Genomic DNA, 71,654 nt, shown 5'->3' on the forward strand with positions numbered 1-71,654 from the left:
AATTTCTTATCCTTTATCTGGCCCGACTTGTCGGTATGGGAATCCCCCCGTGTGCGTTGGTTTCCTCCAACACTCCAAAGATGTGCAGGTTAGGTGAACTGGCCATGCTAAATTGCCCCTTAGTGTCAGCGGGGCTAGCTAGGGGAAATACATGGGGTTATCAGCGTTCGGGTACACTGAGGGAGAACTTAGCATGGTCAATGCACCTAACCAGCACTTATTTTGGACAGTGGGAGGAAATTGAAGCACCCGGAGGAAACCCGCACAGACACGGGGAGAAGGTGCAGACAGTGACCTAAGCCGGGAATCGAACCCGGGTCCCTTGGCGCTGTGTGGCAGCAGTGCTGCCCACTGTGCCACCATTGGCTTGGCACGCACCTCCCCCAGTTGAGAATTTTAAGACGCTTTAATTTGAGACCACCTCTCAGATTTCCTAAATTCCTTTCATTGCTTGGGCTCAGCCTGGCTGTTAAAAGAGAAAGAGAGAGAGAAAATAATTTCCCCAGCTCTTCCTTGGAGCAGTGACTGGTATTATTTCTATGCTGTGGGGACAGGAGGCTCTTTTTTTTTGTTTGAGACGCTGAGCTTTTGGGCGACGTTCCCTTATCCCTTTGTTTACAAGTTGATGATTCCCCAGGCTCACATGATCAGCGGAGCTGGGCAGTGCAGGGACTGACGTGCATTTTTGCACGTTCTGTTTTTTTTCCCTCTGTAAATGCTTTAGCAAAGCGCAGGCAGAAAAGCAGAGAGAGAAGGAGAGACAGAGAAAGAGAGAGGGAGCGAGCTATAGAAGCAGCAACTGGGAAAAGGAGACTCTGAAGCCAAAGAGAAAAGGAGGACTTTTGTTGTTAGATAACAGCACCAGTTTCCATTTCTGATCTACCCATTCCTCAGGAAGTTACGCTGCATCAGGAAAAAGAAAGGAGACAAAATCTGTATCTTTTGTTTGGCAAAAACTTAAAATGTCAGTTTCCAATTTAGCAGAAGAAAGTTTGCATGGTGAGTATTCCAAAGAAGCTCTCTCGGTACCTGTAATAATGTGCTTAATATTGCCAATGTTATTTCTAACAACTGTTTCCAATAATTCTCCAGAGCGTCCATGTGAGAGCAGACTTTTATTTCTCGCTGTGGGGTCCCGAAGCAGGATTTACTACAGCTGTTTGGCACCTCATTTGAAATAATATCCCCCCATTCTTTTCCAGATTTGAGCTGTTAAAATACACAGCTGTAAATGGGGATTTGCAAATATATTGATTTGAATTTTTTTTTGGGGGGGTGATGCTTCTGCGTTTAAAATATAATCAGTTGATTCAGGTGCACTTTGATTTATTCGTGTTTTTTTTCATGGCTCATTGATTCTGACGGGGGTGGAATCACTGGATCTCTGTTCTGCTTCGCGACTTGTCTTTATTCAAGTTTACCACTTGTCTTTATGAATGGGAGGAAAGCTGACACACAGAGAGGGTGGGGGAGGGGCCAGGGTAATTTAAAGCAACACTGTTGCTTTGAGGGAAAGAACTAATATTTTTATTCTCTCTCTCTCTCCCCCTCCCACACCCCAAACACTTCGGGAATATAGCTTCACCGTAAATGTAGTGCTTTGGCGGTGCAGTCAGGGTAGGGAGTGTTGACTGTGGCACACAGCAAGGTTCAACAAACCAGCAGTAAGACTGCTCGTTAATATAATGCGTGGTGGCACATCGCTGCCTCACAGCTCCAGGGACCCTGCTTTGATTCCTGGCTTGGGTCACTGTCTGTACGGAGACCGCACGTTCTCCCCGTGTCTGCTGCGGGTTTACCCCGGGTGCTCCAGTATCCTCCCACAGTCCGAAAGACGGGCTGGTAAAACGCATGCTAAATTCACTGAGGGATACGGGGCACCGCAGTCTGGCAACTAGGGTATTTTTCACAGTAACTTCATTGCAGTGTGAATGTAAGCCTACTTGTGACACTAATAAATAAACTTAAAAATGATGTCGGCTGAGGCCAGGATGCGAGTTGGACGCTTGGTCTTTTTGAAATAGAGTGGTGGGATCTGTTGTGTATATCAGGGGTCGCATTTGAAAGCATGTGTTGCATGTGAGTGACGGTGTGTCTGACAGTGTAGAGCTCCCTCGGTACTGGATTGCATTGTACCTGGATAGACCTTGTGCCCAGGTCTTGTAAGTGAGTCTCAAATCCATGACTTTTTTGGCAAAATGTGACGCAGCTCATGCTTGGGTGAGCAAATTAAAGCTAGGAGTTTTAAAACAAAGAGGTACAGTGCTGCACATGCAATAATAAACTATGTGTCTGTTCCCAGAGCAGGTGTCCTATTAGCTCAGGTATGGGGTGTCTAATGAGGAAAGGTTGAGCAGTGTCATAATGGTATTGTCACTAGACCAGTAATCCAGAGACCCAGGGCAAAATCCAGGGACCAGTGTTCAAAACCCACCGTGGCAATTAGTAAAATTTGTACTCAATAAAAATCTGGAATTACACTACTGTCCATGTGTAGGTTAGATGGATTATCCATGGTAAATCATAGAATTCCTACACTGCAGAAGGAAACCATTCGGCCCATTGAGTCTGCACCGACTACAATGCCACCCAGGCTGTAACCCCACGTATTTACCCTGCTAATCTCCTGACACTAGGGTCAATTCCGCACGACCAATCAACCTAAACTGCACAGTGTGTCAGGAAACCGGAGCACCCGGATGCTGAGAACATGTTTCCTCTTGTGGGGGTAACGCAGAATTTGGGGGCGTGGTTTAAAAATAAAGACCTCGCTATAAAGACAGGAATTTCTTTTCAGAGGATCATGAGTCTTTGCAATTCTCTTGTCCAGGGAGCAGAGTTGGCCAGATTTTGTGATTGACAAGGGTGTCAAGAGTTGGTGGCGTGAGTGTGGGTAGGCAGGGAAAGGCCACAGTCAGATCGAGAGGCCACAATCTTTATCAAATGGCAGCGCAGGCTCGATGGGCTGAATGGCCAACTTAAGCTCCTATTTCTTACATGTGGTGATATCAAGTTTCTATTAGTGGCAAAACCTTGGCAGCTGAGGTGTTGTGCAATACTGCGCGGCCACAATGTTCTGTACATATTAGCAGGTATCCTGTTGACCTGTTCACACTTGGCCTGAGAAGTGGACACATTATACCATTCAAGGCATAATATGTTTATCTGCTGGCAATATGGAGTTATGTCCCTTTAAAGTGACACAGTTCAGCAGTTATTAAGTAAACCATGAGTGATTATAAGAGTTTGATTGTTCCTTATGTTGCGGGTCAGAGCCTTGGGCTTGATAAGGTCACAAATCCTTTGCTTCCTTGTGCCAATTACGGTTCTTCACTTTGTTGGGGTACCTCCACTCTGTGGATTTCAAATTAATTTTTAAAATATTCTTTCATCGGATGTGGGCGTCACTGGTGAGCATTTATCATAGGATCCCTACATTGCAGAAGGAGGCCATTCAGCCCATCGGGTCAGCACCAACCACAACCCCGCCCAGGCCCTATTTCCAGAACCCCACGTGTTTTCCCTGCTAATCCCCTGGCGCTAAGGGGAAGTTTAGCATGGCCAATCAACCTAACCCGCATATCTTTGGACTGTGGGAGGAAACCGGAGCACCTGGAGGAAACTCACGCAGACACGAGGAGAATGTGCAAACTCCACACAGACAGTGATCCGAGGCCAGAATCGAACCCAGTTTCTTGGTGCTGTGAGGCAGCAATGCTAAGCATTGTGCTACCCATTTATAACCTCCATTCATCCCCCATTCTTAATTGCTTTTGCGGCAATTTAAGGGTCAACCACATTTCTGTGCGTTTGGAGTCACGAGTACTTCAGACCTGGTAAGGGCAGCAGATTTCCTTCCCTGAAGGGCATTAGTGAACCAGATGGATTTTTACGACAACGGTTTCATTGCCATCATTAGGCTTGTAACTCCAAATTTTGTTTTCATTGAATTCAAATTTCACCATCTGGCATGGCGGGCTTCGAACGTAGCTCACCAGAGCATTACCCTGGGTCTTTGGATCACTAGTCCGGTGATCGTGTAATGGGGAGTTGCGACAAGAAATGTGTTGTATTAATATAGATATCACCTTCCAAAGAGAGAATTGTACATTTACTTGTGGAAGGAAAAATTGCAGGGCTGTAGGGAAAGAGAAGATGGAACAGGTCACACATAGGAACATACAATTTACAAACACGTAATGATTTGAGTGTATCAGATGTTGGGGTTTGTAATGATTTGAGTTTATTTTGTTGTTGGGGTTTGTAATGATTTGAGTATATTTGTGTTGCTGGGGGTTGCAATGATTTGATTGTACCTGTGTTGTTGGGGATTTGTAATTATTTGAGTGTGTGTGTGTTGTTGGGGTTTGTAATGATTTGAGCGTATTTTGTGAATTTAGGTGAAGGAGTAGTCCATTTGGCCCCTTGAGTCCTCTCTGCCATTCAACAATACCATGGCTGAACCAATTGTAGCCTCAACTCCATGTCTCCACCAACCCCTTTGACTCCTTTGTTCGGCAAGAATCTTAAAAATTTTCATTTGCCTTGCCTTCACTGCTCTCAGAGGAAGCAAGTTCTGAAGGCTTGTGACCCTCTGAGAGAAAAAAAAACTCCTCATCTCCACCTTAAATGGGAGACCTTATATTTTTAGGCTGTGCCCCTGGTTCTAGTTTCTCCTGCAAGGGGGGAAGATCTTCCTGGTGTCTAATGTACAAAGTCCCCTCAGAATCTTATGTTTCAATAAGATCACCTCTCACTCTCCTAAACACCAGTGGATATAGGCCTAACCTACTCAACTTATTTTGAAGGGGTAACCAAGAAGGTAGGTGAGGGCAGTGTAGTCGATGTTATCTACATGGACTTTAGCAAGGCTTTTGACAAGGTACAGCATGGTGGATTGTTGCATAAGGTTAAATCTCAAGGGTCCAGAGCAACATTTTTTTCACACAGGGTAGTGAGTGCCTGGAATGAGCTGCCAGAGGCAGCAGTAGAGGCGGGCACAGTTTTGTCTTTTAAAGAGCATTTAGATAGTTACATGAGTAAAATGGGCATAGAGGGATATGGGCCAAATGCTAGCAATTGGGAATAGCTTAGTGGTTTAAAATAAGACTGCGTGGACATGTTGGGCCGAAGGGCCTGTTTCCACAGTGTAAACCTCTATGAATCTATGACTGTAAGTGCATGGGTGGGAAAGGATGAGAAGGATATGGGGCAGATGTGGGAAATTGGGACTAAATGTCCGGTATGGACTGGTTGGGCCAAACAGCCTGCTTCCCTGCTGTATTGCTTTCCTCAAAATATAATGGCCACCCTATCCAGACATTGTCAAGTGAACCATCTGTGCAGCTGCACAGATTGACTGGCGGGGCAGGCTCAAAGGGCTAGATGGCCTACTCCTGCTCCTATTTCTTATGTTCTTATGCTAATTTGGACTAATCGATTAGTCCTGTGTAAAAAAGCCAGTACAGATGTAATGGGTTGAATGGCCTTCTTCTGTGCTGTATTATGCCAACCCCATCAAGACCTTCCAATCAACATCTTCTATAAATACTCCTGTGCTCAATTTTTCTTGGTTCCCTTTGAAGTAATAACATGAGGTTGCCTCATCGGCAATGTTTAACTGTATTTACCTGTGATGAGATCCTCCTTTAACCATCTTATCTGTTGATTGTAAAGTTGAAGCTCCACTGATATTTTCTCAGTGATTGCTCATGGCTCTTGCTCAAGTTGTTCGAACATCTCCAGCGTTATGACTTTGTTGCTATCGCTTTTTTTATAACTCACCTGTATCACTCACCCATGTACAGTCTGTTGTTTGGTGTTGACCTGCTCCTGAGAGATCAACAAGCTGTTATCTGACGTGAATAACGCTTTAGTGTTCAATCTGGGTGCAAAAGTTCTACCTGAACTGAGAAGGGGTTTGTATCTGTTGGGATGGTTGTGTGCACTTTGTACTGGTGAGGGGGGGCATTAGATAGAGATCTTTATGATTGTGCCAGTCTTTGGTAGTGATGAGAGAACATGTTGCCTATTGATGAGAGAGACCAAAACTATGGCTCATAAAGATAAGATAGTCGCTAATAAATCCAGATGGGAATTTGGGGGGATTTTCTTTATCAAGAGAGTGGTTAGAATTTGAACCTCATTACCAGGAATAGTTTGAACATGGAACAATACATCACAGGAACTTCAACCCACACAAAAAAATGGGTGGAAACAGTGGCACAGTAGTTAGCACTGCTGCCTCACAGCTCCTGGGTTCGATTCCTGGCTTGGATCGCTGTCTGTATGGAGTCTACACGTTCTCCCCGTGCCTGCGTCGGTTTCTTCTGGGTGCTCCCGCACTCCAAAGATGTGCAGGTTAGGTTGATTGGCCATGCTAAATTGCCCCTTCACGTGCTGAGTTGTGCAGGTTAGAAGGATTAGCAGGGTAAATATGTGGGGTTATGGGGATAAGGCCTAGGTATTATTGTCGGTGCAGACTCGACGGGCCAAATGGCCTCCTTCTGCACTGTCGGGTTTCTATGAAAATGGTTGAGGAACATAGGATGGAGACGTTTCAGGTGAAGTACATGAGGGAGAGAGCAATGGAAGACTTCCTGATGAGGTGGGAGGAGGATTGATGTGTGTGTTAGATGGATTGGCCATGAGAAATATGTATAGTTACGGGGATAGGGCAGAGAAGAAGGTCTGGATAAGATACTCTGTCAGAGGGTTGGTGCAGACTTGATGGGCCAAATGGCCTCTTGTGCACTGTAGGGATTCTGTGATCCTCTGTATAAATCCTCTGCCATTCTGTGAAGAAATTCAGTGCTTGGGACACAGGCATGTTCAAAGACACGAGTTAATTTGTGATCGCAGCCATTTTCAGGTTGAACTGGTGCTACGCCAACCTGTGGTTGGGGATAAGGGTCAATAAGGAGATACTTAGATCACAGTTATGGCTGGGTCAGCATATACTGCCCATCCCTGATTGTCCTTTAATTGTAAAAAGTCTGACAACTTTTTACTGTGTTTACGCCAGTCCAACGCCGGCATACCCACATCATGTCCTTTAATTGACCAGCTTGCTAGGCCATTTCAGAGGGCAGTTGAGAAACAGCCATATGGCTGTGGCTCTGGAGTCATATGTAGGCCGTACCAGGTAAGGACAGCAGATTTCCTCCCCTGAAGGACATTAGTAAAAACTTTTTACAACAATCGACAATGGTTTCACGGACATTATTAAAGCTTTAATTCCAAAGTTTTATTGAATTCAAATTTTTGCCGTGGCGGGATTTGAACAGGCTGTGTTTCCTGCCAACCTCTCCCGAGCGTGCGCAATTCGAGTGGGTTGCTCCGTGGCAACAGTCAGAGTGCCCGAGTAACATCTCAGCTGGGCGGTGATGCTCTTTTAAGGAAGGAAATGACTGACCTATACTCATCCATAGTGGGTTATATCAATTCATGGAGAAAAGACACAGGCTGAAGGCAAGACACTGCACTCTCTCTCCGTCACGGACACCAGCGTGCTGGATTGAATCACAGCTGCTTGTAACCGCAATTCATACAACCAGTTAGCTTGAAAAGTGCACTTTTGCAAAAAAATAATCATAGGGTTGTGCATGGAACAAAGATTGATAGGAAATTATTGGGTTTTAGCGGTTGAACATGTCTGCTATCCATTCCGTCTGTGGAAAGCCCATGGCAGCACGTGCTTTATCAGAGTAGCAATTGGTGGTGTTCACCTGTGCTTGCCCAAGGAGAGGAGGCAGGGGATGGGGGGTGAGGAGAAGTGGATGGTGACCCAACAATCCCGATGCGATCATCGGGAAGACTCATTGGGAACCACCAAATTTTGAAATTCACACATGGCACGATTGTCCTGATGTCACTGGACCGAGCATAGAATCATACAGGGCAGAAGAGGCCCTTCAGCCCATCGAATCCACACTGACACATTAGGAACACCTGAACTCCCACCTAATCCCATCTGCCAGCGCTTGGCCCATAGCCCCTGAATGTTATGATGTGCCAAGTGCTCATCCAGATATTTTTTAAAGGATGTGAGGCATCCCGTCTCCACCACCCTCCCAGGCAGCGCATTCTAGACCATCACCAACCTCTGGGTAAAAAAGAATTTTCCTCTCATTCCCCCTGCCCATCACCTTGAACCTATACCCCCTCGTGACTGACCCTTCAACTAAGGGGAACAGCTGTTCCTTATCCACTCTGTCCACGTCTCTCAAAATTTTGTATACCTCAATCAGGTTGTCCCTCAGTCTTCTCTGCTCCATTGAAAACAACCCAAGCCTATCCAACCTTAACTTAAATGTTCCATCCCAGGCAACATCCGGGTGCATCTCCTCTGCACCCCCTCCAGTGCAATCGCATCCTTCCTATAATGTGGCGACCAGAACTGGAGAAGGGACTCCAGCTGTGGCCTCACCAAAGAACTATACAACTCCAACATGAGTTCCTTGCTTATGTATCTATGCCTCAACTGATGAAGGCAAGTGTCCCATATGCCTTTTTTACTAACATGCCCTTCTTCTTTCAGACACCTGTGGAGAAACGCACCAAGGATGACACGGTGGCACAGTGGTTAGCAGTGCTGCCTCACAGCGCCAGGTATCCAGGTTCGATTTCCAGCTTGGGTCACTACCTGTGCGGAATCTGCACATTCTCCTCATGTCTGCATGGGTTTCCTCCGGGTGCTCTGGTTTCCTCCCACAGTCCAAAGATGTGCGGATTGGCCATGCTGGATTGCCCCTTGGTATCAGTGGGACTAGCTAGGGTAAATGAATGGGGATGGGGCCTGGATGGGATTGTGATCCATTCAGACTCGATGGGCCGAGTGGCCTTCTTCTGCACTGTAGGATTTTATAAGGTCCCTTTGTTCCACAGAACTTCCTAGTGTCCTACCATTCATTGAATATTTTCTTGTCAAATTACTCCTTCCAAAGTGTATCACCTCACATTTCTCAGGGTTAAATTTCATTTGCCACTTTTCTGCCCATTTGATGATTATGTTTATATCTTGTAAGCCAAGACACTCCGCCTCACTGTTAACCACCCAGCCAACTTTTGTGTCATCGTCAAACTTATTAATCCAGCCCCCCACATAGTCATCTATGTAATTTATATGAATGATGAATAACAGAGGGCGCAACCCTGCACCTGCTATACCTGGTAAAAAGTCTGACAACACCAGGTTTTAGTCCAATCGATTTATTTGATAGTAAACGCACAAGCTTTTGAGGTTTCCCTCTTCATCAGGTGAATGGAGAGTTCTGGCCTCGGACAGAGCGTATAAAGCACAGACAGTTTAGCGATTACTGATTAGAATGCGAATCTTTACACCTAACCTGCTGTTCAAGTCCTAAAGTGGCCGACAATGTGAGTGGAAGGAGCACTGATCACAGGTTACAGAGATGTGTATTGTCTCCAGACAGCTCACTAATGCCTCCAGTGATTTTTCTCCTCTTGTACTTTCTAAAGGCTTTTCTTTCCCTTTTCATTGTATCCTAAATATCTCTGGTCATCCACGATTCTCTAGGATTGTTATTCCAATCGATCACTCTGGAGGGAACATGCTGGGCTTGTACCCTGCCCAGTCCTTTTTGAATGCCCCCCACTGCCCTTCGATAGATTTTTCCTTTAGTAGTTGTTCCCAGTCTAACTTGGCCTGATCCTGTCTTATTTTACTAAAATCTGCTTTCCACCAATTTTGCAGCTTGTCTATTTTGTTCCCATAACCAACTTAAGCAGCCCTTAACTGTGCACGCGTGGAGGTCTGCACACGGGTAGACAGATACTGCCAATCTGGGCTCAGCAGAATAATGTCAGTAGATTTCCACACATGCGTGGACCAGTGTTCATGCGCAAACTGTCATGTTGTATTGGCCGGAAACACAGTGATTGTGATATCCTTTCAGACTGAACTTCAGAGCTTTAGGTTCTAGTTGGTTGCAAAGTGGTCCTTCAACAGAAGGCGGGGAAGACAAAGCAGAGAACTCACTGGCTCAGTAATCCATAAATATTCATAAATAATGAGAGCTCTAGAAGTTTGGACAAGGATCATTTGGTCTATGGTTAAGTTGGATATCTAACTTGTGTTCGAGACTTTGTCTCCCCTTCCTAACCCCTCTCTCCCATTTCGTTTCTTCTCCCTCTTTCTCTCTCTTCTGCTACACTATCCCTCTTCCCTTCCTCCTCTCAACTCCTCTTTCACGTCTCTCACACACAGTTTTCTCTCTTTTTCTCATTCTTTCTCTTTCCTTTCACTTCACTTATCTCTCTTCCCTTCTATCTCTCTCTTTTCCTTTCCATCTCTGTCTCTCTCCCTTTCCATCTCTTTTTTCTCTCTCTCCCTTTCCATCTCTTTTTTTCTCTCTCTCCCTTTCCATCTCTTTTTTCTCTCTCTCCCTTTCCATCTCTTTTTTCTCTCTCTCCCTTTCCATCTCTTTTTTCTCTCTCTCCCTTTCCATCTCTTTTTTCTCTCTCTCCCTTTCCATCTCTTTTTTCTCTCTCTCCCTTTCCATCTCTTTTTTCTCTCTCTCCCTTTCCATCTCTTTTTTCTCTCTCTCCCTTTCCATCTCTTTTTTCTCTCTCTCCCTTTCCATCTCTTTTTTTTCTCTCCCTTTCCATCTCTTTTTTTCTCTCTCTCTCTCTCTCTCCCTTTCCACCTCTCTTTTTCTCTCTCTCCCTTTCCTTCTCTTTTTCTCTCTCTCCCTTTCCACCTCTCTTTTTCTCTCTCTCTCTCTCTCCCTTTCCACCTCTCTTTTTCTCTCTCTCTCTCTCCCTTTCCACCTCTCTCTCTCTCTCTCTCTCTCTCTCCCTTTCCACCTCTCTTTTTTTCTCTCTCTCCCATGGTATGCATGCAAGAAACAATACTTTTCACTGTATCCCAATACATGTGACAATAATAAATTAAATCAAATCAAATTAAATCTCCATTGCATTCGCTGAGAAGAAATAAAACAGACTTGTACCAAATCACACCTGGCGTTCAGGTCTCAGATGGTTTTTTGCGCAGTGAGTTACTCTGAGAGTAGTGGCTATTGTTCTGCAGGCTACGAGTTTCCAGCAATGTCATTGGGCACCAGTCAGTGTGTGGAAAAAGCGAATACTACCTTGCTGTTCAGTGAAAGGAGCAAGTTAATTCTGTGGCAGCGTGTGCAGATTCAGACACGGGTTGTTTCTCTTTGCAAACATCAGGAAGTGGGAATGTTTACTGGCTCAAACTTGTTATCACATGTGTTTACTTGTTTAGAGAGGTTTCACTTCCTGTTCACAGGACTTTAATCAAAGGCTTGTATTAATGTAGCAGTCTTTATGACCACACAGTGTCCCAAAGCAATTTACAGCCAATGAAGTACCTTTTTGAGGTGTAATTGTTTTATAATGTGGGAAACACATCAGCTAATTTGTCCACAACAAGCTCCCACAAAAAACAGCATGATAATGACTGGATAATCTGTTTTAGTGATATCCCACCAGCAACCACAGAATCCCTGCACTGCGGAAGAGATCATTCGATCCCTTGGGCTTGCACTGACTTCCTGACGGAATATCTTATCCAGGCCCTCTCTCCTGCCCTATGCCCATAACCCCACGTATTCCCCTTGGCTATTGCACCAGATCTTTATCTACACCTTATCAATGACTGTCACACTACATTCTTCAACCTCTCCTCTCCTCTCCTACATGCTCGATGAATGGTATGCTTTGTATGTGTAGCGCACGAGAAACAATACTTTTCACTATCTCAATACATGTGACAATAATCAATCGAATCCGTGTCAAAGAACAAAGAAAATTACAGCACAGGAACAGGCCCTTCAGCCCTCCAAGCCTGCACCGACCATGCTGCCCGACTGAAATAAAACCCCTTACCCTTCTGGGGACCATATCCCTCTATTCCCATCCTATTCAAAGTCACTATCGTATCTGCTCCCCGACAGCAAATTCCAGGCACCCACTCCCCTATGTGTAAAAAAAAACTTGCCTCCTACATCTCCTTTAAACCTTGGCCCTCGCACCTTAAACCTATGCCTCCTTGTAATTGACTCTTCCACCCTGGGAAAACGTTTCTGACTATCCGACACATTAGTATACCTTTAAGAACTTTTTTTTTAAAAAACAAAAACACAATTTCTCCAGCTCACAGCTTCAGTGATGTCAGCGTTCCTGGCTTGACTGGAAATGTCCTTTTAAGTGCTACTTAAGTGGCTAAAATGGCATTGTTTGTGTTTACTTTGGGGTTAGTTTTGCGATCCTGCATGGTTAGGAGGATGTTTTTGGACAGGTTTTTGTTTCATTTTCGGTTTAGAGCTGCAGGTTTGAGTTTTAGTTTTAGAAGGGACAGCAAGTTGAAAAGAAGTGTTTTCCCTCTCTTGTTGTCTTGAAAATTCTGTTCATTAGCTGAAAGCAAGATCTTGTTTTTCTGAAGGGTGTAAGTTTGCTGTTGTTGGGGGGCTGAACCAAAGTCTCCCTGGCGTTTTGGAAAGTTGTCTTATCTTAACTGTTTGGAGTGAATCCATAGAACTGCAAACTTCAACCAAAGGACTCAAATTCCCTTATCACGTGAGCTGTAGACTTTGCTATATTGAAGCTGTTTGAAGGGTTTTGTCTACGGCAAGAGTTTTGGTTTGATTGGAACACATTAAGTATCTTTGTTAAAGGTTATACATTATAGTGGTTGTTTTGAATCTTGTTTGTAATTGATAAAAGCTCTTGCCAATTTTCTGACTATACATGTTGACTATATCCTTAAATAAACTTTGTTTGATAAAAGCTCCCTAGTGGGTCATTTGACTCCTGCCTAAAGTGAACCATATCATGCTTATCCTAGCCAAATTCAAGATGTGGGCTCCATTAAAAACTTTGGAGTCTCAGACCTGAACCATAGCAAATCAAATCAAATTAATTTAGTTTGGGCGGAGAACACCAGGCATGCTTAGTGGTGTGATGTGCACCCGAATGGGTTTACAGTAGGCAACCTAGGAAAAACAATCTAAAGCTGGTTAAACTGGATGACAGACTCCGTGCTAAGTATTATCTCTTAATTACTTCCTCATGCTTGGTGACAGCAGCAAGTCTGCACTAATTTAAAACTGTCTTTCTACAGATAGTTAAACAACTCCCTTCCATATTCAATTAGTGCGAACAAGTGTTTTGTCATTTCCCCCTTTTAGTGTGCGGAAGGAAAATAGATTGAAATACAAAAACAAAACATCGTGTGCACACTGAAAAGAAATGGAAAATCCTGGAAACACTCCCACAAAAGATCAACCAGACTGGAAATGTTGGCTCTATTCCCTCTCCAGAGATGCTGTCAGGCCTGCTGAGTTTCTCCAGCATTTTCTGTTCTTGTTTCCGATTCCAGCATCCGCAGTATTTTGCCTTTATCTCAGCAGCATTGGGCGATCGGCCATGATCGTGATGGATGGCAGGGCAGACCCGAAGGGCTGAGTGGCCTCATCCTGCTCCTATCTTCTATATTTCTATGTCAGTGGACAGAGAAAATTGGTGAGGACTGGAACAATGTGAGAGATGTGACAGGTTTTAAACAAGTGCCCACTGACTGACCCTCTATTCTAACATAGAGTTGTTGTCGCCAGATTCCTCTACCATCGGGAGACTTGGATTGTGTATTGAGTACAAGAAGAATTGTCTCAGCAGTGTCACTACCGCGTCCTCTGGATTCAATAGCAGGACTGTTCAGAACAGCCTTCTTGAAGCCACCTCTACAAACATTTAGGCAAAACTCCTGCAAAATCAACTTTGATGGTCTGGACACTGTGTCCTGATGACCAAAAAGCATCTTCCCTCACCAAACCCTGTTTTCCCAACTTGCAAATTCTCAACGTTCCAGGGGAGGACAAGGAAAACGCTTCAAAGGTGCTCTGAAACTCACCGTACAGCATCGACATTAATTAGTGGGAGGTGGTTGCTACCACTCGTTCAAAATGGCGATAACTTTCCATTAAGGTGCACCGCACTCAGAGTCCCAGTGTCTTAACGATGAGGCAGAGCAACAGCAGAGGAGGAAAGAAAAGGCAGCAAATCCTGTTCTCTGGATCCCACTACCTCATTGGGCACATGGGGCAGTATGTCCCAAGGTTAGAGGGTCTATTTAGTCACATGTGGACCCATGGCTGTGTGGCTGAATGGTCTGCTTAATTTTAACTTCTAATATGCTAAAAGATCATCAATCAAGCAAACCCAATTTTTGATTAAAAGTTGTTTTGTCCAGGTACACATCCAAATGCCTTTTCAAATGTCCTACCGAATCTGCCTCCTATCAGGCATTGGATTCTAGATCTTACCAGCCCTCTGTGTGAAACTATTCCTTTTCAATTTCACTTTTGAAGGGAGCATGTAAACAGCCCTCCTGCCTGACCCTTTAAGCGTCTGCAGATCACACGTCGTACTTGTCAGCTATCTTGGAACGAATCGGATCGGAGTGGAAGGAAATCGGCTTCAGTTCCGAGAGACGGCCAAAGAAGAAGGAAAGTCTATGGATGTGAGAGTGTGGAGTGATTCTCTAAACCCGGCGAATGTGAGGTTGTTAAAAAGTCGTACGGTGTGTTAGCTTTTATTGGTAGACGGATTGAATTTCGGAGCCATGAGATCATGTTGTAACTGTACAAAACTCTGGTGTGGCCGCGTTTGGAGTATTGCGTACAGTTCTGGTCGCCGCATTATAAGAAGGATGTGGAAGCATTGGAAAGGTTGCAGAGGAGGTTTACCAGGATGCTGCCTGGTACGGTGGGAAGGTCTTATGAGGAAAGGACTTGAGGTTGTTTTCGTTAGAGAGAAGAAGGTTAAGAGGTGACCTAATTGAGGCATACAAGATGATCAGAGGGTTAAATAGGATGGATAGTGAGAGCCTTTTTCCTCAGATGGTGATGGCTAACACGAGGGGACATAGCTTTAAATTGAGGGGTGATAATTATAGGACGGATGTCAGAGGTAGGTTCTTTACTCAGGGTAGTAAAGGTGTGGAACGCCCTGCCTGCAGCAGTTGTGGACTCACATTAAGGGCATTCAAATGGTCAGTGGATAGGCATATGGATAACATTGGAATAGTTTAGGTTAGAGGGTCATTAGATTGGTTCCACTGGTCGGCGCAACATCGAGGGCTGAAAGGCCTGTACTGCGCTGTAATGTTCTATGTTCTTACTTTTAAGCACTATGTTTGCTTGAGGCACGAGCAGAAAAGAACTGTTTTTATGCCAGTCCCTTTTCTCCAGCAGAACTTTGCACAGGGCCTCTTCTGCGCTGCAGTACTCTAACTGCTCTTTGCTATGAATAGAGATCTCCTAAATTTGTGTGAAAGGTTCTTGGAGTGTGAAGAGTGAAAGATCCTTTCCCCTGGTTGGCGAATTGGTGGCAGGAAGCATTCAGTCATAAGAACATAAGAACATAAGAACATAAGAAATAGGAGCAGGAGTAGGCCATCTAGCCCCTCGAGCCTGCCCCGCCATTCAATAAGATCATGGCTGATCTGTCGTGGCTCAGTTCCACTTTCCCGCCCTCTCCCCATAACCCTTAATCCCCTCTCTTATCAAGAACCCATCAACCTGCTTCTTAAAAATATTTAGCGAGGCAGCCTCCACCACTTCAACGGGCAGAGAATTCCAGAGATTCACCACCCTTTGAGTGAAGAAGTTCCTCCTCAACTCCGTTCTAAACTGCCTCCCCTTTATCTTGAGGCTGTGCCCCCTAGTCCTACTGTCTTTTTTGAGCGGGAAGAGTCTCTCCACCTCTATCCTATCCATCCCATTCATCATCATATACGTCTCAATGAGATCTCCCCTCATTCTTCTAAACTCTAACGAGTACAAGCCTAGTTTATTCAGCCTCTCCTCATAGCTCAATCCCCTCAACTCCGGTATCAGCCTAGTAAACCTCCTCTGCACTCCCTCCAGGGCCAAAATATCCTTGCGCAGGTGCGGCGCCCAAAACTGCACACAGTACTCCAGCTGCGGCCTCACCAATGCCCTATACAGCTGCAGCAAGACCTCCCTACTTTTATATTCAATCCCCCTCGCTATGAAGGCCAGCATCCCATTCGCCTTCCTGACCACCTGCTGCACCTGCAAGCTGGGTTTTTGCGACTCATGCACAAGGACCCCGAGGTCCCTCTGCACCGTCGCCTGCTGCAGTTTTTCGCCACGTAAGTAATAGTCCTTCCTACCATTCTTCCTACCAAAGTGGACCACCTCACACTTGCCAACATTAAATTCCATTTGCCATTTCCTGGCCCATTCGCCCAGCCTATCTAGATCCTTCTGCAGACTCTCCACACCCTCCGCACAATTTGCCTTTCCACCAATCTTGGTGTCATCAGCAAATTTCGACACCCTACACTCGGTTCCCTCCTCCAGATCATCTATATAAATGGTAAATAGCTGAGGCCCCAGCACCGACCCCTGGGGCACCCCACTAGTCACCAACCGCCAATCCGAATAGCACCCATTGACCCCCACTCTCTGCCTCCTATTTGACAACCAATCCTCTATCCACGCTAACACCCTACCCCCAACTCCATGTCCCCTGACCTTCTGCAATAACCTCTTGTGAGGTACCTTGTCAAACGCCTTCTGAAAATCCAGAAAGACCACATCCACCGGCTCTCCTCTATCCACTGCCCTAGACACATCCTCATAGAACTCCAGTAAATTTGTCAGACACGACTTCCCTTTAATGAAACCGTGTTGCGTCAGCCCTATCAAGCAATTCCCTTCAAGATGCCTCGCAATTTCCTGCTTAATGACGGATTCTAACATTTTACCTACCACAGACGTTAAACTAACCGGCCTATAATTCCCCGCCTTTTGCCTGGCACCCTTCTTAAACAACGGCGTAACATTAGCCGTTTTCCAATCTTCCGGCACTTCCCCGGAATCCAGCGACGTCTGGAAAATAACCACCAAGGCATCCACTATAACCTCCGCCATTTCTTTCAGAACCCTCGGATGCATTCCATCCGGTCCTGGGGACTTGTCCACAATCAGCCCCTCCAGTCTGTCGAGCACCGCCTCTCTAGTAACAGTAATGTCATTAAGACCCTCCATTCCTACCACCTTTCCATCGCTAACACCCGGCAAATTATTCACGTCCTCCTCCGTGAAGACAGAAACAAAAAAGTTATTCAAGACCTTCGCCATATCCCCATCCCCTACCACTAGCTCCCCTTTCTCATCCTCTAAAGGACCAACGTTCACCCTAGCCAGCCTCTTCCTTTTTATATATTTATAAAAACTCTTGCTATCCTTTTTTATATTAAGTGCTCGCCCAGCTTCATAGCTTCTCCTACCCTCCTTTATCAACTTCTTTGTCAATCTTTGTTGACATTTAAACCTTTCCCAATCCTCTTCTCGCCCACTGCTCTTAGCTACTCTAAATTCCTCCGCTTTTAATTTAACACTTTCCTTCACCTCCTTCGTTATCCACGGCTTATTACCTCTCCTCCTACGGTCCTTTTTGACCATCGGAATAAATTTCTGCTGAGCACCAAGAAAGATCTCCTTAAAGATCCTCCACTGCTCCTCAGCAGACCTACCTTCCAACGCACTCCCCCAGTCCACATTTGCCAATTCTTCTCTCATCCTACCATACTCCCCTCTATTCAAACAAAGGACGCGTGTCCGGGAACCCACTTTCTCCTCCTCCATCTGCACCAGAAACTCCACCATACAATGATCACTCTCTCCAAGAGGATCCTTCACCGCAAGGTCCCTAATTCTACCCGCCTCATTACATAGCACCAGATCCAAGATAGCTCGCTCCCTCGTCGGCTCCAACACACACTGTTCAAGGAAATTATCCCGGCAGCATTCCAAGAACTCCTCCTCGAGCCCACCTCGTCCAACATGGGTCGACCAATCAATATGCAGATTGAAATCTCCCATAACTACTGCCGTCCCATTCCTGCACGCCGCACTTATTTGCGTGTTAACAGCCCGCCCCACCTCCAGATCATTATTCGGGGGCCTATAGACGACACCCACCAGCGTCTTCCTCCCTTTGCTGTTCCTAATCTCCACCCACAACGATTCCATGTTCTGCTCTTTGGCTCCGATATCATCCCTTGCTACCACCTTGATACTATCCTTAATCAGCAGAGCTACGCCACCCCCTCTTTCCTCCTGCCTATCCTTCCTAAACACTTGATAGCCCTGTACATTCATCTCCCAGTCCCTGCCACCTTGTAGCCACGTCTCTGTAATGGCCACCAGATCGTATCCATTTGTGTCGATCTGCGCCACCAGCTCATCCACTTTATTCCGAATGCTTCGTGCATTCAGATAAAGCGCTTTCATCCCAGCCTTCACCTGGACCCTATTTGCCGTAACGCCACCAATTGGGACATCCTTGGCCTCTTCCCTTACCTGTACCCTATCCTTAACTTTAGACCTCGTAGCGTCACCTACCCTCGCACCCTCCCCCCCCCTAATTAGTTTAAAGCCCTGTCTACAGTCCTCTTTACTCGATTCGCCAACACTCTGGTCCCAGCACGATTCAGACCAACCCCATCCCGCCCGAACAAGTCCCACCTACCCCAATACTGGTGCCAATGCCCCATAAATTCAGGATTAACATTTGAAGAATGAATGGAAAGGTTTGACAGATGATCACCAAAAATGCTTTGCCACAAGCGGTGATTGAACTGTTTACAATGGCAATTGGATAAGCATTCAAAAAGGAAGAATTGAATTGGAGTCATAGAATTCCCCACAGTGCAGAAGGGGCTATTCGGCCCATCGAGTCTGCACCGACCTCAACCCCACCCAGGCCCTATCCCCACTAACCCCATGCATTTAGTCTAGCTAGCCCCCTGACACCAAGATGCAATTTATCACGGCCAATCCGCCTAACTCGCACATCTTTCGGACCGTGGGAGGAAATTGGAGCACCCGAAAGAAACCCATGCGGACACGGGGGGGAGAATGTGTGGACTTCGCACAGACAATGACCCAAGCTGGGAATCGAACCCGTTGCTGTGAGGGCCAAACGGCTTTATTCTTTGATGTAACAATTCCGTGACTGTACGGTTCTTGAAGTGGGTCAGAAAATGCAGTTAGAGAAGGCAGGTTTGGTATCGGTAGAGATACAGTCAGCAACACAGGATACTGGGGGAGAGAAGTTACTGAGTGACAGTGTGACGGAGCTGGATTAACATCAGTAGATTCACAGTCAGTAGCACATGGTGCTGGGAGGAGATGCTTACTGAGTGATAGTGTGAGGAAACTGGGCTAATAACACTTCCCATTTAATCCACCCTATGTTTTCATAGTTCACAATGATGTTACAGTTATTGATCTTGTAGCATCTACACTGCTAATGAAGTGCTTTTGCAATCTTGCAATCACCATGGAAATGTACAAACCAGTGCATGAACCTGAATCTACTGTAAACCTGTTAACATTCCAGGACAGCCCACTCACACATGTTGTATAGATAGAAATTGATGCTATCAGTTTCTTCACTAACTGACCAGGTTGGATTTGTCCTGCTTTTTTATGGGAAGGACATATCTGGCTAATTTTGCAAATTGTTGTACAGCATGGCAGGGTGGCCCAGTGGTTAGCACTGCTGCCTCGCAGCACTAGTGACCTGGGTTCAATTCCAGCCTTATGTCACTGTCTGAGTGGTGTCTGTACGTTCGCCCTGGGCCTGGGTGAGATTGTTCTCAGCGCAGACTCGATACACGAGTGGACAATAATTCTTAAAAATATATTAATACATTCAAAATATCAGCATATGTTTTTAAATCATAATCACTTGTTTAAAATCGCTTACTGCAATTCATACATGTGTAAAGTGCTTTCTTGTTAGCTAATAAGTCTATTTTAAAATCATATAACTCAATGCTGGTCACTCTGTCAGAGTCTGAATGTCTAATAGTGAACTGCACTGGAGGGATTCTATCTTTTACATTGGTGGAACTGGTCCCTGGGATTCATTGACAATTTTGTTCCAAAGGTGGCTCCTTTTCATTACCTGCCCTTCTCTTTCTCTCAGGTTCATGGGTGGAGCTGGACTACAGTCAACACAGCAGCCCACGGGCCCTGGAGCATGTGCCTTCCTCGACCTCCATCCACAATGGAGACATGGAGAAAATCCTCCTGGATGCGCAGCATGAATCAGAAAAGAACAGTTCACGAGGCAGCTCTCACTGTGACAGGTGATTTGAGCCATGCTTTCCATTATGTTCGCTAACCCACAGGGAATGTTTCTGTGATAATTGCACTATCGTCCTTCTCTCAAAGCCCCACAGTTATCAGGTCCAATGCTCCGGAGATGAGGGACTTGTTGTATGAAGAGAGATTGAACAGTTTAGGCCTTTACCCTCTGGATGAGAGGGTACCCTCAAGAATGAGAAGAAATCAAATTGAGGTATACAAGATGATAAAAGGTTTGGATAAAGTAGATGTGGAGTAGATGCTTCCTCTGGTGGGTCATTCTAAGAAGAGAGGTCATAGTCTTAGGATAAGGGGTAGCAAATTTAAAAACGAATTGAGGAGAAACTACTTCTCCTAAAAGGTTGTCAATCTGTGGAATTTGCTACCCCAAAGTGTGGTGGATGCTGGGACAGAGAGTAAATTTAAGGAGGAGTTAGACAGATTTTTAACTGGTTATGGGGAAAAGGCAGGAAAATGAGGATGAGGAACGTATCAGCCACGATCGAATAGCGGAGCAGGTTCGATGGGCCGAACAGCCTAATTCTGTTCCTATATCTTATGAACTTATGAAAATAGTTCAAAGATAATATAAAAGGGTCTAGTGGTACAGGAGGAGGCCAGATATTCTCAAACCCTCAAGTCAGTTCCACCCTTCATGCGATCATGGCTGACCTGTGACTGAACTTCATGGGTGGGATTTTTCCGGCCACTCTTGCCCCGAAACTGGAAAACCCCGCCCGAGGTCAATGGACATTTCCACCGTCTGCCCCTCGCCCGCTCCGATTCACGTGCCGGACAGGGCGGTAAGATTCACCCCTATATATTCACTTCTTTTCCACTTTCCTCAGTGTGAATATGTTTAAAATTCTATCAATTTCAAAAAGACTGCAAAAAACATTTTGGATGGAGTAGTGAGTGAACGTGGGAAGAAAGGGCTGAGCTAAATTGTAAGACAAAAAAGATGTTTGGAAGTGTCTGAAAAGGAGTCAGACCAGAGTGTAAGATCACAGTAAGAAGACAATGGGGCAGCAATGGTGGCAGGGGCACACGGTGGCACAGTGGTCAGCACTGCTGCCTCTCAGCTTAGGGACTCCATTCCAGCCTGGGGTGACTGTCTGTGTGGAGTTTGCACGTTCTCCCTGTGTCTGCGTGGGTTTCTTCCGGGTGATGTGCTGATTAGATGGACTGGTCATGCTAAATTGCTTGCCCCTTAGTATCCTAAGATGGGTAGGTCAGGGGGCTTGATGGCGTAAATGCATAGGATTACTGGAAAGGGCCTGATTGGGATGCTGTGCTCCAGAGTTGATGCCAACTTGATGGGCCAAATGGCCTCCTTGGGCACTGTAGGGATTCTGTGTTTGTGAATGACAAGGTCAAACAGGTAGACAAAGTTGTTTACCTATGAGCTAGATTAGTGTTGAGCAGAAAGGACGCCCAAGACATAAGTTGAAAGATTGGAATGGCCAAAGGTGCATTTCATAAAAAATGAAAATTAAAAAAGTATGAGAAATGAAAATGTGCAGTTGTACGGGACATTGGTGAGGCTGCATCTGGAGTAATGTATTCAGTTTTGGTCACCTGACAAGAGGAAAGATGTTATGAAACTGGAGAGAGTGCAGAAGAGATTGACAAGGATGTTGCCAAGGCTCAAGGGACTGAGTTATAGGGAGAGATTGGACAGGACTTTTTTTCTTTGGAGCGTAGGCGACTGAGGGATGATCTTATAGACTTCTACAAGATCATGAGAGGCATGGATAGGGTGAACGCACTCAGTCTTTTTCTCAGGGTTGAGGAATCGAGAACTAGAGGGCATAGGTTTAAGTTAAAGGGGGAAGAATTAATGGGAAACTGAAGAGCAACGTTTTTAGACAGAGGGTGGTATGTGTGTGGAATGAGCTGCTGGAGGAAGTGGTTGACAAAATTTAAAAGACATTTGGACAGATGCATGGACAGGAAAGGTTTAGAGGGATATGGGCCAAATGCAAGCAATGGAGGTAGATTTAGGAGGGCATTTTGTTCAGCATGAACCAGTTTGGGCCGAAGGGCCTGTCTCTGTGGCATACGTTCTATGGCTGAAAAAGTTCTGATGTAATCAAAATGAGCCATGAAAACAGTGGTGAGAATCCTGGGTTGGTATATCACATTGATTTCAACATGGGGGAGCAAGGATTGGGTGATCGGTGAAGCAATGCAGAAAAGGACTGAGGCTGCAGGGTTGTGGTTGTTGAGGTGAATAATGATGATATCTTGGAGTACTAATGTGGAGGCGTTAGAAAGAATTACAGCCTAGGGATCTCTGCTCACAACAGTTTGAATTTCTTGGGCGTAGGATCATAGAATCCCTACAGTGCAGAAGGGCTCCATTCAGCCCATAAAGCCTGCACTAACAACAATCCCACCCAGGCTCTACCCCTGTAACCCCACGTATTTACCCCATTAGACCCCCAACACTAAAGGGCAATTTAGCATGACCAACCTGACCTGAAATCTTTGGAGGAAGCTGGAGCATCTGAAGGAAACACGCGCAGACGTGGGGAGAATGTACAGACTCCACACAGATGGTGACCCGAGGTCAGAATTGAACCCAGGTCCCTGGAGCTGTGAGGCAGCAGTGCTAACCACCATGCCATCGCGCGATAAGGAATCCTTGATTTAGAAAGTCTGAATATCGGTAGAAAGGTTTGATGGTTTAAAAAAAACGAGGCAGACAAAGGGTGACCTTTGTAAAGAGCCTCACAAACTGGATAACGTGCCACCAATAAAGATCATCCACAGCTCCAGACCAAGTTTAACATGGAGGTTTTGTAGTTGAAATGCCCTCTTGGGACATGGGATCTGAAGAGAGAGAGAGAGATCAGTCTCAAGTTCCACATGAATGATTGATCTAATCTCAATTGCAATCTTCAGGAATGTGTTCCACCACCCTTTTTGTGTGGGAGTGTTTTCTAATTTAATTTGATTACCATTAAATTGGAGGTTGCTGATGGCTCTCGCAGTAGCTCAGTCAGTTAAGGTAGCTGTGTCATTATGGGCCAGCCAGCCAGGCCCCAGTTTCATCCTTCAGCCTGTACTGATGGAACCAATCTCTCATCAGGGAGCTTGGGAATAGGAGGAGGCCATTCAGCCCCTCGGGCCTTATCCCAGTCACTGCGATCACGCCTGACCAGTATCTCAAGCACCTGGCTCATAGCTCTTCATTCCTACGCTGCCAAAAATGTGGATAAAAGCAAAATACTGTGGATGCTGGAATCTGAAACCGAAAGAGAAAACGCTGGAAAATCTCAGCAGGTCTGGCAACATCTGTAAAGAGAAAAGAGCTAACCTCTGTGTCAGCATTCTGAGAGGTCGCTCCCTCCAGGATAATCTCGTCCCCTCTTCCACTATACCCAACACCTCTCCCGACAGAGTCCAGATGACCCTTTGTCAAAGCTAAAAGGCACAGAAAGTGGGAGATATTTATACTGCAGAATAAGGGATTGAAAGATGAGACGTCGCCACAGAAACCAGGGGAAAATGGCTGTCCACAGAGAGAATAAAGGGTGTGAATGGCCAAACGGCAGAGAAGCTGTAAGCTGTGACAGGTGAAGATGCCAGGGGAGAGGGTGAGGGGAGGGGGAAGATGGGACAGAGGTAGAATGTAGAAAAGGGGAAGCGGGGGGGAGAAAAGATAAGGGAAGGAAAGAGTGGAAGGGGAAGAAAAAAGAAGAAAGACAATGAAAAAACAAAAGGTAGAGAACAGTTAAAAATTAAATAAAACAAAATGAAAGCAAAGGGTTCGTGGTGGGGTAGAGCAAATCATCTGAAGTTGTTGCATTCGATGTTGAGACCAGAATGTTGTAAAGTGCTTAGCCATAAGATGAGATGCTGGTCCTCTGGTGAAACATTGCAGCAAGTCAAGGACAGATATGTGGGCTTGGGAGCAGGATCGTGTGTTAAGATGGCAAACAACTGGAAGGTCGGGGTCCTGATTGTGCACAGGCCAAATGTGCTCAGCAAAGCGGTCATCCAGCCTACACTTGGTCTCTCCGATTATAGAGGAGCCCACACTGGGAGCAGCGAATGCAATACACAAAATTGAAAGAGGTGCAAGTGAAACGTTGCTTAACCTGGAATGAATGTTTTGGACCTTGGATGGTGAGCATGGAAGAGGTAAAGGACAGGTGCTACACCTTCTGCGATTGCACGGGAATGTGCCATGAGTGACGGGAGTGGTGTTGGGTATAGTGGAGGAGAGGACTAAGTTATCCTGGAGGGGGTGACCTCTCGGAATGCTGACAGAGAGAGTGAAGGGAAGATGTGTTTGGTGCTGGCATCACGCTGGGGTTGGCGAAAATGGCAGAGGATTATACTTTGCGTACCAAGGCTGGTGGGGTGAAATGTGGGAACAAGGGGGTCTCTATCCTTGTTCTGGGAGGGAGGGGAGTGGGTGAATGTAGTGGCACGAGAGATGGACTGCACGATGTTGAGGGCCCTGCTGATAACTGTAGACAGGAATCCAGAGGAAGAAGGAGCAGATATCAGAAGAACCACTTTGGAAAGTGGCATCATCGGAACAAGTGCGACGGAAGCAAAGGAGAGAAAGGGATGGAGTCCTTACTGATGTGAAGTGTGAAGAGCTGTAGTCCAGATAGCTGTGGGAGTCAGTGGGCTTGTAATGGATGTTGGTAGATAGCCTATTGCCGGAAACTGAGATTTTCCAGCATTTTCTGTTTTCGTCAGCCTGGCTCAAACTCTAAGTCTTTATTTTGGACTCACTCCAACAGAGTAAGCGTTTTCTCGTTACCCACCTCGTTGAAATCTTTCTGTCATTTAAAATACCTTGATTGGATCAACCTTTTAATCTTCTAAACTGGGGAGAATGGAAGGCACGGCTGTGTTACATAAACGCTCTTGATTTGACTCTTCGAGCCCCAGTGAATCCTTCCCGAGGTGCAGTTAGTGGAAGAGAGGTACCTGAGAGGGGGGGAATGCTGGTGTGAGCAGAAACCGGAAACAACCTGCGTCGGCACTTGTCTAACGTCGGAACTGATCCTCAATGGGTGAACGAAGCAGAAAATACGAGGGATTCGTGACTCGCTAAACGCTGGCAACGTCTCAGTAAAAGCAACCGAGTGATTGCTACAGGGTTTGACAAGTGTACTCCCTTTTCAGTCCAAGCCCTGGCTTGCCCCGTAGCTTAATTCTCCTTCCTTTGCCTGAAGGGGGAATTAGTTTCAGGACATTCCTCGTTGCCGCAGTGCCAGAAGTTCACAATTGCTGACTTCATCAAATATGCGAGTGATTAAGTTCCACACGGCTGCGACAGTAATGGCTATTAAAGGGGCAGTATCACTAAGTTGAGTGATATTATATTCCACAGGTGGAGGCCCACCTCGTGTCAAGCGAGGGGCATGCACACGGCGGGTCGTGCGTGGGCTGCTCTTGGAAGTCCAGGAGTGGCCTAGTACTGCGTGTCGGTGTGTGTGCTTGATCCTGGACCGGTAGACGGGCGCCGCAACAGCTCAGTGACTAGCACTGCTAGCTGTGCAGATACATGGATTTGGGCCTGTGTCTGTGGGAGTTTGCGCATTCTCCGTGTGCTTGCGTGGGTTTCCTCCGGGCGCTCCGGTTTCCTCCCACACCCCAAAGATGTGCTCTTAGGCTAATCGGTTTTTACCAAATTGACACTATTTCTTCCCTGAATCTGACTGAGTAGGGTTCCATTCGTAGACATGCAGGGTAGAATAGGTGTAGGGTGATGCGGCGGCGCGGGCTCATTGGGCCGAAGGGCCTGTTTCCCGTGCTGGGTTGTTCTTTGTTCTTTTTCTTTTTATTAAAGGGGCAGCCTCGCCTTGTTGGGATCGGGGAGTCGATGCTCCCATGGTATTATCTCCAGGCTACCAAAGCACAAAGAACCAAAAGAGCCCGGGAAACAGGCCCAACGAGCCCGCGCCGCCATTTTAACATTACCAGCTCCCCCCCCCCTCCACCTGTGACCCTTATCTATGCTTATGGCATTCCACATTGAGGGAAAACTAATTTAGGGACAATTTATTACCTCCAGTCAGCCTAATAGCACATCTTTGGGGGTGTGGGAGGAAACCGGAGCACCCGGCGGAAACCCACGCCAGCACGGGGAGAATGCGCAAACTCCCACAGACGCCGGCCCAAATCCTTGTGCCTGCACAGCAAACAGTGATAGTCACTGAGCTGTCATGTTGCCCAGCATCTGGTCCAGTTTAAGCGTACGCTAACGACATGAAGTACTAGGCTATTCTCGAACATCCAAGAGCGGCCCTTGTACGACCCATCGCGTGTATGACCCTCGTTGGACAACAAGGTGGACCGACTTAAAACCTGTGAAAACCTACCAATCCAGCTAATGTTATGGGGACCCAGGTTAGAAGGGGCAAACGGGATTAAAGATTATGGGGAGAAAGCAGGATTAGGCTATTGAGTTGGACAATCGATTGTGATGAATGGCGGAGTAGGCTTGAAGGGCCAAATGGCCTCCTCCTGCTCCTATCTTCTATGTTTACTGCCATGGCAGATGGTGGAATTTGAATTCAATAAAAAAAATCCTTGGAGTTAAGAATCAACTGGTGAGCATGAAGCCACTGTCATAGAACCACAGAATCTCGACAGTGCAGAAGGAGGCTGTTTAGCCCATCAAGGCTGCAATGATAGCCCTATCCAGGCCCTAACCTCATAATCCTCATGTACAAAGGATCATCTGATTCAAAACGTCAGTTCTTTTCTCCCCTTACAGATGCTGTGAGAGATCTGCTGAGATTTTCCAGCGTTTTCTCTTTTTGCTTCAGATTCCAGCATCTGCAGTAATTTACCTTGTTAATCGCCATCACTAAGGTGCAATTTAGCATGACCAATCGCCCTAACCCGCACATCTTTGGACTATGGGAAGAAACTGGAGCACCCGGAGGAAATCCCCACAGATGCGGGGAGAATGTGCAAACTCCACACAGCCAGAGGGCAGAATTGAACTCGGGTCCCTGTTGCTGTGAGGTAGCAGTGCTGACCACTTTGCCACCATGCCGCCCTGGCTATCGATTGTTGGAAAAACCCATCTGGTTCACTGATGTCCTTTTTAGGGAAGGAAATCTGCTGGCTTTACTTGGTCTGGCCTAGATGTGACTCCAGACTCTCAACTACCCTCTGAGATGGCCTAACAAGCCAGGCAGTTGTATCAACTGCTACAGTCATTTCTAGAAAGTAGCTCACCACCTTCTCAAGGGCAACTAACAATGGGCAATAAGTTATGGCCAGCTAGTGGCACCCATGTCCCACGAATGAATTTTTTAAAAATTGTCCAGAGATGGCTGCAGTCCTGATCTTGGAGTTTTCTATTGATTTCCATTACCCAGCCCTTCTGGGCGTGTTGGTAGCACAGTGGTTAGCAGTGCTGCCTCACAGCACCAGAGATCCAAGTTCAATTCTGGCCTTGGGTGATTGTGGAGTTTGCGCATTCTCCCCGTGTCTGCCTGGGTTTCATCTGGGCGCTTCAGTTTCCTCCCACACCCAAAGATGTAAAGGTTAGGTTGATTGACCATGCTAAATTTCCCCTTAGTGTCTCAAGATGTATGTTAGGTGAGATTAGTGGGGTAAATACATGGGGTTCCATGGATAGGGCGTGGGTGGGATACTTCATCAGATAATCGGCACAGACTCAATGGGCCAAATGACCTGCTTCTGCACTGTACGGTTTCTATGATTCTCCATGCCCACTGACCACCATCCGACCCTTAACAGTCCACTATATTTCCAAATGAGAAACTTTCAGGGTTTTGGGGAAAGAGTGAGAAAAGTGAGACTAGCTGGATTGCTTTTTCAAAAAGCACACACTCGCCTCACTGTGTGCTGTATGCAAGACAGCTTTTGTTGGTATGAAGCTCTGAATAAGGTCCACCCTTGAAGGAGAAACTAGTTTTACTAACAGTTAACATCAAGCAACCCCCGCTTCTTGCAAACTGCACGGCTTCAGATAAGGTGAATTGCCTTATTAACACGTCATGTAGAATTTATATTTCAGAATCAGATTATTCAGCACAACTGGCCCATGTTCATATTTTGTTTTCTAAATGATCCCCTACTTCCAACTCTATCAGTAGCTCTGGGCAACACGGTGACACAGTTATTAGCTCTGCTGCCTCACAGCGCCAGGGATCCAGTTTGATTCCCGGCTTGGGTCACTGAGCGGCGTCTGCGCGTTCTCCCTGTGTCTTCGTGGGTTTCCTCCAGGTGTTCCGGTTTCCTACCACAGTCTGAAAGACGTGCTGGTTAGGGTGCATTGGCCACGCTAAATCCTCCCTCGGTGTACCTGAACAGGTGCTGGAGTGTGACGACTCGGGGATTTTCACAATAACTTCATTGCAGTGTTAATGTAAGCCTACTTGCGATATTAGTAAATAAAACTTTTTAAAAATGTTACAATGAGGGGGTTCCAACTGCCTCACTTTAGTCAACACATGACGAATAAGTTGTAAGCTGTTACTGTCCTTCAACTGTGCAGTCACTGCAGCATAGGAACAGGAGTAGGCCATTCGGCCCTTGGTCACACCGATTCTGACTGTTCTGCACTGTTGCTCCGTTAACTCACCGAGGTCCCACAGCCCTTATAACCCTTATTTCACAAATCTATTCATTTTAGCTTTGAAATCTTTAATTATCCCAAAACCTTTATGGGGAAATTTCCAGACTCCTATTTTGTGTGAAGAATTGCTTCCTGATGTCACCACTGAATGGCCTAGCTCGAATTTGCCCCCTCACTCCCCCAGCTTAAGAAACAGTAGCTTCTCTCTGCCTACTCCTTCAATTATCTGTAAAACATCTACAATTAGACCACCCATTAGTCTTCCACATAGATGGTGGCTGAGTAGTAATCTCGCTAGTCTGGGGACACAGGTTCAAATCCCACAACAGCTGGTGGAAATTAAATTCAATTAATTAATAAAAAATGTGGAATTGAAAGCTAGTCTCGGCAATGCTGAACATGAAGCTGTCAAAGTAAAGTTTAAAGTTTATTTATCAGGCACACGTAAGACTTAGGTTAACACTGCAATGAAGTTACTGTGAAAATTCCCTGGTCACCATTCTCCGCTGCCTGTTCAGGTCAACGCACCTAACCAGCACGTCTTTCGGACTGTGGGAGAAAACCGGAGCACCCGGAGGAAATCCACACGGATACGGGAAGGTCCCTTTGTCTGACTATGAAGGGTTAAGGATGAGTGGAAGGTTGTGAGTAATACATCTCAACATAAGAAACACTTATTTCTGTAATCTGTGTTCCAAACATATTTGCATAGCTTAACCTCCTGGGGGGCCCAGTAAGAATGAAGGTTTTGCCATGACAATGGTCTGTGTTGTTCAGAGACTATCTGACAGGACAGGTATGAATCCCACCTGAATTAGTCCCTTGTTACAGGCAGCTGTTTATCCTGTTTTACAGCCCTCCCTTACTGATGAGCCCTCAGATGCCTCATGTTCCTGTTGAGTTTGAAACTGGAAGCATCGCCGATAGCAACAGCACTCAGGTAGGTAAGCATAAGAACATAAGAAATAGGAGCAGGAGTAGGCCATGTAGCCCTTCGAGCCTGCCCCGCCATTCAATAAGATCATGGCTGATCTGTCATGGCTCAGTTCCACATTCCCGTCCTCCCCCCATAACGCTTAATCCCCTCTCATCAAAAACCCATCAACCCGCGTCTTAAAAATATTTAGCGAGGTAGATCTAGCCCCTTCATTATCTTGTAAGTCTCTATAAGATCCCCCCTCAGCCTTCTAAACTCTAACAAGTACAGGCCCAGTCTATTTAATCTGTCCTCATAAGCTAACCCCCTTATCTCCGGTATCAGCCTGGTGAACCTTCTCTGTACTCCCTCCAAGGCCAATATATCCTTACGCAAATAAGGGGACCAAAATTGCACACTACTGCAGTTGTGGCCTCACCAATACCCTGTACAGTTGCATCAAGACCTCCCTACTTTTATATTCTATCCCCCTCGTGATAAAGGCCAAGCACTTAGAACATAGAACATCGAACATTACAGCGCAGAACAGGCCCTTCGGCCCACGATGTTGCGCCGACCAGTTTAAAAAAAACAATGACCCTCTAACCTAAACCAAACCCTTACCATCCATAAACCTATCCACGGATCTCTTAAACGCCCCCAAACTAGGCGCATCTACAACTGCAGCAGGCAGGGCATTCCAATCCCTCACCACCCTCTGGGTAAAGAACCTACCTCTGACATCCGTCCTATAACTACCACCCCTTAATTTAAAGCTATGCCCCCTCGTGCTAGCTTTCTCCATCCGAGGAAAAAGGCTATCACTGTCCACCCTATCTAAACCTCTAATCATCTTATATGTTTCAATAAGATACCCTCATAGCTGCCTTCTTTCTAACGAAAACAACCTCAAATTCCTCAGTCTCTCCTCATAGGACCTCCCCTGCATACCAGGCAACATCCTGGTAAACCTCCTCTGCACCCTCTCCAAAGCCCTCCACATCCTTCCTATAATGTGGGGACCAGAACTGCACACAATACTCCAAGTGCGGCCGCACCAGAGTTTTGTACAGTTGCAACATGACGCTGCAGCCCCTAAATTCAATCCCCCTACCAATAAACGCCAAGACACCGTATGCCTTCCTAACAACCCTATCTAAACTGATGCGGGAAGGGATGTTAGACTTTCTGTGATTACGTTAGAGGGGTCTGTTTATCTCTGTTGGCTTGTCGATTGGTTTGTGATGTAGAGCAATGCCAACGGTGTGGGTTCAGCGTGTATTAGAAATGGTTGAGAGCTTCAAATTTTAGGTGTTCAGATCACCAACAACCTGTCTTGGTCCCCCAATGCTGACACTATCGTTAAGAAAGCCCACCAATGCTTCTACTTTCTCAAAAGACTAAGGAAATTTGGCGTGTCACTCTAACCAACCTGGTATAGCTCCTGCTCTGTCCAAGACTGCAAGAAACTTCAGATGGTCGTGAATGTAGCCCAATTTACCATGCAAACAAGCTTCCCATCCACTGACTCTGTCTACACTTCCTGCTGCCTTGGCAAAGCAGCCAGCATAATCAAGGCCCCATGTACCCCGGACATGCTCTCTTCCATCTTTTCCCTAAGGAAAGAGATACAAAGTCTGAGATCATGAACCTGCTGCCATCAGATCTTTAAATGGACCTACCTTGCGTTAAATTGATGTTTCGCTATATCCTAGTTCTGACTTTAACACTATATTCCACACTCCATCCCTTCCTTCTCCGCTATGTACTCCATGAACTGTATGCTTTGTCTCTATAGCGCATAAGAAACAACACTTGCACTGCACCCCAATACATCTGACAGTAATAAATCAAATCAAATCAAGTCCTGGGGTAACTAATCCTCTTATTGTGTTTTCACAGTCTGATGAAGAGAACCAGGAGAGGAGTGGAGAGATTGAGAAATTACTAAGGAATAATGCAGAGTGGATCTGGTACTGGTCCAGTCGACCAGAAAACGTGCCCCCAAAGTGAGTTGCAATCCTGTACTCCTACTGCTGTTCATTAAATGTGGCAATCTTGTGGTTGTGGTACATCCCTGTAACCCCGTGTACTTGCCCTGCTAATCCCTTTGACACTTGGGGCAATTTACCATGGCCAATCCGCCGAACCCACACATCGTTGGAATGTGGGAGGAAATTCAAGTGCCCTGAGGAAACCCACGCAGACATGGGTAGAACATGCAAACTCCACACAGACAGTAACCCGAAGCCAGAATTGAATCTGCGTCCCTCGCGCTGTGAGGCAATGGTGCCACCGTGCCGTGATGGTATGTGAAATTGACAAAGTCGACGTGGACAAGGAGTCATGGTTTTAAGATAAAAGGGTGGCAGTTTAAAACAGAGATGAGGAGAAACCACTTCTCTCAAAGGGTTGTGAGTCTGTAGAATTCACAACCCCAGAGTTTGATGGATGCTGAGAGGCTGAGTCAATTTAAGGAAGAAGTAGATGGATTTTTAATTAGTTAGGGGTTTAAAGAGCTGTAGGGAATGGGCAGCAAAGTGAAGTGGAGGCTGGGATGAGGTCAGCCACGATTGTATTATATGGTGGGGCGGGCTCAAGGGGCTTAATTGCCTTCTCCTGCTCCTAGTTTTTCCAATTCTTGTGAATCTGGTGACTTGCTGACCAGTTTCAGAGCAGAATGAGAGTGAATTTGATCCAACTGGTTAACAAATGCCCTGATGTGGGTATGCCGGCGTTGGACTGGCGTAAACACAGTAAAAAGTCTGACAACACCAGGTTTTAGTCCAACCTATTTATTTGATAATATACTCACTAGCTTTCGGGGTTACCCCCTTCGTCAGGTGAATGGAGAGTTCTGGCCTCAGACATGGGTAACCCCCATGACTTGCCTGGGTTTGCAAAACCTCACTTACTGTACTGTCTGGAGACAATACACATCTCTTTAAACTGTGATCAGTGCTCCTTCCACTCACATTATCAGCCACTTCAGGTCGTGAACAGCAGGTTAGGTGTAAGGATTCGCATTTTAATCAGTAATCTCTAAACTGTCTGTGCTTTATATGCTCTGTCTGAGGCCAGAACTCTCCATTCACCTGACGAAGGGGGTAACCCCGAAAGCTAGTGAGTATATTATCAAATAAATAGGTTGGACTAAAACCTGGTGTTGTCAGACTTTTAACAAATGCCCTCCAGGAAAGGTTGGGAAAACCAATTTTCTTGGCCTGGCTGATTTGCGACGCCGGTTTCACACTATGTGGATAACAACATAAGAAATGCGTATGGGAGTAAACCATGTGACCCTTTGAACTTGCTCCACCTGGCCAACCAGAGAGAACCTTACAGTGCAGAAGAAGACCTTTGGCTGACATGCGAGAAATGGCTGACATGCGAGAAACACCTGACCGCCCTTCGAATCCCATTTGCCAGTAATAGGTCTATAGCCTTGAATCTTAGGATGTTCCAAGTGCTTGTTAAGATAATTTTTAAAGGTTGTGAGGCAACCCACCTCCCCCACCCTCCCAGGTAGCGCATTCCAGACCATCATCACCCTCTGCGTTTAAAAAAAGCTTTTCCTTACTCCCCCCACCCCCCAACCCCACGGCTCCTGCCCCTCACCTTGAACCTACGTCCCCTCGTGACTGACCCCTCAACGAAGGGGAACAGCTGCTCCTTATCCATTCTGACCATGCCCCTCATTATCTTGTACCCTCGATCAGGTCGCCCCCGCAATCTTCTTTGCTCCAACACAAGCAACCCAAGCTTATCCAACTTTTCTTCACAACTTAAATGTTCCATCCCAAGGCAGCGTCCTGGAGAATCTCCTCTGCACCCCCTTCAGTGCAATCACATCCTTCCTATAATGTGGTGACCAGACCTGCACACAGTACTCCAGCTGTGGCCTCACCAAAGTTCTATACAACCCCAACATGATTTCCCTGCTTTTGTAATCTTGATTGATAAAGGCAAATATCCCACTGGCCTTTGCACCACCCTGCTAACATCGTGCCCTTCTACTTTCAGAGATCTGTGGACAAACACACCAATATCCCTTTGTTCCATAGAACTTCCTGGTGTCCTAGCTATAACTGAGTACTTCCTTGTCAAATTACTCCTTCCAAAACGTATTACCTCATAATTATCTGCCCATTTGACTATTCTGTCTGTAAAATTAAGCTTAAAGTTTATTTATTAGTGTCACAAGTAGGCTTACATTAACACTGCAATCAAGTTATTATGAAAATGCCCTCTTTGCCACACTCCAGAGCCTGTTTGCTACATTTGAGGCAGAATTTGGCCATGGCCAATGCACCTAGTCAGCACAAACTGTGGGAGGAAACTGGAGCACCTGGAGGAAATCCATGCAGACACGGAGGATGTATAAACTTCGCACAGTGACCCAAGCTGGGAATCGAGCCCTGGTCCCTGGCGCTGTGAGGCAGCAGTGCTAATTACTGTGCTACTGAGTCGCCTGTATCTTCTTGCAACCCAAGGCACTCCACCTCACCGTTAACCACCCTGCCAATCTTTATGTCCATCTGAAAATTTACTAATCCTACCCCCACATAGTCATCTATGTCATTTATATAAATAATAGGGGGCTCTGCACAAATCCCTGTGGTTCGCCACTGGTCACTGGCTTCTAGTCACTAAAGCCGCCTTCTGTCATCACCCTCTGTCTCCTACAACTGAACTAATTTTGAATCCACTTTATCTAATTACCCTGTATTCCATGTGAATTTACCTCCTTTACAAGTCTTCCATGTGGAACTTTGTCAAAGACCTTGCTGAAATCCATATAAACTACATCGACTGCACTACCCTCGTCTACACACCTGGCCACCTCCTCAAAAACGTCAACCAAATTTGTTAGCATGACTTCCCTCTGACAAAGCCATGCTGACTATCCCTGATCAACATTCGTCTCTCCAAATGGAGATAGATGCGCTCCTTCAGAACTTCCTTCAACAGTTTCTCTACCTCTGAAGCAAGACTCACTGGTATTTAGTTCTCTGGTTTATCTACAACCCTTCTTAAATAGCGGAACCACATTAACTGTTCTCCAGTCGTCCGGCACCTACCCCATGGCCAGAGAGGAATTGAAAATTTGGGTCAGAGCCCCTGCAATCTCCTCCCTTGCCTCCCACAGCAGCCTAGGGCACAATTCATCTGGACCTGGAGATTTATCCACTTTTAAAGCTGCCAACATCTTCAATACCTTGTCCTTCCCTATGTCAATTTGCTCAAGAGCTTCACAGTCTCTCCGTGAATTCCATACCATCATCCTCATTCTCTTGGGTGAAGGTGGATATATTCATTCAACACTCTATCCTGTGGCTCCGCTCACAGGTTGCATCCTTTGTCCACAATGGGCCCTTCTCTTTCGCTGGTTACCCCCTTTCCATTGATATAGAATATCTTGGAATTTTCCCTACTTTTACCAGCCAGAGCTTTCTTATACCCCCACTTTGCTTTTCTAATTGCTTTCTTAAGATTCACCCTACGCTTTCTATACCTCACTGATTTGCTCCCCTTGCATTTTTTAAAAGCCTTCCTTTTCCTTCTCATTATATCCTGAATATCTCTGGTCATCCGTGGATCTCTGGGCTTGTTATTCCTACCTGTCACCCTGGAGGGAACACGCAGGGTTTACATGATCTTCGAGCTTAACTTCACCTTCTTGGATCTTTAATACCCTTGGCATCCTCAAAGCTATCACTCTCTGCTTGAATCTACTCAACAACTGAGCATCCACTGCTCTCAAGGGGTAAAGTCCAAGATTCACAATCTTTTGAGTGAAGAAATGTCACCTCAGCTCAGGCGACCCCCTTACTCTGAGATTGTTCAATATTCACCAGTCAGTGGAAACCATCCTCAGCGCACGTAAGGTATAGGAGCAGAATTAGGCCACTCAGCCCATCAAGTTTGCTCTACCATTCAATCAGGGCTGATATGTTTTTCAACCCCATTGTCCCACCTTTTCCCCGTATCCTTTGATCCCCTTTCCGATTAGGAACCTACTTATCTTTGTTTTAAATACACTCAATGACTTGGAACCCTCCGTGGCAATGAATTTTACAGATTCACCATCCTCTGGCTGAAGGGATTCCTCCTCATCTTAGTTCTAAAGGGTCTTCCCTTTACTGTGAGTCTATTCCCTTAGATGTTAGATTCTCTCGCGCCCTATCACTCAAGCATAGGAAAAGAAGTTGGCCATTCAGACACAAAAAAAAGTTTGTTCCCATTTGGGTCTAGGCTCGAAGGACAACACAGCCAGGAGCCATCAGTGTCCTTAATGGACATCCACTTACATGTAGTCAAGTAAGACTCACAGTACTGAGAGCCCTGAACAATCTAACCTGGAGAAACAGGAGCACCCGGAGGAAACCCACGCAGACATGGGAGAAAGTGCAGACTGCACACAGACAATGACCCAAGCTGGAGGCTGAGGGGGCGACCTGATAGTTTACAACCCTCACTGCTACTGTAGCCGAGATCACATTACGCGGGACGAACCTATTGAGGACTTTATCCAAAACCCCAACACGTGTAACTTCCAGGTCATGTTTTAACTGGTTGCAAGTGACAACTAATTTTTGTTCTTTTTTAATTTTGCTGCTCTTAGGGAATTTGTATTCAAACATCCAAAATATTGTTCGAGTCTGAGTGTACGGAAGACGGGAGTGATGAAGAAAGGAGGAATCTTCAGTTCCGAGTTTGTAGTGTTCCTCATTCCCTCGCTCCTGATAACTCACCTGTTCATGCTGGGAGTCGGGTAGGTCCGTGATTAATGTAGAGATTGCTTTGCACACCTGTCGTCGTGGTAACTTAGCTGTTCACGTTGGGTGTTGGGTATGTCCATGACGAACGCCTTGCACGCTGGTTGTCACTGTATTTCCACAAAGATTCGCAGATTCCTTCCCTGTGATCATTCAATTCTATAACCGCCAAAAACAGAACCCACCATTACTGGTCCAAACTACCTGTCACACAGAGTTACATCGAGCCTACAGCACTGAAAAAGGCCATTCAGTTCAAGTTATCTACGCAAGTATTTCTGCTAACTCTGTCTGTCTATCCGTCGATTCTTTCCTTCCTAGAATTCCAGACATACCTCGTCAGCAGGACGTCCATTATCCTCTCTTGCATCTTCGAAGAACTTTAAAGTTTTTAAGTTTATTGATTCATGTCACAAGTAGGCTTATATCGACACTGCAATGAAGTTGCTGTGAAAATCCCCTAGCCACCAGGCTGAAGGAGGATTTAGCATGGCCATTGCACCTAACCAGCATGTCTTTTGGACTTTGGGAGGAAACCGGAGCATAGAAACAGAGAACAGTACAGGCCCTTCGGCCCTCAATGTTGTGCCGAGCTATGTCCAAACCCAAGGTCAAGCTATCCCACTCCCTATCATTCTGGTGTGCTCCATGCGCCTATCCAATAACCGCTTGAAAGTTCCTAAAGTGTCCGACTCCACGATCACAGCAGGCAGTCTATTCCACACCCCAACCACTCTCTGAGTAAAGAATCTACTTTGGACATCCCTCCTATATCACCCACCATGATAGTTATGCCTCCCGCTAACAGCTACATCCACCCGAGGAAATAGTCTCTGCACGTCCACTCTTATCTATCCCCCTCATCATCTTATAAACCTCTATTAAATTGCCTCTCATCCTCCTCTGATCTAAAGAGAAAAGCCCCAGCTCCCTCAACCTTTCCTCATAAGACCTACCCTCCAAACCAGGCAGCACCCTGGTAAATCTCCTTTGCACTCTCTCCAATGCATCCACATCCTTCTTATAGTGAGGTGACCAGAACTGCACACAGTATTCCAAATGTGGTCTCACCAAGGTGCCAAGCACCAGGAGGAAACCCACGTAGACATGGGGAGAACGTGCAAATGCCGCACAGACAGTGACCCCAGCCGAAGGCTGAGGGGACAACCTGATAGTTTACAAAATTATGACAGGCATGGGTAGAATGGATAGTCAGAGTCTTTTTCCCAGGGTAGAAATGTCAGTTACCAGGGGATGTAGGTTTAAGGTGAAAGGTGGAAAGTTTAAAGGAGATGTGAGAGGCAAGTTTTTTTACACAGAGATTGGTAAGTTCTTGGAATGCACTGCCAGAGAAGGTGATAGAAGCAGATACAATAGCAACATTTAAGAGGCATCTTGACAGGTACATGAATAGGCAGGGGTATGGACCACGTAAAGGCAAAAGGTCTTTCATTTAGAAAGGCATCATGTGTCAGCACAGGCTTGGTGGGCCGAAGGGCCTGTTTCTGGGCTGTACTGCTCTTTGTTTTTTGTTCCAGGACTAAACTGTTCAAATTTTCCTCATAACACAAATATCTTGATTCCAGGAATCAACTTAATGATTGGAACATAGTAGCTTTCACTCACCGTAGCTCTTCTCTTTGGCACACACCAGGGGAATCCAACCCTTAATCTGGACTCATACTTTGACACACAGCTGTCTACCTGCTGCGCTGCAGGGTGAGATATTAAACCGAGACCCATCCAGAGTCTCAAGGAGATAAAGTCCCACAACACCATTTCGAAGGAGAGGAGGGAACGTCTCACTGCTCTGCTGGCCAATATTTATGCCTCGAGCACCTAGTCATGCTCACATTGATTCCCTTTGTATGATTGGTCACTACACTTCCAGAAGCACGTGAATGGCTGCAAAAAAAAAATTTAAGATAAAGGCAAACTACTGCAGATGCTGGAATCTGAAACAGAAAATGCTGGAAAATCTCAGCAGGCCTGGCAGCATCTGTGGAGAGAGAATGGAGCCAACACAAGAGGTCATTCTGATTCTAAACATTGGCTCCCCACAGATGTTGGCAGACCTGCTGAGATTTTCCAGCATTTCCTGTCTTTTTTTTGGCTGTAAAACATCATGGGAAGCCCTGAGCTTTTGAAAAGTGTTTTAAAAAGTGCACGTTCTTTCTATACTTGCCAATTCAGCACCAAGATCATAGAACGTAGAAAAACTACAGCACAAACAGGCCCTTTGGCCCACAAGTTGCGTCGAACATATCCCTACCTACTCGGCTTACCAATAACCCTCTATCTTACTAAGCCCCATGTACTCATCCAGAAGTCTCTTAAAAGACCCTATCGAATCACCTCCACCACCACTACCGACAGCAGCCGATTCCACTCACCCACCACCCTCTGAGTGAAAAACTTACCCCTGACGTCTCCTCTGTACCTACTCCCCAGCACCCTAAACCTGTGTCCTCTTGCAGCAGCCATTTCAGCCCTGGGAAATAGCCTCTGAGAATCCACTGGATCAATACCTCTCAACATCTTATGCATCTTTATCAGGTCACCTCTCATCCTTCGTCTAAGGAGAAAAGACCGAGTTTTCTCAATCACTCCGCAGTTAGCTGAGACTTGTAGTTGTTTGCCCCTCATACATTATGACGGCAAACTTTTCCCACCCTGTCCATCACGGGAATCGGAGTAGGCCGTGGGGGGCAGACCATACAAAGGTCCATTGATTTCGGGTGGGGATTTCCAGCCTTGGGACTAACACAGCCAGAAAATACACCTCCCCACCCCCCCCCCCCCCCCCAACCCCGTGTCTCTAATCCTCCATCTCATACCTCCCACCCTCCTCCTCCTCCACCTCCACCTCCGCGCCCCGCGCCCCCCCAGGCTGCATCATCTTACACTATTTGAATCTGATCTGTATTTCTGTACTTCTTACCTTAGAATATACATTGGGAAAAAGTTGGCCGCCTCACCTGCAAGTACCTTGTAAAACATCCTACTGGACAAATAAAAACTCCTCAAACCGGATAAGCTGCAGAGATTGATGCCGATTCCTTCATCCGGTTACTCGTGTAGATGGACATCTGAAGCCCGATTAAAGAGACTTCGTGTTTTTATGGTTACTTTCTCCCTGTTCCCATGTCTCCCCATTTGAACATTTGCTTCGCTCTTCCGTCAGTAGTTATCCTTGCTGTATCTTTGGCAGCATGGGTCATTGGCTTTTACACTCGGGTGCTGTTCCCATGCTGTGTCAGCAGCACCTCTTAGTCAAAGCTCGTCACATCAGCACGTGACGTGGACTCGGAACTTGCAGTGGTCTAGCGACCATAGGCTCCTTAGTGTATGTGCACACGCATGTGTCCCTTCCTCGTACACGTCTCGGGAAACATGTTCCCCTAAACCCGGGGTAATATTAACCAGGAATTGACAGCATCAGTTGGCATCTCCACTTTGAACACTGATATGTCACGACAATGGCCTTCTTTGCCTTGTCTTGCCAGGCCCCCAGCTTCACTTTCACTGTAGTCCATCATTCCAAAATGTTCAGAAAATATGGTGCTGTTATGGTAATGGCTAGGAAACTGGTTAACTGTTAGGTTTTTTTTTTAAGTTTCAAGAAAGCCAGGGAAAATAATTACAGAACTTAACGCTGAGCCAGATAAAAATAGAACTTGGGAAATGATCTTCATATAAAGGGTTGCACGAATGGTGTTTTTTTTAAGTTTTGAAAAAAAGGACTTTTAAAATTTATTTATTAGTGTCACAAGTAGGCTTGCATTAACACTACTATGAAAATCACCCCCCTCCCCGGTTGCCACACTCTGGCACCTGTTTGGGTACACTGAGGGAGAACTTAGCGTGGCCAATCCACCTATCCAGCACGTCTTTCGGACTGAGAGAGGAAACCGGAGCACCCGGTGGAAAAACCCAGGTGTGCGCAGTGAAAGTGGTGGGGTGGGGGGGGGGGAACAATGCTTCAGGAGACCAGTGTCCGAGGGGTTAGATTTTTTAGCGCACCTCACTGACCCAAAACTAACTTTGAGGATTGGCTGTAAGTCAAACCGAAAGTCGATCTTCAACAATGTTTATACACCCGGGTAGCAAATTAGAAGTTGATCCCTGGCCGCAGCCTGTCGAGCTACTCGGAGCAGAGAGATGTACACGTTCTTTTTAAGACTATTTCGTGAATGAACTCCTAAGGGAGGATGTTCCCTACGGTGGGGGAGTGCAGAACCCGGCGTCAACAGTCTGAGGATTCGGGGTGGGCCATTTAGGACGGAGGAGAGGAGACGTTTCTTCACCCAAAGAGTGGTGAGCCTGTGGAACTCGTTACCACGGCAAGTAGCTGATGCCAGAACATCGAATGTATTCAAGAGGTGGCTGGATTCAGCACTTGAGGGGTGAATGAGATCAAAGGTTATGGAGAGAAAGCAGGATTAGGTTATTGGGTTGGATTGTAATGAATGGTAAAACAGAACGATGGGCCAAATGGCCTCCTCCTGCTCCTACCTTCTATGTTTCTATGTAAGGCCAAACCCTGACCATGATTGTTACCTTCCGACACCCACGAGCCTCCATGGTGCAGTGCGATTCACTCCATGAAGGCAAATCCTGTGCACCCCTCACGTTGAGTTAGGTAGCTGCCGAATCAGTGACCTTGTGTCATTCCACCTAAAGCTGGATAGGGTCATTTTGTTTCCTCTCCTTGTTCTGCTCCAAGTCACGCTGGAGTGCAGTAACACGGGCGGCTGCTTAAAGGTTAGAGTCACTTTTAAGCTTATTTATTCATGTCACAGGTAGGCTTGCATTAACGCTGCAATGAAGTTACTGCGAAAATCCCCTAGTCGCCACACTCCAGCACCTGTTCGGGTACGCTGAGGGAGAATTTAGCACGGCACTGCACCTAACCAGCACGCCTTTCAGACTGTGGGAGGAAACTGGAGCACCTGGAGGAAACCCTGGCAGACACGGGGAGAATGTGCAGACCCAAGTTGGGAATCAAACCCAGGTCCCTGGTGCTGTGAGGCAGCAGTGTTAACCACTGTGCCACCGATAATATTACCCGCAGTGTGTTTGACTTGGAGCTCTCTCCAAGACGGAAGGCAGTCCCTTCTGAATTTGAGCAGTTGGAAGTCGGACCGATGTAGACTGTGTGATCTGCGCAGAGACCTTTATCTCCTCTATCTGTTCACAGTAAAGAATCTAAAGTCCGTTCAAAGCACTTTTACAGCTATTTTTGAAGTGTAGTTACTTTTGTAATGTGAGAAGCCAATTTGCAGGCAGCAAGGTCCCACAGACAAAATGAGGCCATCGCCAGAATAGAAGCAAAGTACTGCAGGTGCTGGAGATTTGAAGTAAAAACTGAAAGCGCTGGAAAAAAAACTCAGCAGGTCAGGTAGCATCGGTGGGAGAGAAAGAGAGTTAACGTTTCGAATCCAAGATGGTTTTGTGCCCACTGGTTTGGTGCCAATAATGCTCAGTTCTGGGTTCAATCCCTGCACTGGCCAGTGCATTTCCCCAGTGTTAAGGCATTTGTGTATCTTTTTCTTAGAGTCGCATTCAACTCAAAACGTTGACTCTGTTTTTCTGTCTCCTCAGACGCTGCCAGACCTGCTGAGTTTTTCCAGCACTTTCTGCTCTTTCAGATAACGACCAGAATCTGGTTTTAGTGAATTTTAGTTCAGGGATGACTATTAACCAGAAACCAATCTTCTCAATCTTTGAATCAATGCCATAAAATCTTTTATTTTCACCTACGAGGTCAGCATAATCCTTGGTTTCTGGAAATGCGGGGCACTTCTGACGGTGCAGCACTCCCTCAGCAGGGCAGGCCTGGATTTCATGCTTAATTCTCTGGAGTGGGACTTGAGCTTAGCATCTTCTGAGTCAGAAACAATGCTTCCCTTTAATTTACAGCTGGAGAGTCACTTAACCCCAGTCAGAGCATATTTCACTCAATTAATAGCTGATAGCTATGTAACGTTCCCTGTCTAGTAGCAGACTTCAAAAGGACCTTTGGCAAATTAATCATAGAATCCCTACATTGCAGAAGGAGACAATTCAGCCCCTCAGGTGCACACCGACTCTTCCTACAGAGCATCTTACTCAGGTCCCATCCCTGCTATTTACCCCACTAATCCCCCTAACCTACACATCTTGGGACACTAAGGGGTAATTTAGCATGGCCAATCCACCTAACCTGCACATCTTTGGAGTGTGGGAGGAAATCAGAGCATCCGGAGGAAACCCACACAGACACAGGGAGAACATGCAAACTCCACACAGTGACCCGAGGCTGGAATCGAACCCGGGTCCCTGGCGCTGTGAGGCAGCAGTGCTAACCACTGTGCTGCCCTTATATCCTGACAATGTCCTGACAAAGATCATCAAACTCAATATTGAACAGTCAGCAAACATTCACGTTTGTCTGACTCCATGTCCGACGACCAGACTGAATAATAATAGTCGTTGACTGGAAGACTAGCTCAAACCAAAATTGTTTTTGCATCAACTAATAAAATACATTTATATCATTATTATAATAATGGAATAAATAAATTTGGCGTCTGACTGGCCATGAAGCCACTGATATCCATCCCTTGGAAGATAGCTAGATAATTATAGATGAGAAAGTTGTTTAGCCCATTTTAAGTTTAGTTCTTCGGGATACTTCTAAGATGATCTTGTTAAAATGGCACAACGATTTTCACCTCTGTTGCACCATCCAGGCATCTGGTCCATGTGTCACTCACTTTTTTAGGCATTTTCTTAAATCAGTTTTGAGTTTACTTTTTACTGGTTTGACCTTGGATCACCTTGCCCTAGATGTCCGCTTTTTGCGATTTCTGCCCTCTGTAATGCTGCTTATTCCCTTGTCTATGGCTATGTCACTGTCACCCAACTCTCCAGCTTTGAAAGCTGCAGGGTCCAAATATCTCCAGTGGCCCTTTGCCAAATAGCACAGCTCTCCGCCGGCCAGAGTTGAGTCTTATTCCCAGCCTCTGTGACGTATGAAGGTTTCCCTCAACTTGGATCTTATGGATAAGGAGCAAAGTTGGAGTCGGGGAGTATCAGATCAGTCATGATCTCATTGAATGGTGGAGCAGACTCGATGGGCTGAATGGCCTACTTCTGCTCCTATGTCTTATCTCTCTGTACAAAAAAAACCCCTGAAGCCATGTGGATTTATCCACATGCACAATAGTGACTGGATTGGGTAAAATTCAAGAACTGTTCAGAGAAGTTTGAACAAAACAGTGGATCTTCATCACCAACACTCCAATAGGTTACCAACCTGAACATCTATCAGAAACCTCACTGGATAAGGTCCTTCTCATTACAGTGTATTAACAGAAGGGCAATTGTTAATGACTGGAATTAAGTTTTACAATGAAAAGATCTGTAAGTATGCTTTAGTTTCTTACCCAACCCACTCCTCCATGTAAAGAAAGAAGTAATTAAAACTGAGCAATGAAGTTCTTCTGTTGACTATTTCTTTTTGTCATTCTCTTGAGTTGTTTGTGGTTCCCCTGGTCGGAGCACTCCCTGCTCACCCATTCTCACTCCTGAATCCTCTACAGAATGCTTGTTCTATTTGCATTTCCCCCAGCTGCCAACACAAGGTGAGCGTGGTTGATTCAGTCACTCTGTTACATCATGAAAAGTGTTGTCAGCGACCAGGACCAAAAATGGCACTGCTCAAATAATCTTCTATTCCCTTCCCAAATCTAAGGCAGACTTCAATCTCTTTACAGAGCCAGAATTTCCTAGAACAGCTCACTAGTCTTTCCCTAGGTGCTTTTGCTCTCTATATATCTATGTATAGTATACAGGCTTATAGCTTGAGGGGTGTCACTCCACATCAAAAATGGCTGACAGGATATCTCTTGCACTCTTAGCATGGGTCATTGGAGTGTTTGGAAGAATTTGCAAGTTGACACACTCAACCTTTTTTGCCCGTGCTTTGAATACACCTTTCTTGGCCATCAAATCCTAGGGTAGGACTTGAACCCAGAGCTTCAGGCTCAGAGGAAGGGACACTACCTGCTACAGCACAAGACCTCCTAATGGTCAAATAATTCATGGCTGCGTTTTCTCCCCTGATTAGGCCGTAGTTAAAACCATTTCCTTTTAAACGAGGCACTTAATTTTGTGGAGGAGTCATTTAAGTGCAAAATTTAATAGACTTGAGCAGGGCAGGCGATGGCCTGGTGGTATTATCCCTAGACGCTTAATCAGCTAATGTTCTGGAGACCTTGGTTCAAATCCTGCCATGGTAACTAGTGGAATTTGAATTCAATAAAAAATATCTAGAATGAAGAACCTACTGATGACCAGGAAACAATTGCCGATTGTTGGAAAAAAAAACCTTCATCGGGTCCTTTAGGGAAGAAAATCTGCCATCCTTACCTGGTCTGGCAAACATGTGAATCCAAAGCCACAGCAATGTGGTTGACTCTTAACTGCTTTTCAAGGGTAACTCGGGATGGGCAATAAATGCTGGCCAGCCAGTGACGCCCATGTCCCACAAATGAACAATAGTAAAGAAGTCCATTCATGAAATAAGGGGTGTTTCTCACACAGTGAGTGGGATTCTCCAGCCGCATTAGCCTGAAAAACCTGAGATTCCCAGGACCTTCGATGGACATTTACATGGTCCACCCCCACCTGCTAGAATTTCAGTGGCAGATGGGATGGGAAAATACTGGCTAATATTTTAATGGTTCTTGATCTGCTAAACAATCTTCAAACTCCCCTATTGTTATTGCTTGATTTGGGTTGTTGCAACATTTGCCTAATTTGTAAGCAGACAGGATCGCCACAGGGGTGAGTTTTAACCAGAGGAGATTGGTTAACTTCTCTGGCAGACTCAACGATTTGACAACAGTAGCCGGAGATGCGCACGATTATGCCTTGATACTCTATTGTTTATAGAATCCTTACAGTGCAGAAGGAGGTCATATCAACAATCCCACCCAGATCCCTTTCTTGTAACCCCATTTAATCCGCCTGACACTAAGGGGCAATCCCACTCAGACCTGTTCCCTGTAATCCCAAGTATTTACTCTGCTAATCCCCCTAACCTACACATCTTGGGACACCAAGGGGCAACTTAGCATCAATCCACTTAACCTGCACATTGGAATGTGGGAAGTCTATCCCGCCATCAATCTCGCCATGGACTACTCTCCAGAACTGGTTGCATTCTTGGGCACACGCATCGCCATCAAGGGTGGACACCTCAGTACTTCATTGTACCGCATGTCTACACCTAACCTCACAATGCTCTACTTTTCCAGCTTCCGCCCTAAAAACATTAAAGAAGCCATCCCTATGGACAAGACCTCCATGTACTCAGGATCTACTCAGATGAGGAGAATCACAACAGATACCTCCAGATGCTGCAAGATGCCCTTATAAGCAGGATGTGGCGCTTGACTCTGATTGACAGTTCCGACACGCCACAGCAAAAAAGCGCACCGACCTCCTCAGAAGACAAACGCGGGACACGGCAGACAGAGTACCCTTCATCATACAGTATTTCCCCGGAGCGGAGAAGCTACGACATCTCCTCCAGAGCCTTCAACATGTAATTGATGAAGATGAATATCTCGCCAAGGCCATCCCCACACCCCCCACTAGTTGCCTTCAAATAACCTCACAACCTCAGACTAATTTTGCAGCAAACTATTTAGCCTTCAGGACAGCAGTGACCACGACACCACTCAACCCGCTACAACAAACTCTGAAAGACATGCTGGATCATCGACACGGATGCCATTGTCTCATGTGAGAACACCATCCACCAGATAAACGATACAAACTCTTGCAACTCGGCCAACATTGTCTACCTGATATGCCGCAGGAAAGGATGTCCTGAGGCATGGTACATTGGGGAGACTACGTAGATGCTATGATAATGGATGAATGGATATTGCTCAACAATCACCAGGCAGGAGTGTTCCCTTCCTATCAGAGAACACTCCAGCAGTCACAGGCATTCAGCCTCTGATCTTTGGGTAAGCATTCTCCAAGGTGGCCTTTAAAACACATAGCAATGCAGAATCACCAAAAAGAAACTGATAGCCAAGTTCTGCACACATGAGAATGGCCTCAACAGGGATCCTGTAACCCACGACTTTCTTGGGCTTGCAAAATCTCACTATCTGACCTGGCTTGAGACAATTCACACCTCCCTAACCTGTACTTAACCCTCTCTCCACTCACATTGTCTGCACCTGTAAAGAATTGATTACCTCGCAAGACTCACATTCCAACCAGTGTTTTGTAAATTGAGTTTGTGTCTCTCTATGTCCTCTTTGTTAAACAAATCCTCCACTCATCTGATGAAGGGGCAGCGCTCGGAAAGCTTGTGCCACCAAATAAACCTGTTGGACTTTAATCTGGTGTTGTGAGACTTCTAACGCACAGAAGAAGGTTATTCAGCCCATTGTGTCCATGCTGGTTCTCACATACCAGTATTCTGCCACCTTCTCTCCACATCCTTGCATATTCCTTCTTTTCAGATATCTGGAAATGTAGGAAATTTCTGGAGGTCACTGATTATTGTGTCTGCGTTGACTGAAAAATGAGTCCCCTCCCAGCCTTGATCCCACTTTCCAGCACTTTTAAAGAAGAACAAAGAAAATTACAGCACAGGAACAGGCCCTTTGGCCCTCCAAGCCTGCACCAACCATGCTGCCTGACTGAACTAAAACCCCCTACCCTCTATTCCCATCTGATTCATGTATTTGTCTAGACACGCCTTAAGAGTCACTACTGTATCTGTTTCCACTACTTTCTCCACCAGTGAGTTCCAGGTACCCACCACCCTCTGTGTAAAAATCCTGCCTTGTACATCTCCTTTAAACCTTGCCCCTTGCACCCCAAACCTATGCCCCCTAGTAACTGATTCTTCCACATTGGGAAAAATGACTATCCACTCTGTCCATGTCACTCATAATCTTGTGGACGTCTATCAGGTCGCCCCTCAACCTCTGTTGTTCCAGTGAGAACAAACCAAGTTCTCCAACCTCTCCTCGTAGCTACTGACCTCCATAGCAGGCAACATCCTAGTAAATCACTTGGTCCGTGGCCCTGGAGATTACAGATGGTGCATATCCAGGCACCTTGAAATGTGTTGACAGTTTCTGCCTCAACCACCCTTTCAGGCAGTGAGTTCCACACCCCTACCACCCTCTGGGTGAAAATATGTACCTTCATCTCCCCCTAGTCCTTCTACCAATCACTTTAAATCTACATCTCTAGTCACTGACCTCTCTGCTCAAGGAAATAGGTCATGGTATCATAAAATCATGGAATCATACAGTGCAGAAGAGGCCCTTTGGCCTATTGAGTTCGCACTGACACATCAGAAACACCTGAACTCCCACTTAATCCCATTTACCAGCACTTGGCCCATAGCCCTGAATGTCATGATGCGCCAAGTGCTCATCCAGATAGTATTTGAAGTATATGAGGCAATGTCTCTATCAGTCATTCCCATTCAATCTATTTAAGCCCCTCATAACACCTCAATCAAATCTCCCCTCAGCCCCCTCTGTTCCCTGGAAGACAAACCTCAGTCTATCCAATCTTTCCTCATAGCTGCAATTTTCCAATCCCCACAACATCCTCGGAAACCTTCTCTGCGCTCTCTCGAATGGAATTACATCCTTCCTGTAATGAGGTGACCTGAACTGCACACAGTAATCAAGTTGGGGTCTAACTAACATTTTATATAGTTCCAGCATAGCCTCCCTGTTCTTATATTCTGTACCACGGCTAATAAACAGAATTATCGGTCAGAACATTGAATACAGGAGTTGGGACATCTTGTTGAAGTTGTACAAGACATTAGTAAGGCCACACATGGAATACTTGTACAGTTCTGGTCACCCTATTATAGAAAAGATATTATTAAACCAGAAAGGGTGCAGAAAACATTTACTAGGATGCTACCGGGACTTGATGGTTTGAGTTATGAGAGGCTGGGTAGACTGGGACATTTTTCTCTGGAGCGTAGAAGGCTGAGGGGTGATCTGTAAGATAATGAGGTGCATAGATCAGCTAGATAGTCAATATCTTTTCCCAAAGGTAAGGGAGTCTAATACTAGAGGGCACGGGTTTAAGGTGAGAGGGGAGCGATACAAAAGTGTACAGAGGGGCAATTTTCTCATGTAGAGGGTAGTGTGTGTCTGGAACAAGCTTCCAGAGGTAGTATTAGAGGCGGGTACAATTTTGTCTTTTAAAAAGCATTTAGACAGTTACATGGGTAAGATGGGTACAGAGGGCTATGGGCCAAATGTGGACAATTGGGACTAGCTTAGGGGTTTAAATAAAGAAGGGCGGCATGGACAAGTTGGGCTGAAGGGCCAGATTCCGCGCTGTAAACCTCTATGATTCTATGATTTTACAAAGGAAATGATTCCATATGCTTTCTTAACCATGTTATCACCCTGTTGGATCTATGGACAAGCGCACCAAGATCTCTCACTTTCCCTACGCATCCCTCAGTATCCTCCTGTTTATTGTGTATTCCTTTGAAATTGATAATGGTTTCATGGCTATCATTAGATTCTTGAATCCATATGTTTTTTATTGAATTCACATTGAACCATCTCTCTCCCCCTGGCAGCAATACTGCCTGAAATTCTCTCAGGACTCAAAAATGTTAATTGAAACTCCTAAACAAAACTTCCAGAGTGTTTTTTTTAATTCACTTACAGGATATGGGCATCGCCGGCTGGTCAACATTTATTGTCCATCCCTAGTTGCCCCCGTTCAGAGGACAATCATATTGCTGTGACTCTGGACTCACATGTAGGCCAGGCCAGGTGAGGACAGCAGATTCCCTTCCCTCAAGGACATTGGTGAACCAGATGGGTTTTTCCAACAACCGTTTCATTATATTCTTGATAGTCAGTGACACCCATGTCCCATGAATGAATAAAAAACAATAGTCCAAGTTTCACATGTGTGGAACAGAATGGCCCACCTTCCCATTTGATAGGTGGACTGACTCCTCTTCACTTTCAGACTGAAATCAAAATAGGAACAGTAGAGTAGCACAGTGGTTAACACTGCTGCTTCACAGCTCCAGAGACCTGGGTTTGGATCCTGGCTCGGGTCACTGTCTGTTGGAGTTTGCACATTCTCTCTGTGCCTGCATGGGTTCCCTCTCACAGTCGAAAGATGTGTGTGTCAGGTTGATTGGCCATTCTAAATTGCCCCTTAATGTCTCAGGATGTGTAGTTTAGTGGGATTAGTGGGGAAATATGTAGGGATATATGGGTAGGGCCTGGGTGGGATTGCAGTTGATGCAGACTCGATGGGCCAAATGGCCTCTTTCTGCATTGTAGGATTCTATGAGAGCGAAGGATCATCCAGACTCAAAGTGTTGGCTCTGTTTTCTCTCCAGAGAAAATCTCTGCTGAGATTTTCCAGCATTTTCTGCTTTTCTTTCAGATTCCATCGTCCACCGTACTTTACCTTTATTTCATTGGCTGTAGAGTGTTTTGAGATATCCTGAAACCAGGAAAGGTGCTATCCAAATGCAAGTCTTCTTTTCCTTTGAATGTGCGGGAATTGAAAAATAGTCCAGAGCCGCTGGAGATTGAAAGGACTATTTAATTCGCTTTGAGGGTCTTGCTGGGGGCAGCACAGTGGCACAGTAGGTTAGCACTGCTGCCTCACTGTGCCAAGGGCCTGGGTTCAATTCCTGGCTTGTGTCACTGTCTGTGTGGAGTCTGCGCGTTCTCCCCATGTCTGCGTGGGTTTCCTTCGGGCGCCCTGGTTTCCTCCCAGAGTCTGAAAGAGGTGCTGGTTAAGTGTATTGGCTAAATTCTCCCTCAGCGTACTCAGACAGATGCAAGAGTGTGGTCGCTGGGGGATTTCCACAGTGACTTCACTGCAGTGTTAATGTAAGCCTTACTTGTGACACTAATAAATAAACTTAACGTTCTTAACTTTAAAACTTTTCTGGGATTGAACTGGCTGCGCTTTTCTAGGGACTCACCAAATCCCCTGAGTTTGGAAAGCAGCACTAAGCAGCATCACAACTGCAACACATCTGTTTCACTGATCCAGGGAAAGTGCACAGAAGCTGCAGGAACAAAGCCAAACTGGGCAAGGGCCAACTGTTATACGCCAAGGAACCACTGCTCCACAAGGCTTTGATGTCTTGTAAGTTATGTCTGCTAGGCACTTGTTATTATTTTATCATGCATGTTGCATCATCGTTGAGTAAGGCGAGGAAACTTCACATTATGCTCTTCACCAGAGATAAATAATTGGAGCATAAACAACTGTTTGCATTTGCATCAGCCCTTTAATGTGGGAACCACCCCTTTGGCGCTTCACAGAGGCAGCAGGGGAAATTGAGGCTGAGCCTATGAGGCGGAAATTAAAAGTCTTGATCAAAGGCTTTTTTATGGGAGCTATTACGGGAGGAGGGGGAAGCAAAAATGTGGAGGCTCAAAGAAGGTTCTGAAGGAATCATATTGGACTCACAATATTAACTCAGAATGTCTGTCTCTCTCTCTCTCCCCACAGATACTGCCAGAACTGCTGAGATTTTCCAGCATTTTCTCTTTTTATTTCAGCATCTGCAGTATTTTGCTTTGAGATAAAGGATGGAGGGACTTTGGGAGGGACTGTGTGGTCAACAGTAGTGGGGTGAAAGGATGGGGAGAGGGGTGAGGCCATTTGCAGGGGTGGCAGTCGTCATGTCACTGGACTGATGATTCAGCAGCTCAGGGCTTGGGTTCAAATCCCACCCAATGACGTGGTAAGTTTATGAAGTTTACTTTTTAAAAATAAGTTTAAGTTTATTTATTAGTGTCACAAATAGGCTTACATAGACATAGGTCAAGGGTGGAGGAGGAAAAACACATTGTCGAGATGGCAGCATGGGCTTGTTGGGCCGAAGGGCCTGTTTCCCGTGCTGTGTTGTTCTTTGTTTTTTGTTCATAAACACTGCAATGAAGTTACTGTGAAAATCCGCTAGTCGCCACACTCCGGCGCCTGTCCGGGTACCGAGAGAGAATTTAGCACCCAACCAGCACATCTTTTGGACTGTGGGAGGAAACCAGAGCACCCGGAGGAAACCCAGGCAGACACGGGGAGAACATGCAGACTCTGCACTGTGACCCAAACTGGGAATCTAACACAGGCCCCTGGCACTGTGAGGCAGAAATGCCAATCACTGTGCCACTGTGCCGCCCAAAATATTTGGCATATAAACTTTACCCTTGTAATGTTGACCATGAGAACAAGCATCAATTGTTGCAAAAACCTATCAAGTTCACTCATGTCCTTTAGGGAAGGAAATCTGCCATCCTTACCCGGTGTGGCCTACATGTGACTCCAGAGCCACAGCAATGTGGTTATCTCTCAACTGCCCTTTGAAATGGTCCAAGAAGCCACTCAGTCCAAGGGAAATGAAAGGTTTCTAAAAACTTTTTACCAGGATGTGAACTTTGGAGGCCAAGCCAGCATTTATTATCTATCCCTAATTTCCCCTTGAGAAGGGAAGGCAATGGTGTAGTGGCATTAGTGGTATTACTCCAGAATCTCAGCTAATGCTCTGGGGACCCAGGTTCGAATCCCACTAGATGGTAGAATTTGAATTCAGTAAGAAAAATATCTGGAATTAAGAACCTACTAATGACCATGAAACCATTGTTGATTGCCGGGAAAACCCACCTGGTTCACTCATGTCTTTATGGAAAGAAATTAGCCGTCCTTACCTGGTCTGGCCTACATGTAGCTCCAGAGCCAATGCAATGTGGTTAACTCTCAACTGCCCTCCAAGGGCAACCAGCGATGGGCAATAAATGCTGGCCAGCCAGCGACGTCCATTTCCCACAAATGAATCTTAAAAAAAAATGGCGGTGAGCTGCCTTCTTGAACTATTGTAGTTCCTGAGGTGTCGGTTACAGCCAGAGTGGACCGCCCTTAGCAACACTCAAAAACATGGGCAAATAAATGAAGAGGCCTAGTTCGATGAAGCCGAGAGGTTGTAGAGGTGGGAGATTGTAGATCAGGGCCCCCATCTGCAAACTGGCCAATCATGGCCCTGGAGTTGAAAGGGTAAAGAGGCATTTTGGGCCATCTGGCTGGTTACGTGAGGTCATTAGCATGCAGAAGCTGAGCTCAGTGAATTCCAATTGACTACGCAATTGGAAAGATTTATAAAGAAGCTATTTACACTCCCAGTTTATGGCAAGGCTGAAGAAGCCACAGATAGCTCTTGGCAGACAACTGAGGTGTTTATTGTATTCATCTGTGGTGAGATGTTGATGCAGAGAACAGGGATAAGAAATAATATATGCAGTGCCAACATGAAGTAGTTTTTTTTAGTTTGTCAGTGCTTTTGTGATTGAGAGGCACAACTGGAACATAGAAGCTAGAAGCAGGAGTAGGCCATTCAGCCCTTCAAGGCTGCTTCACCATTACATAAGAACATAAGAACATAAGAAATAGGAGCAGGAGTAGGCCATCTAGCCCTTCGAGCCTGCCCCGCCATTCAATAACATCATGGCTGATCTGAAGTGGATCAGTTCCACTTTCCCGCTTTCTCCCCATAACCCTTAATTCCCCTGTCTATCAGAAACCTATCTACCCGTGACTTAAATATATTCAGCGAGGTCGCCTCCACCACTTCAATGGGCAGGGAATTCCAGAGATTCACCACCTTTGAGTGAAGAAGTTCCTCCTCAACTCCAATCTAAACTGCACCCCCCTTATCTTGAGGCTGTACCCTCTAGTCCTGCTATCCTTTCTAAGTGGGAAGAATCTCTCTACCTCTACCCTATCCATCCCCTTCATTATCTTATACGTCTCTATAAGATCCCACCTCAACCTTCTAAACTCCAACGAGTACAGACCCAGTCTATTCAATCACTCTTCATAGGCCAACCCCCTCATCTCTGGTATCAGCCTAATGAACCTTCTCTGCACTCCCTCCAAGGCTAATATATCCTTCCGCAAGTGCGGCGACCAAAACTGCAGACAGTACTCCAGCTGTGGCCTCACCAGTACCCTGTACAGCTGCAGCAAAACCTCCCTACTTTTATATTCTATCCCCCTCGCTATAAAGGCCAATGTTCCATTCACCTTCTTGATCACCTGCTGCACCTGCAGACTGGGTTTTTGCGATTCGTGCACAAGGGCCCCCAGGTCCCTCTACACCGTAGCATGCTGCAAGCTTTTTGCCTTTTTAATAATAATCTCTCCTACTATTATTCCTACCAAAGTGGATAACCTCACACTTGCTAACATTATACTCCATCTGCCAGGTCCTTGCCCACTTACTGGCAGATTGAGTATAATTCATCTTAATCATGGCTGATCATCGAATCCAATGTCTTAATCCTCCCTTCCCCCCATATCCCCGATCCTTTTAGCTATGTCAAATTTCTTCTTGAGATTACACAATGTTTTGGCCTCAACTACATTCTGTGATAGTGAATTCCACACATTCACCATCCTCTGGGTGAAGAAATTTCTCCTCACCTCAATTCTAAAAGGTTTCCCCCTTATCCCCAAACTAAAACCCCTAGTTTTGGACTCCCCCACTACCAGGAACATTCTTTCTGAATCTACCCTGTCTAAACCTGTTAGAATTTTATAAGCTTCTACTGAGATTCCCCCCTCACCGGTTTGTTTCTGAGTCCTACAGTCAAGTCAATTCTCTCTGTCCATTGCTAGTTATGTTCATTAAGAGTGAAGGCGCTTTGAGGCACCAACTCTGGTCGCACGGATTCCTGACTTTTTTCACATGACCTCTCATCCTGAACCAGCAACCCCCAGCACTCCCATCATTGCTCACCCAACATGTCCACCCTTGTGATGCAACACTGCCCCTGAAGACATCTTGCTTGGCGATAGTCACTATGGTATCTTCAGCCATTAAAATGTTGTTGAATGGGGAAATGTGAAGAGAACATTTGGAAGCTGAGAGCAGTACAGGAATATAGAAGCATAGAGTAGCAGAGAAAAGGTTTGCTGCCTGTGTGAGCAGTTCCAACCTATGCAACATCATATCTCACAATATCCATCAAATCTTTCTGCAGGTATTTATTAAGCAAGCTCTTGATTCAGCTCCCAATGCCTCCCTCAAGTAGTCCAAATATGTGTGGGTTAGGTTGACTGGCCATGCCAAGAAATTGCCCAGAGTAGCGGAGGTGAGAGGGATTAGCAGGTATAAGATAGAGGGATATGGGGGTAGGGCCTGGGTAGGATTATGTTCGGTGCAGACTCGATGGGCCAAAGGGCCTCTTTCTGCACTGTAGGGTTCTACGTTCTAGTCCAGTCTCAGAAAGAGGAATGAACACCTCTGGCCGCAATCCATCAATCATCTTCCATATGGAATCGGTGCCAGAGGGCTGGAGGCCGACAATGTTATATTTATGGCTATTGTCACGAAAAACAAGAGGGGAGAGGAAAGGAATTTTTATTATTTTTATTATTGGAAGAGTTGGAAGAAATTGAAGAGAAAAACAGAATTTTATTTAATGCCTTGACTTTTTTTTGGCTTTGCAGCAATGTCCAGTAGATTAATCTTTAATTTCTGGAATCTTTCTTTCATTCAGTTATGGGATGTGGGTGACGCTGGCTGGGCCAGCATTTATTGCACATCTCCAACTGCCCTTGAGAAGGTGATGGTGAGCTTCTTGAACCACTGCAGTCCGTGTGGTATAGTGATAACTCAAGCCCCCTACCCTTCCGGGGACCATATCCCTCTATTCCCAACCTGTTCATGTATTTGTCCAAAGAACAAAGAAAATTACAGCTCAGGAACAGGCCCTTCGACCCTCGAAGCCTGCACAGACCATGCTGCCTGACACCACACAGACTGCAATGGATCAAGCAGCTCACCCACAGTGTCAATCATAGATGATTAAAAACTCTAAATACCCGACTGACTCAAAACTGTGTGGGCACAAAGATCACAAAGGATAAGGATGAACAATGGCCGTTCTCCGCATTAATCCCTTTGCAGCATCCAGCAACAGCAGAATCTGATTCCGTCACCCTGTGTGATGGGTATTTTCAGACCCGTGATTCGTTCACAGGTCACGAGTTTCTTCAATTCGTTCTACGGGATCTGCAATATCCAACTGAGAAGATCTCAGCTCAATCCCTTCAACAAAAAGGCGTCTCTGACAATGTAGTACGGCACTGGAATATCGTCCCTGAGGAAGTAACTTCTTGTCTTGACTACCTCAGCAATAACTACCTGAGCAGATCATGGAATCATAGAATTCCTTCCGTGCAGTTGGAGGCTGTTCGGCCCATCAAGCCTGCACCAGTAGCAATCCCATCCAGGCTCTATCCCTGTAACATCACGTATTTACCCAGCCAATCTCCCTGACACTGAGAGACTATTCAGCGTGGCCAATCAACCTAGCCCACAATCTTTGGACTCTAGAAGGAAAGCAGAAACATGGGGAGAATATGCAAACTTCACACAGTCAGCTGAGACGAGAATTGAACTCGGGTCCCTGGTACTGTGAGGCAGCATTATTTACCACTGTGCCACTGTGCTGCCCATTACACATGCAGTAATAAAAGCACCTAACCTTCAAAATAAAGTTTATTTATTTGTTACAAGAAGGCACGGTAGCACAGTGGTTAGCACTGCTGTTTCACAGCTCCAAGGTCCTGGGATCGATTCTCGGCTCGGGTCACTGTTTGTGTGGAGTTTGCACATTCTCCTCGTGTCTGCGTGGGTTTCCTCCGGGTACTCCGGTTTCCTCCCACAGTCCAAAGATGTGCGTGTTAGGTTGATTGGCCATGCTAAGAAATTACCCCTTAGTGTCCAGAGATGTGTAGGTTAGAGGGGATTAGTGGGTATAATATGTAGGGATATGGGGGTAGGACCTGAGTGGGATTATGTTCAGTGCAGACTCGATGGGCTGAAGGGCCTCTTTCTACACTGTAGGGTTCTATGAATCTATGAATCTAAGGCTTACAGTAACACTGCAATGAAATTGAGGTGACAATTCACTAATCGACACTCCAGTGCTTTTTCGGCTACATTGAGGGAGAATTTAGCATGGCCCATGCATCTAACCAGCATGTCTTTTGGACTGTGGGGGGAAACTGGAGCACCCAGAGGAAATCCACACAGACACAGAGAGAATGTGCAAATTCCACACAGACAGTGATCCAAGCTGGGAATCGAACCCGGCTCCCTGACACTGAGGCAGCAATGCTAACCACCATGCCACCGTGCACTGTTCACTGCTTTGTTTTAAAATCAGGTGGATTCTGCAATGTGAGAGTATATGATTAACTTTAGCGATCGCCAACCAGAAGATCAGACATGAGTCCTCAGTATATCTCTATTGACCTTAGAGTGGAGGATTAAGTCCTGGATTAGCATTTGCACTCTGTGTGACCTTTTGACTCAGGGAGTAGAGTTCGACCACTGACTCGTGTTAACCTTTGACCCATTAGCGACACATCACTATGCTGACGTCACCCAGTGACAGCTCACCCCAGTCAAACAAAGGAAGTTACCCTGTCTAACCCTTCCCGGAAAAATAGAAAAAGCCCCTTGAAGGGTGGTATTAAAAGTGCGAGCAGCGATGGTAAAACTTTGCTTCAGCGAGCGTCACCATCTGTGGTGAAGTTACCATGGATTACATCAAACAAGAGCACCAATCCTGTGGCATGCCTCGCGGGCAGACCAACTCGAATTTGAACTCAATTTGTGGAGAGTGAGGAGCCATGTGTGAATGCCAGCCCAGCTGTTGTCAGAGACACCGGAGAAACCGGAGCACCCAGAGGAAACTCACGCAGACACAGGGAGAATGTGTAGACTCCACGCAGACAGTGACCCAAACCGGGAGTCGAACCTGGATCCCTGTGAAGCAGCAGTGCTAACCACTGTGCCACCCTAGCCCGTTAGGATGGGATGATCCACACCAAACCTCTGCCCTCGCAGCATGTCTGTTGGCAGCAGAAATGGCTTGTCATTGGCCAGCTCCAGAATCTTCCAATCCCATCGATGTCAATGGTGTTTTGCGTGGGTTGCCAGTCTCGCTGCCGGGGAACCCACAATGGTGGGGGGGTGACCGCAGGGGAGGGTGTCACCATCAGCGGGAGATCCTGTCAGTGGTAAGTGCCCTAAAAGTCTGCCCTTCATTTCAGCTCCCTCTATGGCGCCACCCCCATCCTTATCAACAACTGTGTGCAGTTTTGGTCGCCGCACTTGAGGAAGGATATATTGGCCTTGGAGGGGGTGCAGAGGAGGTTCACTAGGCTGATACTGGAGATGAGGGGGTTGGACTATGAAGAGAGACTAAAGAGACTGGGTCTTCACTCATTGGAGTTTAGAAGGTTGAGGGGGGGATCTTATAGAGACGTATAAGATGATGAAGGATGGATAGGGTAGAGGTAGAGAGATTCTTCCCGCTTAGAAAGGATAGCAGGACTAGAGGGCACAGCCTCAAAATAAGGTGGGGGGCAGTTTAGATCAGAGTTGAGGAGGAACTTCTTCACTCAAAGGGTGGTGAATCTCTGGAATTCTCTGCCTGTTGAAGTGGTGGAGGCTGCCTCACTAAATATATTTAAGTCACAGGTAGGTAGGTTTTTGACAGACAGGGGAATTAAGGGTTATGGGGAGAAAGCGGGAAAGTGGAACTGATCCACTTCAGATCAGCCATGATGTTATTGAATGGCGGGGCAGGCTCGAAGGGCTAGATGGCCTACTCCTGCTCCTATTTCTTATGTTTTTAACAAAGAGAGAAGAACAACATTGCAATTTCCTCCATTCCTATAGCCCTCCAAACCCTGCCCGCTTTCCCAGTTTTCACCTTCCCACCATTGGCTTCTGTGCTTCCGTAAGCTCAGGAATTCCCCCCCAACCCCACCCCCCCAGCCTTCTGCTCTTGGATGTTGCTTCGAGAATTGCCTAGTGCTTCACGTCGTTAGTGTACACTTAAACTGGACCATCTGACGGGCAACAGGACAGCTCAGTGACTATCACTGTTTGCTGTGCAGATACATGGATTTGGGCCGGTGTCTGTGGGAGTTTGCACATTCTCCCCGTGCTTGCATGGGTTTTCTCCGGGTGCTCCGGTTTCCTCCCACACCCCAAAAAAGTGCTCTTAGGCTGATTGGTTTTAACAAATTGTCCCTAAATTAGTCTTTCCTTAATCTTCCCCAATAGGCGTAGACAAAGGTCATCGGTAGAGGAGGGCAGTCATAATGTTAAAATGGTGGCGTGGGCTCGTTGGGCCGAAGGGCCTGTTTCCCGTGCTGTGTTGTTCTTTGTCCTTTGAACGTCTAGCAACCTGTCCCGGTTTTACTATCTGTGACTCGATGGCACGTTTTATTCTGAGGCACCTTGGGATGTTCATTGCATTAAAAACCCTACATCAATGCAAGTTGTCTTTGACTCAAATGCCTCTGATACTGTCAGGGATCTCACCAAACTCTCAGAGGCAGTGGGGAACGGTGTGGGCAACCGGCCCTGATTGTTGTCTTTGGGAGAAGTCCAAGTACCAAGGCAAGAGATTAGCTGAAGGGAGCAGATGCTACCAGGCATGAGAGTGGAAATGCAGTTGGCTCACCCGCTCAGAGCGCCGTGGGGAGTGCCAACCACATTCAGACCTGTACACCTGCCAGGTGAACCCGTGTGTACCAAAGAGCGTCTGTAACATTTAACCCAGCAATGCCTCATTACTGTCGCTAAACAGCCGACAGCACCACAACACGGTGGAAAGCATTACTCAGTCCGCACGCCCTGCCACATCCTGAGAGAACAAGCTTGGGTTGGGGGGGTGGCGGGGTGGAGGACAGAGAGTTCTGCATCCAAGTTTGCTGACGACACTCAGTTAAGCAGTGCAGTAAGGAGTCCAGATGGGAGGCAGGCGATTGCGGAGAGGCGTGGATAGAATACACAAGAAGGCAAAACTGTGGCAGATGGTGCTGGGAAGTGTGAGGTCATCCACTTTGGGCCCAAGAGAGACAAAATCGGAACACTTTATGATGCAAAGCTTGGCAGTACGAAGGCGCAAAGAGCCAGCCAGAAGCTAGAAAGAAAACTGCAAATATATTAATCGAGCATTGGCTTCTATCTTGAGGATAAAAGGGGGCATAGGTTTGAGGTGAAAGGGGCAAGATTTCAAGGAGATGTGCAAGGCAGGTTTTTTTACGCAGAGGGTGGCGGTTGCCTAGAACTCACTGCCGGGAGAGGTAGTGGAAGTGGATACGTAGCGGAAGCAGATACATTGTCCAGTCATGTATTCATGTCTGGACAAGAACATGAATGAGATGGGAATAGAGGGATATAGACCCTGGAAGGGTAGGGGGTTTTAGTTCAGTCGAGCAGTATGGTTGGTGCAGGCTTGGAGGGCTGAAGGGTCTATTCCTGTGCTGTAATTTTCTTTGTTTTCTTGGTTTTTTTGTTCTTTGATATTGAAGCCAAAAGCAAAGAAATAATAATTCAGTTGTCCAGAACCTTGGTTAAACTCCATATGAAGGCGTGCATTCAGATGTGAGCACCATAACTTGGGCAACATGGTGGCACAGTGGTTAGCACTGCTGCCCCACAGCGCCAGGGACCCGGATTCAGTTCCCCGTCTCGGGTCACTGTCTATGATGAGTCTGTCAGAGTCTATGCAGAGTCTGCACATTCTCCCTGGTTCTGCGTGGGTTTCTTCCCGGTGCTCTGGTTTCTTGCCACACTCCAAAGATGTGCAGATTAGATGGGTTGACCGTGTTAAATTTCCCCTTAGTGTGAGGGGGACTAACTAGGGTAAATGCATGGGGTTCTGGGAATAGGGCCTGGATGGGATTGTGGTTGGTGCAGGCTCGATGGGCTGAATGGCCTCCTTCTGCATTGTAGGATTCTGTGATTTTGGTATTTTGTTCTATTCATTCATGCATGTACAGACCAGCAAGGTCTGCATGCAGATCATCATCATAGACTTATCATAGAATCCCTGCATTGCATAAGAGGCCATTTGGCCCATCGAGTCTGCACCTACTCTCTGATTTAGAGTGTCTTGCCTAGGCCCTCATTCCATACATTTATCATGGCTAATCACATCTAATTTACACATACTTGGATACTAAGGGGCATTTTAGCATGGTCAATCCATCTAACCTACATATCTTTGGAAATTAAGGGGCAATTTAGAGTGGCCAATCCACCCTAACCTGCACATGTTTGGCGTGCAGAAGGAAACCCACACAGACACAGGGCGAATGTACAAACCCCGCACAGTCAACCAAGGCTGGAATTGAACCCGGGTCCCTGGTGCTGTGAACCAGCCTTACTAACCACTGTGCCACTTTGCCACCCTATCTGAACAATTCATCGAAGTAGGCAAGACAGGTTAGGAGCACAGTTAACAGAGCGTACAGTATCTGAGTGTTTATTAATAAGGGCATAGGATGGGATTTTTATGATCTTGCTCATCCCGAAATTGTAAAATCCCACCCTAGGTCAATGGATCTTCCCATGACCCACCTCTCGCCCGCTCCGATTCCCGTGGCAGGTGGGGCTGTAAAATTCCAGCCAGAGAGTACAAGAGCAAACTCTCAATAAGAGACTTATACTGGGGACATTGGGAATCAATATTGGGGAAGATCTGTAATAAAAACAGAAAATGCTGGAAAAGCTCGACCTGCCTGTCAGCATCTGTGAAAAAAGAAACACAGTTAACATTTCAAGTCCAATCTGTAATAAATAATGGTTCAGTCTTAACGGGAGTACTGTGTCTAGTTCTGGATGCCACAGGAAAGATGTGAAGGCATTAGAGAGAGTGCAGAAAGGATTGACTAAAATGGTTTCTGGGATGAGGAATTACACAAATTGGAGAATTTGGGACTGTTTTCGCTGGAGAAGAGAAGGTTGAGAGGAGGATTCATGGAGTCACTCAAAGTAAGCAGAGTAGAGTCAGGACCAAGAAGCAGAGGCACGTAGACTAGGGCCAGCTGTTTGAGAGTTAATCCCCATCCGATATGTGGGGAGTCTTTTAAAAGTCAGTTGTTAACAATTCAGAACAAGTATGTCCCTGTTAAAATGAAGGATAAGGATGGCAAGGTTCGGGAACTCTGGATGACAAGAGAGATTGTGAGCTTAGTGAAAAAGGAAGAAGGAGGCATATAAATCTCAGGAAATTGAAAATGAATAAGGCTCTCAAGGAATACAAAGAGAACAGGAAAGAGCTTAAACAATGACTGAGAGGGCAAAAAGGGGCCATGAAATGTCCTTGGCAGGCAGGATTGAGGAGAATCTCAAAGCTTTTTATACATATATAAGGATGAAGAGGGTAGCTAGGGAAAGGGTAGGTCCACTCAAGGACAGTGGATGGAATTTGTGTGTGGAGCCAGATAAGGTGGGTGAGATTGTTAATGAGTACTTTGCATCAGTATTCGCAAAGGAGAAGGATGTGATGGATGGAGTGTAGAGAGGATGATATTGGCGTTCTAGAACATGTTGAGATAAAAAGGAAGGAGTCATTGGCGGTTTTGAAAACCAATAAGATTGACAAGCCCCCAGGGCCAGATTGGGTCTAGCTCTATCCCTATCCCTGAGAGAGACAAGGGAAGAAATTGCTAAGCCTTTGGCCAAAATCTCTGCATCTTCTTTAGTCACAGGTGAGGTACCAGAGAATTAGACAGTAGCGAACATTGTTCCTCTGTTTAAGAAGGACAGAAGAGTCAATGTGGGAAATTACAAGCCAGTGAGCTTTGTAACAGGGGTAGGGAAATTATTGGAGAAGATTTTTATGGACAGGATCTATTCACATCTGGAAGAAAATAGGCTTATTAGTGATAGGCAGCATGATTTTGTAAAGGGGTGGTCATGTCTCACAAAATTGATTGAATTCTTTGAGGAAGTGACAAGAAATTGAGTTTAGGAGTTGGGAGATAATGCTGTAGCTGTATAAGACCCTGCTCAGACCCCACTTGGAGTACTGTACTCAGTCCTTCTCGCCTCATTACAGAAAGGATGTGGAAGCCATAGAAAGGGTGCAGGGGAGATGTACAAGGATGTTCCCTGAATTGGGTGGCATGCCTTATGAGGATAGATTGAGAGAGCACGGTCTTTTCTCCTTGGCGAGACGAAAGATGAGGGGTGTCTTGACAGAGGTTTATAAGATGATGAGAGGTATTGATCAAGTGGATTCTCAGAGGCTTTTTCCCAGGGCTGAAACGGTTGCCACAAGAGGACATAGGTTTAGGATGCTGGGGAGTAGGAACAGAGGAGATGTCAGGGGTAAGTTTTTCACTCAGAGGGCAGTGGGTGCGTGGAATCGGCTGCCGGCAGTGGTGGTGGAGGCGGATTCGATAGGGTCTTTTAAGAGATTTTTGGATAAGTACATGGGACTTAGTAAGATGGAGGGTTATAGGTAAGCCTAGTAGGTAGGGACATGTTCAGCGCAACTTGTGGGCTGAAGGGCTTGTTTGTGCTGTGGTTTTTCTATGTTTCTAAAAATTGACTAGGGCACACTCCCAGAAGGATGTTGATGCATTGGAAAGAATGCAGAAGAGATTCACCAGGATGCTGCCTTGTTTGTAGGATATGACCTACGAAGAAAGATTGAACAAACAGAGATTGTTTTCATTGGAACTTTGGAGGATGAGGGTGGACCTGATAAAGGTTTACAAAATTATGACAGGCTTGGATAGAGTGGAGTCCTTTCACCAGCGTCAAATTACTTGGGGGCATAGGTTGAGAGTGAGAAGGGGATTGTTTAAAAGAGATGCCAGGGGCAAACAGAGGGTGGTGAATGGCTACAATGCGCTGCTGGAGGTGGTGGTAGAAGCAGATTCGATAACAACGTTCAAGAGATATCCGGATAGATACATGAATAGGCAGGGAATGGAGGAATATGGACCATGCAAAGGCAAGAAAATATTAGACTGGGGAGGCATCTGTGTCGGCACTGACTTGGTGGGCCGAAGGGCCTGCTCCTGTGCTGTTCTTTCTTCTCTTTGTTCAGGGGACACAGATTTAAGGTAAATGGCTGAAGAAGCCATGACAACCTGAGGAGAACACAGTAAGAAATCTGACAACACCAGGTTTAAGTCCAACCAATTTATTTGGTAGTAAACTCACAAACTTTCGGGGTTTCTCCCTTCGTCAGGTGAATGGAGAGTCCTGGCCTCAGACAGAGCATATAACAGCACAGACAGCTTACAGATTACTGATTAGAATGCGAGTCTTGGTGTTGTCAGACTTCTTACTGTCTTTACCCCAGTCCAACGCCGGCATCTCCAACATCATGTCAACCTGAGGAGAGACATTTTTCACACAGCGAGTGCTTGGGGTCTGGATGTGCTGCCTGAGAGTGTGGTGGAGGCAAGGTTCAATGTTGACAATAAAGAAGGAATTGGATCAATATGTGAATAGGAAGAACGTGTCGATATATGTGGGGGATGGTACTGGCGGTGCATTGCTATTTGGAGAGCTGGCACAGATGGGCCAATTGGCCTTGTTCTGTGCTGTAATAAAACCATGATTCTGTAATGGGGGCATCACAGACATGGTCAGAAGTTATTTCCCATTCCTAATTGTACTTAAGGAGGTTGCCTTCTTAAATTGCTGCGGTCCAGATTGTACATATATGCCACGGGCACATACTCAGTGCTGTGAGGGAAGCGGTTCCCAGATTTTGACTGAACAACAGTGAAGGAACAGTGATATATTTCTGAGGCAGGATGGCGTGTGACTAGGAAATTGCTGGTCGTGATGTTTCCGTGTATTCGTTGGTGTTAAAGGTTGCGAGTTTAGAAGGCGCTGCCACATGAACCTTGGTGAGTTGCTGTCGCGCATCTCGTGGATGGTATAATTATCCTTGTGGGAGGGTGCAATGCATATTTACCAGAATGATACCGTGGTAAAAAATTTTAATTGTGAGGGCAGGCTTAATAAATTTGGCACGAATGCCTCTGAGGTCACCAAGGTCTAATCACAGTGCCGAGCAGGGTGAATGGAGAAGGGGCAGGGGGCGTGGGGTGGGGAATAGGAGGGGACAACTTTGCCAGTATTTAAGACTGAATTAAGCCTGATGCTCAATGCACAAGGCCTGCATGGAATATGTCAAGAAGTTAAGGCTAGTTAGCAGGCAAGGCAAGGTAAACCCCTTCGCGCAAAGGGTCATAGAGTTGTAAAGACCCATCTGGTTCACTAGTGTCCTTTAGCGAAGGAAATCTGCCTTCCTCACCTGGTCTGGCCTACATGTGACTCAAGAGCCACAGCAATGTGGTTGACTCTTAAAATGCTCTCTAAAAATGGCCTAGCAAGCCATTCAGTTCATGGGTGACTAGGGATGGGCAATAAATGCTGGCCCAGCCAGCGACGCCCATGTCCCACGAGTGAATAAAAAAAAATAAGGCGACAGAAATGTAGAAGGAAGCTGACAGCAGAGTTCATTTAAAGAAAGACTGAACACTTCCCCAGCGAGAACGGATGGATTTGTATAGAGCATAGAACATAGAATATAGAACACTACAGCACAAACAGGCCCTTCGGCCCACAAGTTGCGCCGATCATATCCCTACCTACCAGGCCTATCTATAACCCTCAATCCCATTAAATCCCTTGTACTCATCCTGAAGTCTCTTAAAAGACCCAAACGAGTTCACCTCCACCACCACCGACAGCCACTCACTCACCACCCTCTGAGTGAAAAACTTACCCCTGACATCTCCTCTATACCTACTCCCCAGCACCTTAAACCTGTGTCCTCTCGTCGCGACCGTTTCAGCCCTGGGAAATAGCCCCGGAGAATCCACCCTATCTATACCTCTCAACATCTTACAAACCTCTATCAGGTCACCTCTCAACCTTCGTCTCTCCAGAGAGAGAGAAGGCCGAGCTCCCTCAGCCTATCCTCATAAGGCATGCCACCCAATCCAGGCAGCATCCTTGTACGTTGAGATGTGGGGCGGGAATTTACGGCCACACTCGGGCGAGGCCAGGAATTCCCGCCTGAATCCCGATGGAGATTTCTGTTGGCGGACCCTCACCCGTGCCAGTTCCGTGGTGGGCGTGGAGGAGGAGTGCCAGTCGTGACATTGAAATACAGTCGGTCAAACATCCTGCTGCTGTTCCTAGCACTGGGAATTTCTTTGGAAGCGATCCTAATCAGCTGGTGCAGGTTTTGGTCCTAGTCAGACATGTTGGCTAGCACTGTGTTCCATCGAAGTTTTGCCGGGAGTGCTACTCCCTTCTGAAGCGATGCCGGCGAACTCACTTTTACTCACATCTTCAGGGATGAATGGAATTCTTTTAAGTCACATCCTGCCCTCTGCTGGCAGCCCCCTCCTTCTGCAACATCACTTTTATTTTTCTTCAGACACCGAACATTTCTATTTATTTCTCACAGGCTGCGTATTTCTATATTCCGTGCTGAGCAGTTTGTGGCGGTTTTCAAAACAGCAAGGAATTTTGATTGGATAAATGAGGAGAAACTGGTTTCGTTGGTGGGACGGTCAGTTGCCAGCAGATAAAAAATTCAGTCATAGAGTCACAGAGGTTTACAGCATGGAAACAGGCCCTCTGGCCCAACTTGTCCATGGCACCCTTTATCTACCACTAAGCAAGTCCAATTGCGTGCACTTGGGCCATATCCCTCTATAGTCATCGTAGCCATATAACTGTCTAAATGCTTTTTAAAAGACTACCTCTGGAAGCTTGTTCCAGACACTCACCACCCTCTGTGTGAAAAAATTGCCCCTCTAGACGTTTTTGTATCTCTCCCCTCTCACTTTAAACCTATGCCCTCTAGTTTTAGATTCCCTGACCTTTGGGAAAAGATGTTGACTATCTCTACCTTATCTATGCCCCTCATTATCTTATAGACCTCTATAAGATCAACTCTAAGCCTCCTACATTCCAGGAAAAAAAGTCCCAGTCTATCCAGTCTCTCCTCATAACTCATACCATCAAGTTCCAGTAGCATAAAAACATAAGAACATAAGAAATAGGAGCAGGAGTAGGCCATCTAGCCCCTTGAGCCTGCAATAAGATCATGGCTGATCTGATACTGGCTCAGTTCCACTTACCCGCTTTCTCCCCATAACCCTTAATTCCTTATTGGTCAGAAATCTATCTACCTGTGACTTAAACACATTTAACAAGGTAGCCTTTACTATTTCAATGGGCAGAGAATTTCAAAGATTCACTACCCTCTGGGAGAAGAAGTTCCTCCTCAGTTCTGTTCTAAATTGACTCCCCCTTATTTTGAGGCTGTGCCCTCTAGTTCTTGTTTCCATTCTAAGTGGAAATAATGAAGAACAAAGAACAAAAATCAGCCTGGGAAACAGGCCCTTCGGCCCAACGAGCCTGCGCCGCCATCTCAACACCACCAGTCCCCCTCTCCACCCACGACCCTTGTTTAATGTTTTATGGCCATCCAGATTGAGGGGAACTGATTTAGGGACAATTTATTCCTGCCAATCAGCCTAACAGCACATCTTTGGGGTGTGGGAGGAAACCGGAGCACCCGGAGAAAACCCACGCAAGCACGGGGAGAGTGCACAAACTCCCACAGACACCGGTCCAAATCCATGTGTCTGCACAGCAATCAGTGATAGTCACTGAGCTGTCGTCTTGCCCAGTATCTGGTCCAGTTTAGGCACACACTAACGACATGAAGCACTAGGCCAATCTCGAACAACCAAGAGCAGCTCCAGTACGACCCATCGCGTGTATGCCCCTCGTTGGACACGAGGAGGACCGACTTAAAACCCGTGAATGAAAAGAGAAAAAACATTATAATCATACTATACCCATTTACATTACCAGGGACGCCCCAATGCTAATGACCCTTATTTAAAAGGATCTCCTATATCCACCCATCTCCAACTCAGTCATGTGCCTGTCTAAGTTACTCTTAAAGGACTCTAGCGTGTTTGCCTCCACCACCTTACTTGGCAGAGCATTCCGTACCCCCACTACCCTCTGTGTGAAAAACCTCCCTCTAATATCTGTGTTGTACCTCTCCCCCCTCACCTTAAGTCCATGGCCCCTTGTTCTACGTGACTCATAGGAAATAGCTTACCTCTGTTTACTCTATCTATACCCTTCATAATCTTATATACCTCTATTAGATCCGCCCTCAGTCGGTGTCTTTGAAGGAAAAAGAGCCCCAATTTCTTCAATCTTTCCTCATACCCCAGTCCTTCCATACCAGGCAACATCCTGGTAAACCTCCTCTGCACTCTCTCCAGAGTCTCCACATCCTTCCGGTAGTAAGGCGACCAGAACTGGACGCAGTACTCCAAATGCAGCCTAACCAACGTTCTGTACAACTGCAACATTAGACTCCAGCTCTTATATTCTATACCCCTTCCTATAAAGGCTAACATACCATAGGCTTTCTTCACAACACTTTCCACTTGCACTGCCACCTTCAAAGACTTGTGCGCTTGGACCCCCAGGTCTCGCTGCAATTCTATACTCCTTACGGGCTTACCCTTTATCAAGTAACTCCCCCCTACATTATTCCGGCCAAAATGCATCACCTCACATTTATCCGGATTAAACTCCATTTGCCACGTATCTGCCCAATCAACCAGCCTATCAATATCCCGCTGTATTGCCAGACATTGCTCCTCACTGCCCGCCAATCCAGCCATCTTGGTGTCATCAGCAAATTTGCTGATCACACCACCAACTCCCTCTTCCAAATCAGTTATATACACTACAAAGAGAAGAGGTCCCAGTTCTGAGCCCTGCGGCACACCACTAGTGACAGACCTCCAGCTAGAAAAGTACCCCTCCCCTACTACTCTGTGACTCCTCTTTGCAAGCCAGTTCTCTACCCATCTAGATACCTGACCACATATCCCATGAGCTTTAATCTTCTGTACCAACCTACCATGAGGGACTTTGTCAAACGCCTTACTGAAATCCATATAGACGACATCAACGGCTCGTCCTTCATCAACCGTTTTTGTCACCTCCTCAAAGAATTCTACCAGATTCGTAAGGCAAGACTTCCGCTTGACAAAGCCATGCTGCGTATCCTTAATCAGATCGCAATGCTCCAAGTGTGCATACATCGTATCCCTAAGAATCCTCTCCATCAACTTACCTACCACGGACGTTAAGAATCCTCTCCATCAACTTACCTACCACTGACGTTAATCTCTAGTAAGTCCTAGTAATTTTTTTCTGCACTCTTTCTAGTTTAATAATATCCTTTCTTTAATAGGGTGACCAGAACTGTACACAGTATTCAAGTGTGGCCTTACCAATGTCTTGTGCAACTTCAGTAAATCGCTAATTGACAAAAGAAGCAGAACAGATATGAGGATATATGTTTGTTGATACAAGAATGCGATCCGGAATGTGCAGCCTGAAAGGGTGGTGGGGGCAGATTCAGTGGCAATGTTCGAAAGGGAATTGGATAAAACCTTTGAAAAAAGATTATGAATACAAGGCCAATGGGGGGAGGGCAAGTCAGTGGGACAAGTCTGGTAGCCTTTTCAAAAAGGCTAACAGAAGCATGGCGGGCCAAATGGCCTCCTTTTGTGCTGTCCGCTTCTGTGATTCCAAGGAGCTGTTGAATCTCTGAACTGGATGAATCCACTGGGATAGGCTTGATGGACCTGGACGTCAAGCCTGATCTGTTCATTATTCCATTAACCTAACTCAGGAATTAGATTTGGAACTTTCTGACATTTCCTGGGTAACACTTCGGGTAAGTTCTGCGGAAGATACTTGAGGAAGATCCTGGAGAGTCGGAGAATTGCCCATCAGATGTTAGACTTCCCAGGGAATTCCCATTGAGGTCAACACTTCAGGGCTTTGGTGGGATTGTTTTTGATTTGATTTGATTTGATTTATTATTGTCACATGTATTAACATACAGTGAAAAGTATTGTTTCTTGTGCACGATACAGACAAGACATACCATTCATAGAGAAGGAAATGAGAGAGTGCAGAATGTAGTGTCACAGTCATAGCTAGGGTGTAGAGAAAGATCAACTTAATGTGAGGTAAGTCCATTCAAAAGTCTGACAGCAGCAGGGAAGAAACTGTTCTTGAGTCGGTTGGTGTGTGACCTCAGACTTTTATATCTGTTTCTTGATGGAAGAAGGTGGAAGAGGGAATGTCCGGGGTGTGTGGGGTCCTTAATTATGCTGGCTGCTTTGCTGAGGCAGCAGGAAGTGTAGACAGAGTCAATGGATGGGAGGCTGGTTCACGTGATGGATTGGGCTACATTCACAACAATTTGTATTCCTTGCAGTCTTGGGCAGAGCAGAAGTCATACCCAGCTTTCTATGGTGCATCTGTAAAAATTGGTGAGAGTTGTAGCTGACATGCCAAATTTCCTTAGTCTTCTGAGAAAGCAGAGGCATTGGTAGACAGGGCCATGTTCTCCTTTATGCTTCCTGAAGTCGTTGACAATCTTCTTCATTTTGTTGATATTGGGGAAGAAATTATTGTTGCCGCACCAGTTCACCAGATTCTCCCTTATTCCTGTACCCCGTCCCATCATTGAAAGCTGGCATCTGACATTTCAGGGACTAAAGATCTGAGATCTAAGACCTCTGGAATTCAACTCTTTTGTCTATGTTTGAACCAAGGCTTTAATGAGCTCAGGAGCTGAGTGACCTTGGTGAAACCCAAGCTGGGCGTCACTAAGCAGGTTATTGCTGAGCAGGTGCTGCTTAATAGCGCTATCGATGACCCCTTCCATCACTCTACTGATGATTGAGAGTAGACCGTTTGGGCAGTAATTGGCCGGGTTGGGTTCGCCCTGCTTTTTGCGTATAGAATATACCTGGGCAATTTTCCACATTGCTGGGTAGATGCCAGTGTTGTAGCTTTACTGGTAGGGGAGCGGCAAGTTCTGGAACACACGTCTTCAGCACTTGGAAATAAGTGGACGAATTAGTGAGAGGCAACATGGTTTTGTGAAGGGGAGGTCATATCTCACTAACTTGATCAAGTTTTTCGAGGAAGTGACAAAGATGATTAATGAGGGTAGGGCAGTGGATGTTGTCTACATGGACTTCAGTAAGGCCTTTGACAAGGTCCCTCAAGGCAGACTGGTGCAGAAGGTGAAGTCGCATGGGATCAGTGGTGAGCTGGCAAGGTGGATACAAAACTGGCTCAGTCAAAGAAGACAAAGGGTAACAGTGGAAGGGTGTGTTTCTGAATGGAGGGCTGTGACAACTGGCATTCACAGTAAGAAGTCTCACAACACCAGATTTAAGTCCAACCAGTTTATTTGATAGTAATCTCACAAGCTTTCGGAAATGGTGTTCTGAAAGCTTGTGGGATTACTATCAAATAAACTGGTTGGACTTAAATCTGGTATTGTGAGGCTTCTTAATGTGTTTACCCCAGTCCAGTGCCACCATCTCTACATCATGACAAGTGGCATTCCTCAGGAACCAGTGCTGGGGCCTTTGTTGTTTGTAATATATGTAAATGATTTGGAGGAAAATATAGCTGGTAAGTTTGCGGATGACACAAAGGTTGGTGGATTTGCAGATAGTGATGAGGACCATCAGAAGATACAGCAGGATATAGATTGGCTGGAAGCTTCAGTGAAGAGATGGCAGATGGAGTTTAATCTGGACAAATGTGAGGTAATGCATTTTGGAAAGTCTAATACAGAAAGGAAATATACAGTAAATGGCAGAACCCTTAACAGTATTGATAGGTAAAGGGATCTGGGTGTACAGATACAAAGGTCACTGAAAGTGGCAACGCAGGTGGGGAAGGTCATCAAGAAGGCATACGGCATTGGGTTTAAAAATTGGTAACTCAAGTTGCAGCTTTATAGAACCTTAGTTAGGCCATACTTGGAATACAGTGTTTAGTTTTGGTTGCCACACTACCAACCAGAAGGATGTGGAGGCTTTGGAGAGGGTACAGAAAAGATTTGTTAAGATGTTGCCTAGTATAGAGGGCATTAGCTATGAGGAGAGGTTGGAGAAACTTGGTTTGTTCTCACTGGAGTGACGGAGGTTGAGGGGCAACCTGATAAGAGCCTACAAGATTATGTGAAGCATGGAGAGAGTGGATAGTCAGAAGCTTTTTCCCAAGATAGAAGAGGCAATTACTAGGGGGCACGGGTTTAAGATGCGAGAGGCAAGGTTGAAAGGAGATGCACGAGGCAAGTTTTTTTATATGGAGGATGGTGGATGCCTGGAACTTGCTACCAGGCAAGGCAGTGAAGGGGGATATGATAGTG

At 46.1% G+C, this 71,654-nt stretch overlaps 1 protein-coding gene across 1 annotated transcript; it reads left to right on the forward strand.

Moving 5' to 3' along the window:
- The first annotated feature begins 657 nt into the window (after positions 1-657).
- On the forward strand, positions 658-40,417 carry LOC145346151 (BCL2/adenovirus E1B 19 kDa protein-interacting protein 3-like). The gene is made up of 6 exons (XM_080193507.1): positions 658-999; positions 20,017-20,179; positions 29,620-29,704; positions 31,583-31,689; positions 36,306-36,455; positions 39,406-40,417. The coding sequence occupies exons 1-6, from the start codon at positions 963-965 to the stop codon at positions 39,452-39,454; spliced, it is 591 nt and encodes a 196-aa protein (XP_080049633.1). The 5' UTR covers positions 658-962; the 3' UTR covers positions 39,455-40,417.
- The last annotated feature ends 31,237 nt before the right edge of the window (positions 40,418-71,654 follow it).

The sequence above is a fragment of the Carcharhinus amblyrhynchos genome, chromosome 1 (assembly GCF_965287045.1).
Source record: "Carcharhinus amblyrhynchos chromosome 1, sCarAmb.v2.hapA, whole genome shotgun sequence".
NCBI lineage: Eukaryota > Metazoa > Chordata > Chondrichthyes > Carcharhiniformes > Carcharhinidae > Carcharhinus > Carcharhinus amblyrhynchos.

What these genes read in the sequence shown, in the direction of transcription:
- LOC145346151 (XM_080193507.1), top strand. Translation starts at nt 963, where the DNA reads ATGTCAGTTTCCAATTTAGCAGAAGAAAGTTTGCATG. An exon ending in CCGATAGCAACAGCACTCAG is followed by an intron (nt 29,705 to 31,582) that starts GTAGGTAAGCAT and finishes GTGTTTTCACAG; the next exon opens with TCTGATGAAGAGAACCAGGA. An exon ending in CCAGAAAACGTGCCCCCAAA is followed by an intron (nt 31,690 to 36,305) that starts GTGAGTTGCAAT and finishes TGCTGCTCTTAG; the next exon opens with GGAATTTGTATTCAAACATC.